Source organism: Aquarana catesbeiana, linkage group LG04, assembly GCF_042186555.1.
Source record: "Aquarana catesbeiana isolate 2022-GZ linkage group LG04, ASM4218655v1, whole genome shotgun sequence".
Taxonomy (NCBI): Eukaryota; Metazoa; Chordata; class Amphibia; order Anura; family Ranidae; genus Aquarana; species Aquarana catesbeiana.
Window position 1 is genome coordinate 246,062,865 of NC_133327.1, and position 72,089 is coordinate 246,134,953.

General features: G+C 42.6%; 2 protein-coding genes across 2 annotated transcripts; both read right to left on the reverse strand.

Moving 5' to 3' along the window:
- Positions 1-21,472: 21,472 nt before the first annotated feature.
- On the reverse strand, positions 21,473-23,840 carry HES1 (hes family bHLH transcription factor 1). The gene is made up of 4 exons (XM_073626357.1): positions 23,566-23,840; positions 23,339-23,434; positions 22,665-22,752; positions 21,473-22,280 (listed from the first exon to the last, which is right to left on the reverse strand). The coding sequence occupies exons 1-4, from the start codon at positions 23,671-23,673 to the stop codon at positions 21,757-21,759; spliced, it is 816 nt and encodes a 271-aa protein (XP_073482458.1). The 5' UTR covers positions 23,674-23,840; the 3' UTR covers positions 21,473-21,756.
- Positions 23,841-34,867: 11,027 nt separating this feature from the next.
- LOC141139835 (transcription factor HES-1) lies at positions 34,868-36,968 on the reverse strand. The gene is made up of 4 exons (XM_073626356.1): positions 36,655-36,968; positions 36,428-36,523; positions 36,032-36,119; positions 34,868-35,668 (listed from the first exon to the last, which is right to left on the reverse strand). The coding sequence occupies exons 1-4, from the start codon at positions 36,760-36,762 to the stop codon at positions 35,145-35,147; spliced, it is 816 nt and encodes a 271-aa protein (XP_073482457.1). The 5' UTR covers positions 36,763-36,968; the 3' UTR covers positions 34,868-35,144.
- Between the last annotated feature and the right edge of the window lie 35,121 nt (positions 36,969-72,089).

The window sequence follows — 72,089 nt, forward strand, 5'->3', positions numbered from 1 at the left end:
CTTTTTTATTTCCTATGGGCCACTTCTCTGGATATATAACCACCTGTATGGAGAAGACCCTCTTGTGAAGGCTCTCAAGACTCCAATTACTGCTGGTTCCCAAGACTCCCCCTTCATTGCCGGTGGACAATATAAGCTGGTTTGACCCATAGAGCGTATGATCTTTTGGGTTCAAACTTTTTGGTAAGCCTCCATTTCACTTGGGTGGTGGTTTCACTACATTCACTCTGTATCCATTGTATTGATTGCACACATGGTGATCGGAACTGCTTCATTTTAAAATGGACCGTGATTAACCAGTATATATGATGGATACCTAGAAGATATTAGAGACTTTCTCTTTCATCACATTTTATTATACGTTTTTCAATATATAAGTTTTACACTTATTTCATCCCTCACTTTTCATTACGGTTATTTTATTTAGCACTATAGCGCTACACTTTGTTACACCTGTTATTGAGCAAAATTTCTATTTGTTGTGTTAGCTGCTAAATCACTGAGCAAGAGCAGGGTTTTTGTTTTTATTATTAGTTGCAGGCTCAGCAATGCCACGTGTGTGGTAATTATTGAACACTATTCACTGACCAATTATGTGAACCCAAAACAAATAAAAACTGTGTGCAGAGGAAGGACAACCCCATTGTTATTGTAGACAAAATAAAGTATCCTTTGATATTCGGTGATGGTCCCCCGAGAGGAAATAGTCAACCAAATGAGTTTTGCCCAAAACACTCTTATACACATACAGGTACATATTCTATTAGCCAGCATATAACTTGCCCCCAAGCCCCAAGAGCTGAGGATATATCTACATAATTAACACAGAGGCAAACACTTCCAACCTTGATGATCCAACAGTTGGTAATCCACACACAGTCCAAATTTGATTGGAGCACACTGAAACTCCAAGTATTGGTTAATGGTTGATTTATGATAAGTATCATCACATACAAACAATTGAAGTGGGACCAAAGATAATAATAAGTCTTCATAAAATCCATAATGATAAGAATAATAATTTATATGTATACAGCTAATGGTGTCGCAGACTCCTAAAAAATATGTTCACACTGTGTAACCCACTCAAATATAAACATATCAAAGTAGTGAAAAAGGTGAGATTTACAAATACAGTGAAAATACAGTGAATATATAAGGCCTCATTAAAAAGGCTGGTTAGGGCTGTATTGCAATTTTTCTTTGCAAGAATTAGCGGATTCTTGCAGCCAGAATTACCGGCGTTTCTATTTAGCTGCTGCCACTCAGTCCCTGTGAATCAGTTTTAAGTTAACAGTGGTCAGATACATTCGTGTCTGTCTGCAGGTAAATGCACATGCAGTGGTTACTTGTTGTTTGAGATGGATATCTGCCCCTGGACCTCGATACAGACCTGCGACTGGAGCAATAGCCTGTGTATTGAATAGAAGGGAAAAAAACACCGCGCTATATATATGCAGGAAATTAACACAATCAAGAAAATACTTAAATTATTACGTGACAACCCAATAGATTTAAATAGCAGAAGCAGCCGCTAAAGGTGAGATACACACACTAAAGACAATCGATAAAAGGAGCAGCGCTGTGAATGTTAAAGGCTTAAATTTGAGCCAATATAGGTATAAGTGAACCAATGTGATACAATGAGTAAATAATTAGGATAAGTGAACCAATGTGATACAATGAGTAATTAATTAAGATAAATAATAACAAAAGTTCATAATCAAATCATATATAATTTTGATAACAGTCCTAATCATGATCAAAAATCCAGATAGGTGAAGTAAGGTGAAGAACAAAGGTAGGGGTCCCTGTCTAAGGCAGGAATGTAGGTAAGGAGTGGATGAATCCTTCACCGCACCACTGTGATATTAATAAAAATGCGCGCTTACCAACCGGCAAGCATAGGAAAGCTTGCGACCTTAACCCGGTCGGGGCCTTTCATGGGATGGAGACACCAATATACCACTTCATAAACCGTACGGTAGGCCCGCTGTCCACCTCATACAGACAATCCCTATATTGTGGGGATAATATAATCCTAGCTAGGAGTTATTCTCTGAAGGTGAGGGTGACTATGGGGTCCGGCCTGCCAAGTTTAGTTTTAGGAATATTGGACGCGGACTCCACCAAGACCTTCAGCATGGTTCTAATTATTTACTCATTGTATCACATTGGTTCACTTATACCTATATTGGCTCAAATTTAAGCCTTTAACATTCACAGCGCTGCTCCTTTTATCGATAGCCTGTGTATTGAACTTGCGATCCATTGATCCTGGTTTCAATGCTTTGCGGGCTCCAATAAAATAAATCAATATATGCACTTTTGTAATCAATGTCGGTGTATTTATTAATCTATTGAAAAAGGTGGAATATGCCTTTACCCATAATCTCTAGAAAATGTTCTCATAGACTATATATGCTACATTATGAAACAATCAATTCCTATTGCCCCCCCCAGGGGTAGTTAGCCTTTCACTGCCTTTTCTCTACCCAGTCTCTTCAGTTTTCTAGAGTTAAAAAAGTCCAAATGGTAATATATAATACACATTATTGTTTAGTATTCCATAAAGTGGATCTGTGGTAGAGAAAACAATACTCTCATTGTTGACTGTACTAACTAAAGCCAGCCATACATTTGGCCAGTTTAACAGAGACCAGCTAAGATTTGATCCATCTATGGGCAGGCTGATTGTACCCAAGCTGATTCATCAACCAACTTGGGTACATCCAGCCTGTCGGACTTTATACATGTGATCACTGCTGGCAGCTATAGCCGCAAACAGTAAACATTGTGTTCTGCCAGCCGGGAATGCTCCCTGCACCCCCCTACCCGCAACCCCCCCCCCCCCCCAAAGAACACAATAGTGCTGCAGGAGGCATTCCCCCATCAACAATGACTGTGTTGACTGTGCTGACCCGTGGTGGAAGGAAAACAATCAAATCATCTATGAGCTACTTAAATTGTGATACATATACATGGACTCGGGCCATATGACATTATATGGATTATACAGTAAAAATGTAATATATCTATGCTTATAATAACAATATTGTAACAATAAATCCATTTGGCTGTGTATTCCAGACCCACTTAATTCTTGTCTGTCAACAGTGTTTTTTTAGTACTATGGCAATGATCTGGTACTGCCATGTCCTTCTGCTCTCTGCTCTGCATGACGTATTAGTATGAGAAATGGTTGTTTGTACAGTGCTGACAACTGATATCTCAGGACAGTGTGAAGGGTAGTGCGGAGCATGCCGGAGTGTGTCATAAGTCACACATTTGAACACATGCCAAACTGCTGCGCTCATGATGCATTGTCCTTCTATGCTTGCTTGCATCTCACATGTCTCTCATTAATGTCACTATTAACTACGAGACTATTGGGCTTTCCCTACACCCAAAGCTGGTAAATATTGTATGATTATACAATGAACTCCTTGTTTTTATGAATTCGGGGCATTGTGACAAAAAAAATTATATGTGCCTGGTGCTCTGAACTGTTGCAATCAGTGGAGTAAAGCCCCGTACACACAATCGGACTGTCCGACGGGATATGTTCGATCACAGGCTGTTGGCGGTAAATCTGACCATGTGTATGCTCCATCGGACAATTGTCGGACTTTCCGCCAACAAATGTTGGATAGCAGATTTTCAAATTTTCCGTCAACAAATGTGTGTTGTCGGATTTTCCGATCGTGTGTACACAAGTCCGTCGGACAAAAGTCCAAAGTACAAACACGCATGCTCGGAAGCAGAAGCAGTCGGTCTTGTAAACTAGCTTTCGTAATGGAGAATTAACATTCATGACGTGGCAAATTATCAAATCTCCAAATGCAGCACACAATTCTCTTCTTCTATAATGGGATAATAATGAAGCTGCTTTGCTGGCGAAATTTCAAAGGCTTTTTTTGTACTAGTGATATCAAGAATAATATTATTATGTTTTTTATTTTTTTTATTTGTGTAAGTTACTACAACACCATTATCCCGTTGTTTTTAAGAACAAAGATACAACCATGTTGGTGTCCCTTGTTAATCTTACATTTTTTAAAATGTAGCTGCCTACTCCCAAACTGTCATTTGAAGTAAAACACATAGCCAAGTATTATTCTCCACAATTTTTTTATTGTGCATTAAAACAATAAAAAAAATAAAAGTAGACATGCTATCTGCCAATAGAACTTAACCATAAAGTTCATTCTATGCATCCAAAAATATAGACAATTTACCAAATCAAATCATTATTCAACCAAAAAAATTATGTCAAAGCAATAACTTCAAGGCCAATAATAAATAACATGTTATCTCCTCCAATTCCGCAACATCTCTGGTTGAGGAAAACGACTGTTCAGAAAAGAACTGAAAAGCACGAAATGAAAAGCGCAAACTGAAAAGCGCTAAATGAAAAACGCAAAAAGAAAAGCGCGAATCAACACTCACCAAACTTCTACTAACACGAAATTAGCAGAAGGAGCCCAAAGGGTGGCGCTAAAGAGCTGAGAAATGACGCAGTACATCTAGTATGTCACTACGTTCGTAATTGTTGGCCAACATTTGTGTGGCCGTGTGTATGCAAGACAAGTTTGAGCCAACGCCCTTCGGACAAAATTTCATGGTTTTGTTGGCCATCAATCTGATCGTTTGTACGAGGCATTAGTGTGAGGTTCTATTCACACCCGTGTACTTTGCCTGCCTTGTGAATGTATTTTTAACATTAAAGCAGAACTCCATCCAAAAATGTTATTTTGTTTTGGTTTAGAATAGGGAAGGGTTGAGCTGGCCATACAAAGTTCGATGTTCATTAAAATGTTTGTACGGAAATTCTGGAAAATCATTCATCAGAACATTCTTTCTTGCCATCACTGAGTCAACTAATTGGGGGACAGGGAGGAAAAGAACATGAGGCTTCACTCCTTTCTTCTTTATCTATAACTAAAAGAAACATTTTGGCTGGGGTATCACTTTCAGGCATGTTGGTTCACTTAAATATGATTTCATTTTATCTGGAAGAAGAAAAAAAGTTTTGTCTGTGAATTCCCTGAACAAATATGATTTATGTTTCTGTGAATCAGCCAAAATTCAGATAGCACATATGGAAGCAAGAGCACATAATAAAGAATAAATAAAGTAAAAGAGAAGTATGGCCAGAGCTTTTTCGGTTATACTTTCATGTGGGCCACAGTTACTTACATTCTCCTGTGACCTAGAGACAGCTGATAGTGGGCTGTTGCAGACTGATGGGGCAGAGCCATGCCAGGCACTGGAATGATCCCGAGCCTTTTCAAATTCAAAGTCAAATTTTCAGTATTCAAATAAAATAACACTTGGAGTTAAATGGCAGCAAGGTCTTTGTTCAGGCACTTTTTAGTATAGGGTGACAGCTGTCTTCTAACCCTGATCCTGCATTGCCACTCGGTCACATGCGTCCCTGGTGGAGACTGCAGGTGCCAGACATTGCACGGGCATGGTTCACCACTGTCACTATCAGTAAACTGAACAAGAGCAAATAAGTCCATGTAGACAAGAAGCGGTTGAAAAGGGAAGGAAGAGATCAGCAGCACTGAAATACAAATAAAGGTAAAAAAGGTGATAACAGTATTTAGTGGGGAAAAATACATGGTAATAGTTTATGATGCACAGGGAGAGAGTTACTAAAACATGTGCACACAGAATGCGGTACAGCTTTTCATAGAAACCAATCAGCTTTCAGTTTTTTTTTTTAATCAAAGCTTAACTGCTTCAGCCCCGGACCATTTGGCTGCCGACCAGAGCACTTTTAGCGATTCGGCACTGCGTCGCTTTAACTGACAATTACTCGGTCGTGCGACGTGGCTCCCAAACAAAATCGACGTCCTTTTTTTCCACAAATAGAGCTTTCTTTTGATCACCTCTGCGTTTCTTTTTTGTGCTATAAACAAAAAAAAAGCGACAATTTTGAAAAAAACGCATTATTTTTTACTTTTTGCTATAATAAATATCCCCCAAAAATATATAAAAAAACATTTTTTTTTCCTCAGTTTAGGCTGATATGTATTCTTCTACATATTTTTGGTAAAAAAAAAATCACAATAAGCGTATATTGATTGGTTTGCGCAAAAGTTATAGCGTTGGGACCATTGGCATTAATACAGCGATCGGTACGATTGCATTGCAAATCCATTGATTACTGTAAAAATGTCACTGGCAGTGAAGGGGTTAACACTAGGGGGCAGTGAAGGGGTTAATGTGTGTCCTAGTTTGTGTTCTACTGAAGGGGGATGGGACTGTGCAGGGAAGATAACAGATCTTCTGTTCATACTCTGTATGAACAGACGATCTGTCAGTTCTCCCCTCAGAGAACTGGAAACTGTGTGTTTACACACACAGTTCTGGGTTCTCGATGTGCCCCGAGCGATCGCGGGAGCCCAGTGGTGATCACGACCGCCGGGCACTCGCATCGGCTCGAGCGGGGGGTGCACGCCCCCTAGTGGCCACAGGGCGAAACGACGTTATATAACGTCGTTTAGCCCAGCCGTGCCATTCTGCCTCAGTACAAATGCGGCAGCTGGTAGGCATGTGGTTAATTGAACAAGCTGAAGTAAAGTGAGTGCGCCAGTTTTAGTAAATCAACCCCACTGTGTTTAAGGAAACTAAATGTCATCAATTTAGGGTTTAGATCTACTTTAATGTGCATTATGATGCACCCAAAAACGGCTGAACACATATATCTCCCAGCATGCTGAAAGTAGTATGCGGGTTGTATACAAATAAATTCTGACTTTTAGTTCAGAAAAGAAAACATCAATCATATTTATATATGAAAGGTCTGTTTGCCTTAAAAGAGAAGTATGGGAATTTTTCTTTTTTTAGAATCATACTTACCTAGGTGGATGCATTTGTCCTCCATCGGCTCTAAGCCTGAGAACCGAGCGATCAAACACCACTGATCACTCAGTTCCCAGAGCTCTCTAAGCAGAGAGCTGGTGACACCGCTGTCTGCTCTGCCCCCCACCCCCACACTCATTGGTGCGCTGGGGTCTGGAGGCAGCGGGAGCGGCAGGCTCAAGCTCTCAGCAGCTCGCTGAGAGGCTGAGCCGTGTGGTGGTCCAGGCATGTGGGTGAATCCCGACTTGGACCAGTTCTGTGACATCCGCCTGCTGTCTGATGAAAACGGGTCACAGGAGTACAAAACGAACTGCACTTCTATGATTCACAGAAGTACAGCCAAATGAGAGGTGGCTGTACTTCTCCTTTAAGGTCCCTTTCACATGTATGTGTTTTATTGCATGCACTAGAACATGCTAAAATGCATGTGTTATCAATGTCAGTGCTATATATACTGATAGAAAACTAGATCCTGTTCATATATGTGTGCTGGGCTCCAGTACGCTTTTGAAAATAGCTCTTGTCCTTTTTTTTGTCCACTTTTATGCATTTTCAGGCCTATAGATGTCAATGATATTGCATGAAAGCGTATGAAGCACTAAAATGTGTTTTTGGCCCTGAGTAATTAGCTTAAATAATGTTTTATAGGTCAACATGAAAATGTATCAAAAACATGTGTCAACATGAGAATGCTTTAAAAATGCATGAGAATGAAAACACAAAAGTGTGAACCTAGCCTTAGCCAGGCTAGAGAAGTAATGGTAAGCCTGGAGCAGACTAGAGAGAGCTACTAAACAATAAAGCCCCATAAGACCCACCTGAGCGATTTGAAGCACAATTCAAAACTTCATCAAAAGCCCTTCAGCACTTGATGCTACGATTCTATTATATTCACTGGTTCCTGTTCACACCTGAACATAGTGTTACTTTAAACTTGACACTTGAAAAAAGAAATTTAAAAAGTACATGAGTTTCCGTTGTGGCAGGGTCGTGCGTTTTGCCCCAACAGACAAGTGCCCGAAAAATGTGCAAAAATGCCTGTGACGTGTTTTTTTGTATATGTTCTTGCCTATTAACTAGAATGCCACTGGCTAAAAATAACATTTAAAATGGCTCCAGTCTGAAATGTGCACAAAAATGTCTGTACATATGCTAAAAATATTGCTTTAAAAAAAACAACCAAAGACACTCAGCTTAAGTGTGAATGGGGCCTAAGAGATGGGGTGGGAGAGCGGCTGTGTGAGGCTGCTCCAGCTTCAGCTTCGTGTGGCCAGAACGCGATCTCCCACATTCCAACATTGTCTGGCTGGCTGTGTGGAGGTTTGCTGCTTTCTCACGACCTCTCATGTTCCTAAGTCCAGCTGGGAGCAATTCATTTCCTGCCAGCAACACAGTACAGCCTGCTAGTCCTGAGATGTCTTGTACTGACCCTATGTAGGGGGTCCTGACTGAACACAACACTGTTCATGGGTGTTTATTATAACTTCTCACTGTCACATGTCTGAGCATAACCCTAGCAGCTTGCCTTCCTAGTCCCATTGGAGACATCAGCCTAACCATTCAGACACATCCTTTCTAGATATATCAGTGTTTTTTTACAAATTGGAAGCATTTTGTGTTTTGAATAAACATAGTGAAGTGTGACCCAAGCATCCATCACAGGTTTTCAAACCTTGTTCTTTATACTGAACCTTTCTTGTAATGGTATAGCGCACAACTGGGTCCCAGTGGGCCATATGAGTCAGTGCCCCTTAACATCAATCCCCTATAAATTGCTCCAGACATTACATGGCCAACCCCATAACTCCCTTGGCAGCTAAAATGTCTACCACTTTAGTCCTGCGCCTCAAATCCCAAAACCTTCCTTTAACCCCCACCTACCACTTTCCAACATGTCCCCACTTCTCTAGATGTCAGAAGTGTACTGGAAGGTGATGACAATTGAGAGGGTTTTTTGGATAAGGCTAGAAAAATATGCATCACATTGCCCCATAATGAAATGAAGACAGATTGCCATTAGGGGCAGATGTTGTTTTCCTATGCCCTACACACCCTGGGCCCAAAGGCCTAGCTGATCCCACTAAAAATTTACTTCTGTGCAGTGAAGGATGTATCCAAATCTGTCAGGTTTTTATTGTTGTCTAAATTCATTCTAACTCACTTGTTCCCCATAATGGGATGAAAGTACACCCTGATCCTACAATATAGTAACATGAATAATATTATGTATTTATTTCAGGTGCTTATATAGTGCCATCAATTTACACAGTGCTTTACATATGTATTATACATTCACATCAGTCCCTGCCCTCAAGGAGCTTATAATCTATGGTTCCTAATGCATATACACATACTAGGGCCAATTTAGACAGAGGCCTGTTAACCTACCAGCATGTCTTTGGAGTGTGGGAGGAAACCGGAGTCCCTGGAGGAACCCCATGCAGGCACAGGAAAAACATGCAAACTCCATGCAGGAAGGGCAATGGCTGGGATTTCAACCAACAACCCTAGTGCTGTTAGGCAGAAGCGCTAACCACTTAGCCACTGTGCTGCCCAGTAATACCTTTGATGTAGAACCATTTGTGACAATGGTTTTTGTGACCGTGTTGGTGATAAAAATAATCTATGGGTAGATATAAAAATGCACTCTTTGCATTTGTATGAATCTTTGTGATTGGCTTTCACAGCTAATTACAGAAGGCTGTACAGCTGGTCTGTATGTTTGATATATAGACCTCCATGCTTTTATTCTATAGTAGTCTAACCCTGATCAGAAGCTTCTGGTAGATCACAGCAGTCACCAGCGAGCGGTCTGACATCTGGAAACAATTAGCAGCAGAACAGGAGAGTGAGGAAGCTTGCACTTTGGTCTGTAACTGTGGGAAAAATTAATTGACTTTAATGACAGGTCTCCCTTGGTGCACTAGTGTGGATATTAAGTTGCGGTAGTTACACATAGAAAAAAAAAATACTCTGAGGGCTTGGGTTATGTGTATACCTGTTCCTCTGATTATTACACAATGGCAGTTTGTTCTATAACATAATAAAATAGCTTTTTGTGATGGATTTAACTGGCTATTTAATCAGTGCTGCGAGTGAAAAGTGACAAAGTGCCTAATTTAATAAAGAAGTAATTCTCACTCTAGTTGTAATTAATCTGTGTTCACTTAAAATACCAAATAATGTGCTGAGAAAAGTAAAAAAAAAAACCAGGAACTTCTCCTGCTTGTGGACACAGGTTCATTTTACTAAGATTAAAACATCTTAACCATAGGCATTGCAGGATGGGCAGACGTGCGGGTATGATTTGGCTGCCCTTGGGAGATCTGAGTTGGTCACCAGGTCCCTAAACGTTTATCCCCCATTCACACATGAGTGTTTTATAGCTATTTCCCTATGCCTGACTACACTCAATGTGCAGAATCCCATTCTTTCTAATTGTCCATGTTTACACTTGTACAGTTGCCGTACGATCTGTGCCCAATATTCAAAAAAATACATGTGCTTTTTGAGCATGTTCAGGGGTTGTTGCCCCCGTAGACTTCAATGGGTGTGTCTGTAAACGTGTGACATGTGTTTGTGCATCTGAAAAACTCCACTTCACCTCTGAGAACTGCATTCTTCCCTTGCCCATCCCAGAAAACAAATGCCTGAAGCCTAATAAGTTCAAAAACACAAGTTTGTAAAATACCTAAAAAAAAAAATGTAAAGATCACTGAGAATACGATAACAAACTAATGGTTTCTGCAGAAAGGTTGTAGTTTAAGTTATCCCTTTCAATGAATTGTATAATATAAACACAGAAAAAATTGTGCGCTTAGTGCAAAAGGAGGTAATGCAGCAACCTATATTGCAGACACAAAGGAATTACAAAAATAATTACTCTAAAAGGTGTGCAAAAACAGTATCTCTGTAGTGATCAATACAAAAATACGTGTGTGAAAAAATAACGTTTGCTCATAATAAACTGTAATAAATAATGTGCATCAAATTAAATGGTAAAATAGCAGCCCCATAACATATAATTCACTTGTGCTTAACAAAAAGTACAGTTCAGAGAGAAATATATAAAAATTCCAAATGGGAAATTTTGAAAATGATGAAAGTCCACGTGTTTTGCCGCGTACACACGACCGGACTTTCCAGCAGAAAAGATCATGTGTGGGCTTCATCGGACTTTTTCTTTCTAAAATACTGACGCACCTAGAAATAGAACATGTTTCAAATCTTTCCGAAGGAATCAGTTCCTATCGGGAAAACCGTTCGTCTGTATGCTATTCCAACAGACCAAAAACGATGCAAGGGCAGCTATCGGCTACTGGCTATTGAACTTCCTTTTTCTAGTCCCGTCGTATGTCATCATGTTCTAAACGATCGGACTTTGGTGTAATCGTGTGTAGGCAAGTCTGTTTCAGCGGAACTCAGTCGGAACTCTGTCGGAAAGACCGTCGGAGTCTATTCTGACGGAAAGTCCGATCGTGTGTACGCAGCATAAGAATCCCAAACCACTTCACAGACAAGTGTGGCAGTTCCCTTACCAAACAGTAATGGTCTCCAAAAGATAAGAGATCAAAAGTGCGGAAATCATTCAATTGGGGGGCCACCCCATAGGACACCATTGACTCCACAGACCTTCACAGGTTATCCAAAGCCAGCACCTCGGGAGTAATAATGAGTAGGAGAAAAAACAAAACACCAGAGTAGTATGCTAAAACCACTTTACTTATTAAAATTAGATATGCTCACTTAAGTTAGATTAACACAGGCAAAACACACCACACCAGGGATCAACAGCGAGTGTACAGCATCATATGTCACTGCCCTCACTCTACATGCCTTTCGTCTGGTGCAAGGGATATCTTCAGGCAATAGACAAAGTGAATTGTATAAAGCCTGAGGAGGCTTCTAAGGGGTCTAAAAAGCTTGTATCTTTAACTTGATGTTTTTACTTAAACCATAACCTTTTGCATTAAGGCTTCTTGCACACTGGGCTTAAAAAATGCTAGTTCCCTAGTTCCATTTTTTGGACACAAATTTAGGAGAGCTTAGGAGTGATTAGCATTTTTTCTGCCAGAAAGCTCCAATCAAAAATGCAAACCAGAAGGGGTTTTTTTTCCTGCCTCTAAACGCTGAGCTTAAAATATGCCTCTAATTGTCCTAAAGCGGGGTTCCGGCCGCAAAAAAAAAAAAAATTAAAGTCAGCAGCTACAAACACTGTAGCTGCTGACTTTAAATAAGTAGATAAGTAGTTTCCTACTGCGCACGTGCGAGCGACGCGGCGCTCTGTGAATGGCCCCGTGGTTTTCTGGGAACACACACAGTTCCCAGAAGGCAACAGAGCCGCTCACCGAGGAGCAGGACACGCCGCGGAATAGGAAGAGGCAGATTAGGAAGACTGCCTAGCAACAAGGGTTTTAGGTAAGTACACTTTTTTTTTTCACATGTTTTTTTTTTTAATTTTTTGCAGATTTTTGGTACAGTTTTTTTTTTTAGGGTGGCCCTCCACTTTAATGTGCATGGACACATAGGATAACACTGGGCTGCTTCGACCGGCTAAATAAATTCCTCTAGAAGCTGCATTTTTTTAAGCCAGTGTGCATTGACCCTACAGAATATGTAAACCCAACCTTTCATATCCCTGATATGTGCCTGCTGTGCCATGTACTCGTATGAAAAAGTCTCCTGTTCTCTTTGTATCACTTCCTTTGTGTGAAATCCCTGGTGTCCCTGACCACCCTAAGCAGGAGAGCACAGTGTGGTCGGTTTTCTTGCTGTGCTGAGAACTCAGCCTGCTCTCCTCCAATGATCAGACTGCTGACGAGCCCCCAACCCCTGCACAACCATTCACTGGGAAGGCTAGTGTGCTGCTGTTTCCCCTCTCAAGGTCTTTATGCGGCTCGCAAAAGAGATTATGTGCTCTTTAATAAAAAAAAAAAAAAAAAAAAGGGAAAAAAAGGTATTTATAATGTGTGTATATATGTATGTGTGTGTATATATCATACCTCCAAACTGTCCCTGATTTCGAGGGACTGTCCCTGATTTGGAACAAAGTCCCTATGTCCCTCTTTCCTCCTCATTTGTCCCTCATTTTGTTCTGATCTATATAGTTGTATACAAAATGCACTATTTATCTTTCAAAAAAGTGTTTCCCAGTGCTAAAGCTTTCATCTGATTTCTAAATTGCTGCATTTGTAAATTTCAAAAGCCAATATAAAGGAATAGTAGTGGTAAACCAAAGCACTTTTAGGTTTAACGAATCATTTTTTTGTATAATTCTCCTTTAAGGGGGGCGTGACAGGGGGTGTGCCCTATGCCTACATACCTTTTTGATATTAGGCGTCCCTCGTTCCCATCTCTGAAAGTTGGGAGGTATGATATATATATATATATATATATATATATATATATATATAAATGTTTTGCAATTCACTTCAATTTTAAACTAAATAGGTTGGTGAGGGTTTACATAGTAGGGTTGCTAACACTACTATGAAGAGCATCTACTACTACCATAGGTGTGCGCAGCCTATTGCATTAGGTTGTGCACCCCAAAGCGCAAACACACATGCATTTCTCTGCAGCCTCAGCTGCACGGGGCAGTAAATGAATAGGGAGTGCTCTGTGCTGAGTGGCTTCCTATTCATTCACAAATGGAACAATAATAAATACGGTTTACTATGCTTCGGTTGTGAATGGACACAGTGAGCGAGTGTGTTCACTGTGTTCAGTTCATTTAGAAAAGGATGGGGCCGGTAAATTACATATTTACTAGCCCCTTCCCCAGCTCTCCATCCTGAAATATTCCCCTTAGAAGCCAGGGGGAGAGGAGAGGAGTAGGGGGAATCGGCAATGCACATAATGATTAGGGTGTGCCCAGGCACACCTGGCACACCCCCTGCGCACGCCTATGACTACTACTCTACTACTATTACACTACTATGCATTCACAAAGCTTAACCATACGTGTTTTTTTTTTTATTATACTTTATATCTGAAAATGTTAGTAAAAGTTAGAATGTGCTGAAAATATGTAATTGCATGCTTGCCTGGAAAAGATATCTCATTGCAGTCGCTGCACTCCTCTTCATCTATTAGTGCCACACTAATAGATATAGGGGAGTCTGGAGGGAAATATATAACTAATACGACATTAGTCATATATTTCCCTCCAGAGTTTTCATAGCCTTTGGCAAATGAAAAGTAACACTTGAGAGGTTGAGTCTTAAGTGGGTAGTGGGTCAGCTTCAGCAAGGAAAGTGTGCATTAAATTAGACAATACATAAATAAAAACAAGAGAGGGGTGACTTAAAGTCAATCAATTTCTTTACCCCGTGCATTTTATAGAAAGTCTGTAGTGGGACCCCAAGAGACGGGAATCTGTTAGATAATGAATGAGAGCACAACATGCTTCAACAAGGACAGACAACCAGCGCAAAATAATCAATGCAAATGTTTCTACGATGTTTTACTAATGATCTTAGTAAAAAAAAAAAACAGGTTGTGAATCTGATATATTGCTGCTGTGTGAAGACAATCTATTTGACAATAGAAAACAACCAGATGCTTTCATCTTCAGCATACCTAATATAAAAGCACCTACTGTACTTGTTTAAAGGGCTACTTCAGCCATTTTTTTCATTATTAATAGAGTAGAGAAGTGGTAGAACTGCGGACAGGTATGCATTGTTCTCAGTGACTTCACTTGGGTGATTTCCCCTTGGTGTTCCTCTGACACCAGAGCAAGAACTTAATGGGGGGTCACCAGGACAGGAAGCTGCAAAGAGCAATAAAAAACACAGCAGAGGTTCTTACCTTTCCCCATTCTTCTAAAACTGCCTTTGTTGCTTTGTACTGATTGGAGAGATTTCCCATTACCTCCTGTCCTTCCGACTCTTTCCCCCTCACCCTAAAAAATTCATATCAACATGCATCTTTGCATGCTGATGGGAAATCGCATAACACATTAAAAAAAAGTTTTTTGCTTTATTCACTATTTTTCTCTTCCACCTCCAGGTTTCCCTGAAGGCAGTAGTGACGTAGCCCCAACCACACAGATGCCTTCAAGGAATAGGTAAATATGAAGAAACATTCACAAGGATATAGCTAAATATGATTGTTTATTTCCCCCCTATTCATTATTAACCACTTACAGACCGGAAGATTTGCTCCCTTAATGACCAGGCCATTTTTTGCGATACGGCACTGCATCGCTTTAACCGCTTGCTGACTGGCTTACGACGATATACGTCGGCAGAAGGGCATGTACAGGCATACTAACGTACCTGTACGTTGCCCTGTAGGAAGCGGCTTGCGGGCGCGAGCGCGCCGTCGCAAGCTCCGTGAGTGTGATCGCGGGTCCCCCGCGATCGTCTCACAGAGGGGAAGAACAGGGAAATGCTGATGTAAACAAGCATTTCCCCGTTCTGCCTAGTGACACTGACACTGATAACAGCTCCCTGTAATCGGGAGCGGTGATCAGTGTCGTGTCACACATAGCCCACCCCCCCACAGTTAGAATCACTCCCTAGGACACTTAACCCCTACAGCGACACCTAGTGGTTAACTCCTTCACTGCCAGTCACATTTACACAGTAATCAATGCATTTTTAATCGCACTGATCGCTGTATAAATGTGAATGGTCCCAAAATAGCACCAAAAGTGTCCGATGTGTTCGCAATAATGTCGCAGTCACCATAAAAATCCCAGATCGCCGCCATTACTAGTAAAAAAAAAAATTGTTAATAAAAACGCCATAAATCTATCCCCTCTTTTGTAGACGCTATAACTTTTGCGCAAACCAATCAATAAACGCTTATTGAATTTTTTTTTTTACCAAAAATATGTAGAAGAATAAGTATCGGCCTAAACTGAGGAAAAAAATTGTTTTTTTTATATATTTTTTGGGGATATTTATTATAGCAAAAAGTAAAAAATAATGCTTTTTTTTCAAAATTGACGCTATTTTTTTGTTTATAGCGCAAAAAAATAAAAAACGCAGAGGTGATCAAATACCACCAAAAGAAAGCTCTATTTGTGGGGAAAAAAAGACATCAATTTTGTTCGGGAGCCACGTCGCATGACCGCGCAATTGTCAGTTAAAGCGACACAGTGCCGAATCGCAAAAAGTGCTCTGGTCTTTTGCCAGTCAAATGGCCCGGGGCTGAAGTGGTTAACTGACAATTGTGCGGTCGTGCGACGCTGTAACCAAACAAAATTGACGTCCTTTTTTTCCCACAAATAGGGCTTTCTTTTGGTGGTTTTTGATAACCTCCGAGATGACAATTTAAAAAAAAAAAAAAAACAATATTTTTTACTTTGTGCTGTAATAAATATCCCCCCAAAACAATGTAAAAAATGAATTTCTTCATCAAGTTAGGCCAATATATATTCTTCCACATATTTTTGGTAAAAAAAAAAAAAAATTGCAATAAGCCGTATATTGATTGGTTTGCGCAAAATTTATAGCGTCTATAAAATGGGGATAGATTTATGGCATTTTTATTATTATTAATTTTTTTTTACTAGTAATGGCGGCGATCTGCAATTTTTAGCAGGACTGCGACATTGCGGCGGACAGATCGGACATTTTTGACACTTTTTTGGGACCAATGACATTTATACAGCAATCAGTGCTATAAAAATGAACTGATTACTGTATAAATGTCACTGGTATGGAAGTGGTTAACACTAAGGGGCGATCAAGGGGTTAAATATGTTCCCCCATGAGTGTTTCTAACTGCGGGGAGATGGGACTTACTGGGTGAGGAGACCGATCGCTGTTCCTAATTACTAGGAACAGTCTGCTCCAAATTAGTAGGAACAGTTCTGTCTCTCCTCTCCTGTTAGAACATGGATTTGTGTGTTTACACACACACATCCCCATTCTGGCCCTCTTGCCTGCGATCGTGGGTGGCTGGCGGTCATCGTGACCACTGGCCACACTCATCCGGTCCCCCTCCGGCGGCGCGCTTGCTAGGTGCCAACGTACACCTATGGTGATTCAAGGGATCGTGCCAACCTGCCCCAGTATAATGACGGCGACTGGTCGGCAAGTGGTTAACAGGTTTACAGAATAGGTGGTCTTCGCTCTTTGCATGAAGGTAAAAATCCTTCTGTGTGCAGCAGCTCCCCCAGACACCCTAATACTTACCTGAGCCCCAGCAATGTGCACGAGAGCCTCGACTCACAGGGGACTCTCCCTCCTCACTGGCTGAGACAGCAGTGGGAGCCAGTCAGTGAGCCAGTGAGGAGAGGGGGCGGGGCTGAGCCACAGCTCTGTTTGTGAAAAGACGCATAGAGCAGCGGCTCGGGAGCGGGGCTGTTTGAGTGTCCTCATAACAAACTGCTTGCTCTGGTGGCACTCAGCAGGAGGGAGGAGCCTGGAGCGCTGGTAGTGGACCCGAGAAGAGGGGGATTGAGGTTGCTCTGTGCAAAACCATCACACGGAACTGGTAAGTATCACATATATATATATATATATATATATATATATATATATATATATATATATATATATATTTTTTTTTTGCCTTTAATATTACTTTAGGCTAGCCATATACCAGTTGGATTTTTCTTTTGTAATTTTTTGTTTTTGAAAGGCTCTTTCAATTTTCTAATGGCTAGTGGGGTCAAATCAACATTAGCTTTGAATCGTAGAAGGAGCAGGGTGGAAAATTTTTCTTGAACAAATGTAATTCCAATTGTGAGTGTGGTTTTTCGCTCTGGAAAAATTATACCTATTGTAATGAAACCTGTTTAATACATTTGGGATCCTCTATTCCCTCTATTCATATAGCAGGTCTGGATGAAATTTGTGATGAAAGTTAGTTGACTCAACAGTAAGAAAGAATGCTGTGAAGAACAATTTTTCAGAATTGGACTCAGCTTAACTACTTGCCTACCGGGCCAATTTTGACACTACGTTCCTACATGTAAAAATCATAATTTTTTTTGCTAGGAAATATTTTTGAAACCCCCAAACATTATATATATTTTTTAGCAGAGACCCTAGGGAATAAAATGGTGGTTGCTGCAACTTTTTATCTCACACGCTATTTGCGCAAAATTTTTTCAAACGTGTTTTTTTTGGGGTAAAAAAAAAACTGTTTCATGCGTTAAAAAAACAAAACTGTAACGTTAGCCCAATCTTTTTACATAATGTGAAAGATGATGTTACGCCGAGTAAATAGATACCTAACATGTCATGCTTTAAAATTGCACACGTTTGTGGAATGACGCCAAATTTTGGTATTTCAAGCTCCCCATAGGTGACGCTTTAAAACTTTTTACAGGTTACCTATTTGTTGCTCTCACTCTAACGTTGGCGGCGATACCTCACATGTGTGGTTTGAACGCCATTTAAATATGCGGGCGAGACCTACATATGCTTTCGCTTCTGCGAGCGAGCACATGGGGACGGGGCGCTTTAAAAAATTTTTTTATTATTGTTCATTTTACTTACTTTTTTTTTATCACTTTTATTCCTATTACAAGGAATGTAAACATTAATTGTAATAGGAATATGGCATGACAGGTCCTCTTTACAGTGAGATATGGGGTCTATAAGTCCCCAGATCTCATCTCTAGGCCTGAAATAAAAAAAGAAAAAAAAAAAGATCTCAGCTTCCCTGCCGAGGCGGCAGCATTTTTTCAAATGCAGAGGCCGGGCCTGACAACCTCGTGCCTGGCCTCCAAACGATCATAGAGACTTCAGGGACCATCTGGCCCGCCGGAAATCTCTGTCGTCAACATCTGGTGCTGGTCGGTTCTTTCTACGGCTCACTGATCGCACAGGCGAGTCGGTAGAAGCATGGGAGGGTGGTGGGAAGGGGGGGACATCCCCTCCCACCGCCTGTAAGAATGATCAAGTGGCTGAACAGCCGCTATGATTGTTCTTGCGGTGCAGGGAATCGCCGGCTCTAAAAAAAGATATCTGAATGATGCCTGTAACTGCAGACATCATTCATATATCCCCACTCAAAGTCTGCGACATCATATGACGTTGGGTGGGTGGACGGGAAGTGGTTTTTAAAATAACTGTCATTTTTTAATATTTATATTATAAGCTCTAAAGCTCTTGTCTTTCATTGTAATGTTACTGTACTGTCTCCCTTTATATTGTAAAGCTCTGAGCAAACTGTTGGTGCTATATAAATCCTGTTTATCTGCTTGCCGACCGCAGCTGGCTGTCAATTGACGGCCAGGCGGCGCAGCTCTCGTTGCAGGAGGGCGTCATATGACGCCCTCGCATTCCCGGCCCACCAGGGGACGCGTGCACCGCCGATGGCAATCGTGCACGCCCGCCATGTCACTGGGCACCCGCGATTGCCAATAACACAGCAGAACCGTGGATCTGGGTGTGTAAACACAGATCCACTGTCCTGTCAGAGGAGAGGAGACCGATGGTGTGTTCTCAGTACAGAGGAACACCGATCGGTCTCCTCCCCTTGTGAGTCCCCTCCCCCTACAGTTAGAAACACTCCCTAGCAAACACAGTTAACCCCTCACACACCACCTAGTGTTAACCCCTTCCCTGCCAGTCACATTTATACAGTAATCAATGCATTTTATAGCACGGATTGCTGTATAAATGTGAATGGTCCCAAAAATGTGTCAAAAGTGTCCTATATGTCTGCCACAATATCGCAGTCATGATAAAAATCGCAGGTCGCCGCCATTACTAGTAAAAAAAAAATTAAAATGCTATAAATTTATCCCCTATTTTGTAGACGCTATAACTTTTGCGCAAACCAATCAATATACGCTTATTGCAATTTTTTTTTACCAAAAATATGTAGAAGAATACATAGTGGCCTAAACTGGGGAAAAAATGTGTTTTAAAGAAAAAAAAACTGGATATTTATTATAGCAAAAAGTAAAAAATATTGTGTTTTTTTTTTCAAACTTGTCACTCTTCTTTTGTTTATAGCGCAAAAAATAAAAACCGCTGAGGCAATTAAATACCACCAAAAGAAAGCTCTATTTGTGGGGAAAAAATGATAACAATTTCATCTGGATACAGTGTTGTATGACTGCACAATTGTCATTCAAAATGTGACAGCACTGAAAGCTGAAAAATGGCTTGGGCAAGAAGGGGGTGAAAATGCACTGTATTGAGGTGGTTAATTTTGTATCACTTGACCCTCCTTTCTAGATTGTAAGCTCTAACGTGCAGGGCCCTCTGATTCCTCCTGTATTAAGTTGTATTGTAATTGTACTGTCTGCCCTCATGTTGTAAAGAGCTACGCAAACTGTTGGCGCTATATAAATCCTGTATAATAATAATAATAGTAGTAGTAGTAATAATGAAGTGATTATTTTTCTAGTGTATTAGCATTGTGAACTGGACCTACTGCATATTACAAATTGCTGAAAACGTGTTTAGTAATTATTTGTCATATCAAATCTAATATCATATATCTAATTAGAAACTCAGCTGTGCTCAAAAGATGTACAAAAATCTACCTCCAGATGGCAGAATTACCTCTCTGTAGGTTGAGAAGTCTACAAACTTCAAAAGGGTATTTACTGTAACTTTTGATGACATTGCCAAATCACGTGTATTGGAAATATGAATAAAACCCTAAAAGTGTTCATGCAATCACGGAGGTAGTCTGTTATCATAAGGCACGTACATACTTTCATCACACGCAAAGGTGGTCTCAACACAGATGACAGAGAAACACAGCCTTGGGGCTACTCATGTCTCAAAGGCTTGAAAAGTCTGGTCTCGTTTTATTTTTCTCCTCTGTGGCTTTAACTTCCCAAACACCTGGAAAAGAATCAGGCACCTGGCTGCTCCAGACAGAACCCAACAAGCCTTCATGGTGGGATTTGCCAAGGAATTCCCTGCAGATCCCCCAACTGTTGGAGACTGCTCCTTTTTTCGTTCAGGCTTGTTACCAGTTTCCAAAGGATCTGAAATCTGAGAGGGGAGTTATCGCACTTTAGGGGTCATTCACTAAAGGAATCGTTTTTCTTTCTTTTCTTCGGGATACCCGTGTTAACTTTAAATGTAAAGAAGTGTTTAGGGAAAATTCCAAATTTTTTATTCCTCTACACATGGCTCGATGTTAGAAACAACTTTAGCGAACAGGGACTTTATGCAATAGGGGACTTGAACTAGTCTGCCTGTACAAGGTACATATAAATAGGTATAGGAGCCTTCCAAACATTGCCATATTTTATAATGCCCCAGTGCTAGTAATTTTCAGCATAGTTTCCCACTAAGAAATTTACATATTTTATTTGAGAATATGGAAAAATAATCTTTACCTCTAAAAAAAACTTTGGAAACTCATCATGACATATTAAAGTAATAATAATTTTCCTTTCCTCGGACTAGCTGTCTGACCCACAACACACATTAAAATGAAATAAGAGCTCCGTCAATGTGATCCCAAATTAGGAATGGTAGGCTTGCCAAAGATTGAAAAAAAAAATTGATTTTCCTGTGTTCCTCTTTTCATTCATTATTAACAATTCCTGTAGCGTTACCGCTGTTAGGTATTATATTTAGTCATCGCTTTAATTAAAAAATTTTGATAAAGAAAAAACTAAGCAATGCATGACAAGGTATATAAAAACAGCAAAAGCCAGTTATCTTCAAAATAATACAATATGTAGTTTTATTAATTACAAGTAAAACTTCCAGAATAGGAAGAAATGTATAAGAGCACATTTGTATGTCTTTGGCATCATAACAATTCCGTAGACAAACAAAATATAAGTTGCAATCTTACTATACAACAGCGCATTCAATATGAATATTTGCTATTTACAAACATAATAGTGCATTCTCACTACAAAATGAGGACTTCCTATTTATAACTAATCGTCTTTCTAAATGAAAGTTGTCCAATATGGTCCTTAGTAGAGTCCAGTTACCAGGGTCTCCATACAGAGTCTGTAGTGACTGAAGGCATGAGGGAGGGAGACATGGCAGCTGGCACTCCATTGCCCACATTGGAGTTTGTGTAAACAGGGATGACAGGTCCGTTGTGTGGGAAGGCTGGATTGGTGATCAGAAAGGCAAATTGTCCGTCTGAAGCTGGCACTAGCTGAAAGCCACCATAGACCTTGGCAGCTTCTACTGGCGGGCCACCCATCTTGCAGGAAACCCCACCCATGGGAGCGGGACTGCTCTGCCGGCTGTTTGCAGGAAGCTGGACCATCGGCTGGCCAAACGCAGGGTGAGAGTTGGCGACGGCAGCCGGAATCTGGGGCTGGGCAGGATAATTAATGGCATTGATCTGATTCATGCAGTTGGCCAGATGTCCCAGGAGCCGGGTCCGTACGTCGGTGTTGACTCCTTCACAAGTAGACAAGAATCGGGTGACTTCGTTCATGCACTCACTGAATCCGGCTCTGTATTTGCCCAGAACAGTGGGATCTGTGCTGAGAGCAGCTGTAGAGGAAGAAGGACACTCAGTTACATCACTGAAGACTAGACAGAGCAGATAGTCCCACACTACAGGGTTAATGCTATACTTGGCCTCACTAGAATTCTACACTTAGTAAATGCATAACTCAGGTTCATTAATATATAGACTATATGTGCTCAGGTCACTTATCACCATCCTGTAGATCCTAGAGCTGATCCCCCTCCTCCCCCTCCCCAGCAGTAACATGAGCTCCACGTAGAAACTATAAATAAGCCCAGACCGTGGGAAAGGCAGTGAGAGCCAGCCCAGTAGAATGTATCTGAATGCCATTCAAACCGCAGGCGGAAGTCTGGAAGAGATCAGCCAGAAAGGGAAGGAAGAAGAAGGGGGGGGGGGGGAGTACTTACCAGTCATCTGAACTCTCTGCAAGTTCCGGAGGTGCTTCACTGTCATCTCCAAAATATCAGCCTTCTCCAGCTTCGAGTGCCTGGAACTCTGAAAAGCAAATCCCACATTTAATTCTCAGTTCAGCAAATCACATTATCAGCCAAATGTCACAGGGTGCACCAACTGTATGAACTAGTACTATTAATTATCCTTAGTGTCTTATATAAAAGATAACTATTGGGCAACTGTGTAAATCTGTTAATGATAATATTGTTGTAGATCTTGTATTAATAATAATAGTTGTTAAATTAATAATAATAATAATAATAATAATAATAATAGTTGTTGAAGTAATAATAATAATAATAATAGTTGTTGAAGTAATAATAATAACAATAATAATAATAGTTGTTGAAGTAATAATAATAATAATAATAGTTGTTGAAGTAATAATAATAATAATAATAATAATAGTTGTTGAAGTAATAATAACAATAATAATAATAAAAGTTGTTGAAGTAATAATAATAATAATATTAAAGAATTGCAGTACAGGTGTGGTGCAGTCAGACAATGGGGGGGACTGGGGGGGTATGTGGTGTCCAATGCAGCTGATGGCTATGTACAAACTGTCGGTGCTATATAAATCCTGTATCATAATAATAATAATAATAATATAATATAGCAAACTTACATCTTTCTTCAAGGCATCCAGGATGAGGGTTTTCAGTTGGCCCAGACTCTCATTAATCCTGGCTCTCCTTCTTTTCTCCATGATAGGTTTGGATGACTGTAAACAAGAGGCACACACAGTCAGTGTGATCATGGTGGCTACATATCTATGACATCATCCAGTACATCTATGACATCATCCAGTACATCTATGACATCATCATGACTGTCCAGGCAGGAGGTATTTACCTTTCTATGCTCAGAAGCAGTTTTGGGTTTATCCGGAGTAGATGTCATGCTGGCTGGGGTGGCAGCCACAGGGGAAGAAGAGTTTTTCTCCATCATGTCAGCTGGCATCTTCTGGAGCCTCCAATGTATTCCCAGGAGGAGGAATAATAGTCCGCTATAGAGGGCAGAGATCCGGGAACAGAGCGCAGTGTCCGCAGAGATGTGTACAGATCTGCCTCTGCCTGCCCGCCTGTCTGATACTAGTGAGTGCCCTCCGCTTGGCTCCGGCTTTATATACGGCTCACAGCACGCGAATGCCTAGTGTGAAACTTCCAAATGTCATTGGCTGCAAGCGGGGAAACAGGGGCCAATGATAAAACCTGAAGGGAGTGAAGGGCGGGGTTCTGAGAGTAGCCTGTCAATCAAGAGCAATGCTTTTTAACTCCTTTGTGACCCATTGCCACTTTCCTAAAAAGCCTCATCTCTTACATGGCTCATGTGTGTATAGGGGAAGGAGACAGCCAGGGTCTACATTCATCAGGAATTGTGTTATATTGCTGTGATTTTATCTCTATGGAAGTGTCTGATATCTAACTATGGAAGTTTTTGAACAAATATATCTAGCAAACAAAAAAAAAGTATTTCTATCTCTATCAATCTCTCTCTCTCTCTCTCTCTCTCTCTCTCTCTCTCTCTCTATCTATATCTCTCTATCTCTCTATCTATCTATCTATCTATCTATCTATCTATCTATCTATCTATCTATCTATCTATCTATCTATCTATCTATCTATCTATCTATCTATCTATGACAACAAAGACAAAGCATTTGTCAATGTATCTTAAGCTGGATCTGCTGTTTTAAAGCCCAGTCATTAAATTTACATGACAAATATTTTGGCTAAAGCATTCTACAAATGAGTGGTAGTATTGTCTATAAATTTCTGATGCTAATGCGGCAATACCCATGTAACAACGGCTATTGACTTCTATGGGCCTCCTAAAATGCAGAAAAACACACACATATTGTATTTTTAAAAATGCACTTTACTGCTGAGATGGGAACAGATACTGTCTTTATTATAGAGAAGTTAGATGCGTTTTAGCACATTGCAGTAAAATGCATTAGTGTAAATGAGCCCTTATACACACCACACATTACAATCTCTTTAAAGCCCTGTACACACGGGAAGAATGTCGGGAGACATTTGCCAGTTCAAAAAAAACAGCCGACATTCCGCCCAAGTGTATGTCAGTCTGTCTGACAGAAGTCGGTCATTCAGCTGACTTCTGTCGGACATGCATGCTGGAAAACTAGAAGCCGACCGACTCCCGATCAGAGCTTGCAGCCAATGGCAGATGGCGCTGATCAGAGTTTCCTGGCGGCGGGGGGGGGAGGACGACAGAACACAATAGTTCAGCGGGAGAGATCACTGAACTAACCTCGCATGGTTAGTACAGAGGCTACAACCGGAGCTGACAGTTTTTGAGTTGGATGAAAAAAAACTAGTGTGTACCCGGCTTTAGAGCTACCAACATGTATGAAGTGCAAGAGCCTGCTTGATTGTATATAAATTGGTTGGACAGTTTAGGTAGGTCCTCCTACTACATCATGTTAGTAAATCTCAGGTTTATTGTATAGAGGTTTTATGGTCAAACTGTATGTGCATGGTGTGATGTGTCGCAGCCATTTACTTTGTTATAAATAGTTAGAAGTTCAGGAGTTTATGGAATATAAACCCCATCAAATCCACTAATCTGAAATCAAAGCAGAAGTGGATCTGTAATGGTATGCTGTGATCAATACTCGGTACTGACCGCAGGTCCTGTCAATATCAGATTACTGATAGGATGTCAATAAAATTTTAATTGTCGCTATATATTGTTAGGTGTAGATGTGGGATTGAGGTGGATGTCCATGTATTCTATATATTGGTAGGTGTAGATGTGGGATGGAGGTGGATGTCCATGTATTCTATATATTGGTCAGTGTAGATGTGGGATGGAGGTGGATGTCCATGTATTCTATATGGTGGTTTTTGTAGATGTGGGATGGAGGTGGATGTCCATGCATTCTATATATTGGTCAGTGTAGATGTGGGGTGAAAGTGGATGTCCGTGTATTCTATATATTGGTCGGTGTAGATGTGGGATGGAGGTGGATGTCCATGTATTCTATATATTGGTCGGTGTAGGTGTGGGATGGAGGTGGATGTCTATGTAGTCTATATAATGGTCGGTGTAGATGTGGGATGGAGGTGGATGTCTATGTAGTCTATGTATTGGTCAGTGTAGATGTGGGATGGGGGTGGATGTCCATGTATTCTATATATTGTCGGTGTAGATGTGGGGTAGAAGTGGATGCCCATGTATTCTATATATTGGTCGGTGTAGATGTGGGGTAGAAGTGGATGTCCATGTATTCTATATATTGCTCGGTGTAGATGTGGGGTAGAAGTGGATGTCCATGTATTCTATATATTAGTCGGTGTAGGTGTGGGATAGAAGTGGATGTCCATGTATTCTATATATTGGTCGGTGTAGATGTGGGATGGAGGTGGATGTCCATGTATTCTATATATTGGTCGGTGTAGATGTGGGATGGAGGTGGATGTCCATGTATTCTATATATTGGTCGGTGTAGATGTGGGATGGAGGTGGATGTCCACGTATTCTATATATTGGTCGATGTAGATGTGGGATGGAGGTGGATGTTCACGTATTCTATATATTGGTCGATGTAGATGTGGGATGGAGGTGGATGTTCACGTATTCTATATATTGGTCGATGTAGGTGTGGGAAGGAGGTGGATGTCCATGTATTCTATATATTGTTGTAGATGTGGGATGGAGGAGATGATGAGACTCGCTGTGTGCGGACTAGGAGCGTCTCTCTCTAGCTCTGCCTTGTGCCCGGCACCAGCCCAGGGACACAGCCGGTGTGTGTGGCTCTTTAAGGCTGACTGCAGGCGAGGAGGGCCGGCCAGGGCTGGAGCACGTGCCAGGATGTTTTATTGCCGCTGTGGCTGAGGCTGGGCGGCTGGATGTGTGTGGGGAAGGGAGGGGGGAGATGGTTTAGATTATGCTGGGAGAAGGCAAATAGCAGCTGCTGTCCTGAAGCCTGGGAAAACCACTCCCCCCCACACGATGGAGAAGGCTGGGAGAACTTCATTGTATAGTCTATAGGTGGTGCTGGTGAGCCGATCAGTAATGTACAGCCTTGCTGCTGCTTGCAGTGCATTCATGTGTATGGAATAGCGAGTGAAACTTTCCGTGTATTTAATACCTAATGTTCTTTTAACCTTTAATCTGTCTTTAATATGTGAAATGTCTGTGTCCATACAATTACAATGAGATGTTTTATTGAAGAAAGTTGATCTCTGATATGTGCAATAATGAAGCCCCTAAAACCCAAGCAGTCGCTATACAGAACTGGCTGAGCCATCATTTTTTTGGAATCAGTGATATCTGTGAATCAGGAGGTGTGCTGTGCCTCCCGTCTTTGTATTAATGCCATGGGATTAATGCTCATCCTCTGAATCAGGGCTCAAGCTATTCATTGTGGATGCCACCACTCCTGCAGTGTCAAGTACAATTCCATTTCCTCTTCTCTTCCTTTTTCCATCAGGGTTCTGTTCATGGACCTCTCCTATTATTCTCACGTTATACCTCCTACCTGGGTCAGTTGCTTGCCTCCAATGGCTTTCAATATAATTTCTATGCCGACGACACCCAAATCTATCGCTCTACCCCTCAGCTCACTCCATTGCTCTCCTCATGTATCATTAATTTATATCCTGGATGTCACACCACTTCTTTAAACTCAATCTATCCAAAACCAAGCTTATAATATTTCCTCCCCCACGTGCCTCACTGTCTTCTCTGTTAAAATCAACAGCTCCCCGCACACCAAGGTCCTAGGTGTAATCCCGGACTCTGAATTATCCTTTGCACCCACATCCAATCACTGTCCAAAGCTTGTCGCCTCAACCCCTGCAACATCTCCAAGATACACCCCTTCCTAACCAATGACACCAGAAAGCTTTGAATTCACTCCCTGGTCATCTCTCGCCTCGACGTCTGCAACTCCCTCCTCATTGGCTTACCTTTACATAGTCTATCCACCCTTCAGTCTGTTATGAATGCTGCTGCCAGGCTCATCCACCTCACCAATCGGTCTGTGTCTGCTACTCCTTTTTGTCAATCCCTCCACTAGCTGCCACTCACACGACAAATTGTGTGAGTGGCAAATTGTGATGACTGGAATAAACTACCAACAGAGGTAGCAAGACAGTAAACGGCTTCAAACATGCTTGGGATAAACATAAATCTATATTTAGATAACAAGGATAATGAAAAAACAGAAAAAAATGGGCAGACTCGATGGACTACTCAGTCTTTTTCTGCCATCACTTTTCTATGTTTCTATGTAACAGCAACTTACAACGTGATGTAGCGCAATGTGCGTTCCAGCCTTCAGCGTTCAGGCTGGAATGCACGCTGCGCTACATCACGTCTTTGTGGAACGCACACTGACTTTTGGTGTAGGTCCTGCGGCTTTCCACAACCCCTACTGTGTTTGCGGTTGTTCGTATTGGAGGATTATAGATTGTTTTTATCTGTTCATGCTGTAGCCCATTGAGGCTTTTAATAAACACTACCTGTACAGTTTTACACTATGAGGAATCCATCCTCTGTTTTTTCCTTTTTTTTTTACCTCTGGTGAGATCCTCTTGAAGTTACGCTCTACCATGAGGAGGGGGATACTGGATTTGCCTAAAAGACCGGGGACCCCACAAGCCCTATATGATCCCTCTTGTCATAAGGCAGGGTGATCTACAACATCTGGTGAGTGCACATCCACACTTAATTGTCACCGTATGATCCATGTAGAAAGATTTTCGCTTCATTGGAGTATTTTTTTGGGACTTTGCTTGTCACATTTGGACTAATTTTTGATCATATGTTTACATATGTTTAAAGGACTATTCAATCATATATTCTTTTTTGTTCCACAATAATTTTTATTTACATTAATTTTTCATTCACATTAATTTTTGTTTGCACTAATATTAATGTGGTTCACATTGTTTATCTTCACCTTATTTGTTATTAGCAAGCTCTGTTTTGCACATCCAGGTTTGTGCACGTTTTAGCAATTCACTTTAAATTTGGAACAGCAGCTGCCACTTAATTTCCTTGCAATTTATAGAATTTATCTATTTATATTTGGCATGGGTGTATTGATTTATATAATTATCTCAAGTGGCTGCTTTAGCCGCTAGCGATAATCACTGTCTTCTCCTGGCGGGTGCAGCTTAAGTCATGAATAAAAGGTAATAGCCTGGCCCACCTCTGTCCAGAAATATAAATATAATAACTAAAAAATCGTTTATATTAACAAATTATATATCAGGAAGCAATATTTTGAGAAAGTAAGCCACCTCCATAGTCATATAAATTAGTGAGGAAAGTTGATCGTAGAGGACATTTCGTGTAGAGGTAGATCTAGAGAGCCTCTTCAGGCTAGACCAAGCTCTATATTGTATTCTTTAAATTATTATGGACCGCATATGTACAGATCCATAGATTGTATCATGTTTATTAAAGCTGAATTTTAGGTATGAATTTTATTGCATGGTCCAGCTTGCACTAATGTAAATATGCATGCGTCATAACTGGCTGATCCCTGTGAAAGCTGGAAGTCACTGTTGCAGCTAACGCTACTACAGTGATCACTGCTGTCTTCTGGATCTGAGTCGAGGCACTCCCCTGCTGCTTAGTAACTACAGGAGGATGTTTACTCAGCATGGGCACCATTGACAGAACACCTTGCATTTTTCTAAATGAATGTGAGGCATTCTCTAATTGGGAGAGGTGAAGATTGTGATGCACCACCCCACCTCTCTACCTTATCTAATCAGAGAACATTTTGCATTCATTGAGAAAAATTCAAGGCGGTTTGTGAATGGAAGACCCAGAGGACAGCAGCAATCACTGTAGTAGCAGGGACTACAATATTAATTCTCCGCTTCCACAATGACCTCTCAGCAATTACATATGCATACTGACATTGGTCCATGCTGGTCCAATATAACTGTACAATAAAATCCATACTATTTTTTTTTTTTAGATGCCAAGTGTTAAAAAAAAAGAAAATTGTAGCTGCTGTGGTGTAATGCATATAACTGAAAACTGGTAAAATGTACTGTTAGCTTAGTTAAACTTGAACTCCAAGGAAAGAAAAAAATTCTTCCCCTGCATTGGGAGAATTTTTCTTTCCCCCAAACTCTAAAACGTTTGCATTGAGAAGTATGGAGTTTAATTTTGTTGTGTAAATTGTTGAGTCAGCCATTGTTGTCTATGGAAGTTTGTTCTTTGTAGTTTGCCTTACCTAAAAATCTCCTTGGAGCTTTGCTGGCATATAGTCACTGAATTTATAAAAGTCATATAACGTTTCTATGCATGTACAACTTGTCAGTTCCAATGACAGGAAATAAACAGACTTTGGTGTATCATTTTGGTGATTTGTCCTGGATTTAAATGAATGTGTATTAGACCCACCAAACCTAAAGTGCCCCAATCCCCAAGATCTAAATCCAGTCCTAGATAAACAAAATACTGTCTGACAATAAACATTTTTTTTTTAAAGAATTTTACATTAGGGCAATTTTAGAAAGTGGTTTGTGGGGTCTACAGTATATAACATTTGCATTAAGGGGATCACCTACAAAAACTTTTATTATGCAAAATAGATGCTGCCAGTCACACTTACAGGCTTCACGAACCAAAATGACGAATATCAATGGAATGAGAGAACAAAGCCTTCACCTGCTTTTGTCAGCCGTGTGTGTGTGTGTGTTAACAAGAAGTAACAATTAATGTGTTATCACATAACAAGTACTTGAGATACCAATATACACCTTTCTAATAGGGAAAATGGCTTGAAAAGACTCAATGATTACTATAATAAATGCCCTAGATCACCAAACTAAGTAATTAGATGTGCAGAATCAAATCCTTGGTGTATTTTGTAGCCTGCAATCTACAAATAAAGATGAGCACTAACTGAAAATGGCAGATAATTTATGAGGATATAAATGTCAAAGTTATTACTGCTGAATTATTTGTGAAGGGCCAGGAAGCATAGTATTTTATAAGTAAAGGTTTGCACTGTAAATGATGCCTCTTTTTAATAATTTCCCTGTTCTTTATGTATAAATATAATGTGTGTGTAATATATATCGTATTTGTCATCAGTTAATGCAATCATCCAGTATAGGAGAAATTGGGGCAGTGGTTTCTGGTCTCAGATGTTGATCAGCAGGGGTTGCAGATGCCTATTTACAGGTATATAAGCATAGTATATTTGGTTTGCTGAAACCTGCATTAAAAAATAGAGGCTGCCCTTACTGAAGTTCATCTGAAAATACTAGATGTCTGGCTCTCTATGCTCTTTGAGATGCTGGAACAAGTAGATCAGGAAAGTAAATCAGGAAAGGCACAGTGATGTCAGAAATCTTCATCTGCACTGTCGTACTGAAGCCCCTGGATCAGAATCATAGTCAGGAAACTAGTTCAAAAGAAGAGGTCAGCAATAGAAACCTCCATAGATCCTCACTGTAGAGTTGCTATAGTGTTGATTGGTTGTTGCAACTTATAATATCAAATATATACATTACATTGCAAATAAGCTCTCTGTGTTTACATATCCATCTATTGACTGTAAGCTCCATTATTTAATTTGATTGTTATATTTAGAACTATAGGATACAGTGTGATTTATTATTATATTGCTTGGTTGTGTATTATATGGCTGGTAGAATTTATGCTAATAGCGGTTTCTGGTTTTTACCCCGTAAGCCCCATACACACTATTAGATTTTCTGAAGATTTTTGACTTCAGATTTACCAAAACCATATAATATGAGGTCAAACCTTAAGAGTTTCCATTTGTATGCAATCAGGCAGGCCCTTGCACTACATGGTTTTGGTAAATCTGAAGACAAAAATCTGCAGAAAATCTAATAGTGTGTATGGGGCTTTAGCCTGCCAGATGATAGATTCCTTTATGGAATTGGGCTACAGGCTATACCAAATCTAACCAAAGCTAAATGGCTATGTATATCCAGGCTTTGTTGGGATTCTAGTATCCTTTTGGTTCTTTAAGGAGGGTGGCTTGATAATATCTTTTTCGTGTGTATATGTTTGTTTTAGGACTAATGGTCGGGAGTCATCAGGTTTATATATCTTGTGATGCTAGCCCTCCATCTACAAGATGGTTGACATTCTGATTCAAGAACATCTTATAATTGAATTCCCTCTGGTAGCTTAGGAATGGTACATTCCTTGCATAAAATAGCCTATCTCACCTGATGCGCTAGGACATTGTACACCTGTAAATAAATGTATTCATGAAAAAAAGGTTATCCTCTAGTACATACCGTCATTGCAGGGGTTAATATCACTCTGTCTGCATCCTTCTCTGAGCCGTTGCTGTTGGAATATAGATACTTCTGTCTTCCATCATTAATAAACGCTACGTAAGCTGCTCGACATATGCCTGATTTGTTGTGCCTGCGGGCTGTCACCAACTTCCACTTCTGTCTTTTTTTGCTCAAGGGGGACTTGTGAGTGGATTTATATGTTTTTTTATGATGATGTATTGAGAAAAGTTAGAAATTTGTATATCTAATATATAGTTCTCTAGTTAGGTTACTCTTCTGTGAATGCAAAGAAAATGTTCTGAGGAAGCACTTTTACAAAATGTTGACCTTATGAATTTGCTATTCTGGAAGTTATACAATAACCTGATATAAATGGCACCAACCTTAAGGCTTTTGTGAATGAAATGGCAGCTGCCCCCTTAAGTGATCATCACACTAAATCGTGTGAATAAATAAATAAAGTAAGGCGTTATTCCCATGTGGGCCAAGAAATATTATGTGAAAAATTCTGTATTATGATTTGTAACTTCTGAGCAACAAAGATGTAACCTTGTAGTTGGAATTAATATTCCCTTTGTTTTTATCTTTTTTTTTTTATGATGTTATAAATAAAGTGTATTGAAATTTTAATAGTTGTGTCATCCCTGGTACCAGTAAAATCCTTCTTAATTGTTCCTTTTCTCCTTGATATTGTTGGACACTGGATATTGGATGTGGTACTTGGCAAGTAGTATTCTGAGAATTTACATATCTCAGTCTGTGTTCAAAGTATCTCTAAAGTCAAATCATGGGAGGGGAGTGGATGTGTTAACAAAGTGAATGAAATCCCCTCTGCAACAGAAGATTTCCCTTCTTATCCTGTTCTGGATTTACTCCTCAGTTTCATTCCTGGTGAGGCTGGTGGTCAGAACAATTAGAGAGAGACAATCCCCCAGGGACATAACAGGGACATAAACAGCAATAAAAACGTGACAAGAGTTCTAACCCCTCACCACACCATGCCTTTGGTTTGATTTTAATACAGCTGATGTTTACTAGACACACTATTAAAGAGGAGCTCCACCCAAAAGGGGAAGCTCTGCTTTAAGATCTCCTTCCCCCCTCCTCTTCACTAAATGGCACTCTTTTTTTGAGGGGGGGGGGACAAGTACCTGTTTTTGACAAGGCAATCCGAGCAGAAGTTCTCCACTCGCTCTCTGCAGTCTTCTGGGACACATCACAGGTCCCAGAAGACTGCTGGACCATCTACAATGCGTAGTGGGCACCCAGCTGTGAAACCACAAGCTTTCACAGCTAGGTGCCCACAGTTGAGATGCCAGCACCAGGGACAGAAGGCAGATGGAAGGAACAGTTCAGGTGAGCACATCGCTGGATCCTGGGACAGGTGTGTGTTTATTAAAAGTCAGTATACATTTTTTGTAGTTGCTGACTTTTAATAAACACAAAAATGACTGGAGCTCTTCTTTTATAAACCATCTCAGCTGTTCTGTGTGCAGGTCTAACACCCAAAATAAGGAGCAGTATAGTTTTATCATAACAAGTAACCAGTCATTTTATTTATAATGTGAAATAAACCTATTCTTGGATATGACAGTAGATTGAGGATAGCAGAACATATAAGTGGAAAAGTGCCTGCTTGTAGTGGATTACCCTAAGAGTGCAATGTTGCAAAATAAAAATGCTGGCTACTCAAAAACTAAACTTTCTATTATTATTGTATTTCCTGATGTATTTGTTAGTTGATTAGGTATATATTTTTAAATAAAAATTGTTCTAGGTAAATACTATTATTTTGTGTATTCAATATTTGTTAAATTAGATACCTACATGTAAGCACATCTGCACGATGAAGTACAGATCTACACCTCCTTGGGGGCAGAATAGCCTGGCAGTAGTTAAGAAAGCAAAAACGGGGAATTTACTTAACCAGTTTTGATGGGATTGCCAAACCAATTGGAAGTATGAATAAAAACCTAAAGCAAACAGGGTATCACAGCCACAGCTCTTGTGGATAATATTCTAAGGCAGGCTGCTAGTATAAGGCACATACCTCCAAACACATGTAGAGCACAGATGACACAGAAACACAACCTTGGGAGTGACCATGTCTCAAAGGGTTGAAATGTCTGGTCTTGTTTTATTTTTCCCATCTGTGGTATTTACTTACTAAACACCTGGAAAAAAGGGGGAGACAGGGCTGCTGCAGACAGATTCCAACAAGTCTTCATGGTGGGATTTGGCAGGAATTCCCTGACTGTTCCTTTTTCCAGTCAAGCGTGTTACCAGGATCTTACATCTGAGAGAAGGAGCTATACTACTTTAGGGTTATTTAGTAAGGGTCATTTTTCTCTTCTTTAAAAAAAACAATGTTCATGTCAATGATCCAATTGGATACAGGCAAATTGTCTCATTTAAAATTCTTCTTCTCATAACTGGTAGTTAAACATCACTTTTTTAGTAAGCACTCCTTACTCTGTACTGGGGCTTCCTGCAATAGGAATCCTGATGGTCTGAATTTCCAAAACACATATGAGTAGCCGTTGGATCCAAGACTGATACATTATGCACATGTTGTCCCTGGCACATTTTTATTTTAAACTTTGCCTTTATAGTTTTCTACAGTGCAGTGGAATCCTGATCATTATTACATGTGAGTACTAAATCCTACCTGAAATTAACTATATCATTTTCAATTTTCTTTCTCCCAGACTCACCGTAGAGCAATACACATTTAAATTAAACAAGAGCTCCATTAGTGTAATACAGAGTCAGAAAAAAATCAAGTTTGCGAAAGATTGATCCTGGAGATAAAAAAAAAATTAAAAAAATCTCTGATAACTATTAACATGATACATACAGTCATCACTCAAGTCGGATATCTTTAAAATATTACAATATGTAGTTTTATTAATTACAAGTAAAACTTCCAGAATAGGAAGAAATGTATAAGAGCACATTTGTATGTCTTTGGCATTATAACAATTTCGTAGACAAACGAAATATAAGTTGCAATCTTACTATACAACAGCGCATTCAATATGAATATTTGCTATTTACAATAGTGCATTCTCGCTACAAAATGAGGACTTCCTATTTGTAACTAATCGTCTTTCTAAATGAAAGTTGTCCAATATGGTCCTTAGTACAGTCCAGTTACCAGGGTCTCCATACAGAGTCTGTAGTGACTGAAGGCATGAGGGAGGGAGACATGGCAGCTGGCACTCCATTGCCCACATTGGAGTTTGTGTAAACAGGGATGACAGGTCCGTTGTGTGGGAAGGCTGGATTGGTGATCAGAAAGGCAAATTGTCCGTCTGAAGCTGGCACTAGCTGAAAGCCACCATAGACCTTGGCAGCTTCTACTGGCGGGCCACCCATCTTGCAGGGAACCCCACCCATGGGAGCGGGACTGCTCTGCGGGCCGTTAGCAGGAAGCTGGACCATCGGCTGGCCAAACGCAGGGTGAGAGTTGGCGATGGCAGCCGGAATCTGGGGCTGGGAAGGGTAATTCATGGCATTGATCTGATTCATGCAGTTGGCCAGATGTCCCAGGAGCCGGGTCCGGACGTCGGTGTTGACTCCTTCACAAGTAGACAAGAATCGGGTGACTTCGTTCATGCACTCACTGAATCCGGCTCTGTATTTGCCCAGAACAGTGGGATCTGTGCTGAGAGCAGCTGTAGAGGAAGAAGGACACTCAGTTACATCACTGAAGACTAGACAGAGCAGATAGTCCCACACTACAGGGTTAATGCTGTATACAGCCTCACTAGAACTCTACACTTAGTAAATGGATAACTCGGGTTCATTAATATATAGACTATATGTGCTCAGGTCACTTATCACCATCCTGTAGATCCTAGAGCTGATCCCCCTCCTTCCCCTCCCCAGCAGTAACATGAGCTCCACGTAGACCGTGGGAAAGACAGGAGAGCCAGCCCAGTAGAATGTATCTGAATGCCATTCAAAAGAAGTCTGGAAGAGATCAGCCAGAAAGGGAAGGAAGAAGAAGAGGGGGGGGGGGGGGGGGGAGTACTCACCAGTCATCTGAACTCTCTGCAAGTTCCGGAGGTGCTTCACTGTCATCTCCAAAATATCAGCCTTCTCCAGCTTCGAGTGCCTGGAACTCTGAAAAGCAAATCCCACATTTAATTCTCAGATCAGCAAATCACATTATCAGCCAAATGTCACAGGGTGCACCAACTGTATGAACTAGTACTATTAATTATCCTTAGTGTCTTATGTAAGAGATAAATATTGGGCAACTATGTAAATCTGTTAATGATAATATTGTTGTAGATCTTGTATTAATAGTAGTTATTGAAGTAATAAAATGAATAAAGAATTGCAGTACAGGTGTGGTGCAGTTGGACAATGGGGGGGGGGGGGGGGGTATGTGGTGACCAGTGCAGTTGATGGTTATAATGCAAACTTACATCTTTCTTCAAGGCATCCAGGATGAGGGTTTTCAGTTGGCCCAGACTCTCATTAATCCTGGCTCTCCTTCTTTTCTCCATGATAGGTTTGGATGACTGTAAACAAGAGGCACACACAGTCAGTGTGATCATGGTGGCTACATATCTATGACATCATCCAGTACATCTATGACATCATCCAGTACATCTATGACATCATCATGACTGTCCAGGCAGGAGGTATTTACCTTTCTATGCTCAGAAGCAGTTTTGGGTTTATCCGGAGTAGATGTCATGCTGGCTGGGGTGGCAGCCACAGGGGAAGAAGAGTTTTTCTCCATCATGTCAGCTGGCATCTTCTGGAGCCTCCAATGTATTCCCAGGAGGAGGAATAATAGTCCGCTATAGAGGGCAGAGATCCAGGAACAGAGCGCAGTGTCCGCAGAGATGTGTACAGATCTACCTCTGCCTGCCCGCCTGTCTGATACTAGTGAGTGCCCTCCGCTTGGCTCTGGCTTTATATACGGCTCACAGCACGCGAATGCCTAGTGTGAAACTTCCAAACTTACTTTCCCACAGTAACTTTCAGCCAATGGAAGACAAGCACACGCGTGGGCAGCAACACGCCATTGGATGCAAAGCGGGACACAGGAGGCCAATGATAAGCCCTGGAGGTAGGGAAGGGCGGGGTTCTGATTGCAGCCCGTCAATCAGTAGGAACTGTTAACTCTTTGTGAACGATGTGCCAATTTTCAAAAGCTCCTTATCGCTGTAGTCTGCATGGAATAAAAAGGGAATTTATTTAGGAGGAAAAAAGAAATGCTTTTGATATGAAAGTGTAATTAGATGGTAAAGTATTAAACACACTACGATGTGAAAATATGTACATGTTTGTATATAAAAAAAACATTTTATATATATATATATATATATATATATATATATATATATATATATATATATATATATATATATAAATATATATATATATATATATATATTTTTTTTTTTGTTTTGTTTTTGTTATTAGAATTTTTTATGTATAAACAGATTTTCACATTGTAGTGTATTTAATACTTTACCATTTAATGACACTTTGATTTGATATCAAAAGCATTCCTTTTTTAACACTGTAATATATATAGAGAGAGAGAGAGAGAGAGAGAGAGAGAGAGATATCTCTATCTATCTATCTATCTATCTATATCTATATCTATATAGATATAGATAGATATATCTATATCTATAGATATATATATATAACATCTTAAATGAAGAAAGAAAGAAAGAAAGAAAGAAAGAAAGAAAGAAAGAAAGAAAGAAAGAAAGAAAGAAAGAAAGAAAGAAAGAAAAAGAAAATTAAGATGTCATTATATATGTAAGGATGCAAAATAAATATACAAAATATTAAATAATTTATTTTAAATAAACCAATTACTTGGCTAACAGGTCTGGAAACTCTATAGTTTAGCAGAATTGTGCAGATGGATCAGACTGATGGACATATCAGGAGGCCATTAGTGTGTAGATGCCGGTTTATATAAGCACCTTGGATGACATCTGTCACTATGATATGTCACATATGATAATAAGATTACATTGTTGCTGTACTGATGAATACAAAGTGCTGAGTGCTGGATTATAAAATGTCATGTTCTCCTGCACTTTGTTATAGAGAGTTCTATACTGTACAATGTTGTGTGTAAATATATATATATATATATATATATATATATATATATTAGGGCTTTGAAAATTAAAGATTAATTCCTCGATTAATCGTTCATTTTTTTGATCGATCAAAATTCTTTTGATCGGTATTCACTTCTCCGGCGGCTTCCGGGTCTTCAGGGAGTTCCGTCGGAGATCCAGTGACGTCACGGACATCGATGTCACCAGACTCCTCCCCCTTCCCCAAGTGCCTCCGTCTGCTAATGAAGGGAAGGGGGGAGGAGTCCGGTGATGTCGATGTCCGTGAAATCATAAATTGAGGAAGACAGGTCCTAACGATTTGATTGATCTCACTGGTCAAAGTATTCAGATAAACATCTATGTAAATCTTGGACTTGGCTATGAAAATCAACATATCTGAGAGCTTTCCTGGCTGTAAGTCAGTTTGACGATGAACTGACATTGATTGGTTATCCAGCAATCAAGAAACATTTATGATGAGGGCACTTTTTTTCCAAAGAGCTGACACTTTGCTGTCTCAGCAGGTGATGGATGTTTCTGACTCTCCATCGGTCCCCCTGATGCACAACGGTGCTATTTAAATAGACTGTAGGGTGACGCCGTAGCCCCGCCCCGCTGAGGAAGTTCTGAGGAAGTTCTGATTGAACATAACGTGTACGGGGGAGGAGCTAAGCATGACGTCAGCTAAAAGTAGTTGGATCTGTATGTGCATTATAATTAATCAAAATTAGTCAATTAATCGATTTTAAAAAATTGATAAACCGAACATGAAAATTTTAATCAGTAACAGCCCTAATATATATATATATATATATATATATGTGTGTGTGTATGTATGTATGTAGTGATCGCTGATCTGAGGGACAGAAGTGGATGTTCTACTGACACCATGCAGCTTCAGAATAAGTCCCCCTCTGCCCGCAGACGTGTGATCGGAAAGCTCCATGTATTCTATGTATTGCTTGGTGTAAATGTGGGATGGAAGTGGATGTCCATGTATTCTATATATTGGTCGGTGTAGGTGTGGGATGGAGGTGGATGTCCATGTATTCTATATATTGGTCGGTGTAGGTGTGGGATGGAGGTGGATGTCCATGTACTCTATATATTGGTCGGTGTAGATGTGGGATGGAGGTGGATGTCCATGTACTCTATATATTGGTCGGTGTAGATGTGGGATGGAGGTGGATGTCCATGTACTCTATATATTGGTCGGTGTAGATGTGGGATGGAGGTGGATGTCCATGTATTCTATATATTGGTCGGTGTAGATGTGGGATGGAGGTGGATGTCCATGTATTCTATATATTGGTCGGTGTAGATGTGGGATGGAGGTGGATGTCCATGTATTCTATATATTGGTCGGTGTAGATGTGGGATGGAGGTGGATGTCCATGTATTCTATATATTGGTCGGTGTAGATGTGGGATGGAGGTGGATGTCCATGTATTCTATATATTGGTCGGTGTAGATGTGGGATGGAGGTGGATGTCCATGCACTTTATATATTGCTTGGTGTAGATGTGGGATGGAGGTGGATGTCCATGTATTCGATATATTGCTCGGTGCAGATGTGGGATGGAGGTGGATGTCCATACCATGTACTCTATATATTGGTCGGTGTAGATGTGGGATGGAGGTGGATGTCCATGTACTCTATATATTGGTCGGTGTAGATGTGGGATGGAGGTGGATGTCCATGTATTCTATATATTGCTCGGTGTAGATGTGGGATGGAGGTGGATGTCCATGTATTCTATATATTGGTCGGTGTAGATGTGGGATGGAGGTGGATGTCCATGTATTCTATATATTGGTCGGTGTAGATGTGGGATGGAGGTGGATGTCCATGTATTCTATATATTGGTCGGTGTAGATGTGGGATGGAGGTGGATGTCCATACCATGTACTCTATATATTGGTCGGTGTAGATGTGGGATGGAGGTGGATGTCTATGTACTCTATATATTGGTCGGTGTAGATGTGGGATGGAGGTGGATGTCCATGTATTCTATATATTGCTCAGTGTAGATGTGGGATGGAGGTGGATGTCCATGTACTCTATATATTGGTAGATGTGGGATGGAGGAGATGATGAGACTCGCTGTGTGCGGACTAGGAGCGTCTCTCTCTCTCTCCGCCTTGTGCCCGGCACCAGCCCAGGGACACAGCCGGTGTGTGTGGCTCTTTAAGGCTGACTGCAGGCGAGGAGGGCCGGCCAGGGCTGGAGCACGTGCCAGGATGTTTTATTGCCGCTGTGGCTGAGGCTGGGCGGCTGGATGTGTGTGGGGAAGGGAGGGGGGAGATGGTTTAGATTATGCTGGGAGAAGGCAAATAGCAGCTGCTGTCCTGAAGCCTGGGAAAACCACTCCCCCCCACACGATGGAGAAGGCTCATTGCAGACTGGGAGAACTTCATTGTATAGTCTATAGGTGGCGCTGGTGAACTGATCAGAGTCACATTTCAGTTAGTAGCTTTCCTGCTTCTATCGTGTATTGGTTGCTGATGGCGACAATGTAATCCTTCATCTTTATTTGTAGCATGTCTGTGTCTATACAATGACAGTAAAATGTTTCATTGAAAAAGTAAAAAAAAGGACCCGAAGGCTAGGATCACATCTATGTGCTTTGGTAATGCTCACACGATGCTATATGGTTATAAGCACTTTACTATGTGGTTCATTAGGGGAGCACATTTATTTATGTGGACTACCAATCACACCAATAAATACTTCTTTTTCTAAAACGAAATTCACACATAGTTGGGTGACCAGCATTTTAATGCATTGTAAAATGTCAGTCTCTGCAGGACACATAGAAAGCAAATGTTTTCTGTGTGTTCTATTCACACTGCAATGCAGCCTGGAGCTGTGATATAATGCAGACATGCATGAACACAGCCACTGCGCCATCAATTACAGCCACTGTGCCAAACACAGCCACTGTGCCATCAATTGCAGTCACTGTGCCCACCATATTCCGCCACTGTGCCCATCAATTGCAGCCACTGTGCCATCAAACACAGTGACTGTGCCCATCAAAAGCTGCCACTGTGCCCACCAAATGCTGCCACTGTGCCATCGAATGCTGCCACTGTGCCCATCAAACGCTACCACTGTGCCATCAAATGATGCCACTGTGCCCATCAAATTCTGCCACTGTGCCTTCAAATGCCAACACTTTTCCCATCAAACGCAGCCACTATGCCCATCAAACGCTGCCACTGTGCCCATCAAATTCTGCCACTGTGCCATCAAATGCCAACACTTTTCCCATCAAATGCTGCCACTATGCCCATCAAATGCTGTCACTGTGCCCATCAAATGCTGCCACTGTGCCATCAAATGCCGCCACTGTGCCCATCAATTGCAGCCACTGTGCCCATCACTTGCAGCCACTGTGTCATCAATTGCAGCCACTGTGCCATCAAACGCAGCCACTGTGCCCATCAAATGCTGCCACTGTGCCCATCGAATATCACCACTGTGCCAATCTAATGCCGTCACTGTGCCATCAAATGCCGCCACTGTGCCATCAAATGCTGCCACTGTGCCATCGAATGCCACCACTGTGACCCCCCCGCCTGCTCGCCGTCTCCCAGGCACTTACCGTGTCTTAGTGGGGCAGCGGGTGACGGTGGCGAGCAGTGTCCTCCATGCGTCTCCTCCCGCCCTCTCCTTCTGACAGGCATCCAATCACAGCACCTGTCATTTCAGCCAATAAGGTGACGGGTAACAGACCCGAGCACCTGATTGGCAGAGAGGCAGTTCAGTGTTAGGATTCATTCGCTTTTCTAACACACCTGGGTGGACTGCGAGCGCCAAGCATGGCACTCACAGTTCACCTATTTTGAAGCCTATTAGAGCCTTTGGCTCTAATCAGGTGCTTCAAAAACACCCCCTGCCGCTGTAATTCAGGTGCCCGTTGCCCGAAAAGGGGCCGGGTGCCTGAAAATGGGGTGGCAGCGGCAGCCATGGATAGATGTTATGCATGAATCTATCCATTGGTCATAGAGGGGGTGGCTGGAGAGAGGGGGCGGTGCCCATGCGCCCTTACGGACACACCGCCACTGAGTAGCACACCACAGGATCATTACCATGCACTGTGGTATGCTGAACCACATATACGTTGGCAAGGTGCATTGGGATGCCATTAATCCCTTCCCGGCCCTTTAAGAGTTCTAAATCCCTGGAAGCTGGCGGGCATTCTGGTCATGTTACTGCTGTGATTGGCTATCACAGCGGTCACATGATCAGAAAGCTCCTGATCGCAAATAGGCACCAGGAGCATTGCGGTTCCCACTGGTAACTGTGCTGGAAGCATGCATGTCGTGTGCTCTCAGAACGGAATTGTTTACATTTGGGACGCATATATGCGGCCTCTTGGTTTTATAGCCCACCCGCCAAAAGTCCACATATATTCGTACAGCCAGCGGGAACAGGGTAAGCACAAATGGCAGCAGAACACACCAACATCCAACACACATGCTGTGGCAATGCCTGCGCTAATGTGCATGTTACTGCTGCACATAGATGTAAATAGAGCCTTAGGACTCATTCACACTGGCAATTACATCCATGCATTTATAGGACATTTCTAAACACATATAGATGCATGTAATGACATGGTATCATTCACACTTTGCTGTTACCTGAGTTTAGATGCATTCAGTTTATCTATGTTTGTGCGAACATTTCTAAACGCAAATAAACACAAATACATTTAAATGCAGGAGAACTCGAGTTGTGAATCTGCATTTAACCCCTCTCTTTCAGCTGGACCTAGCCCTTTAATGGGACCTTAATGCCAGAGCACTTTCTGAGTTTTCCAATCATGAGATCACCATGTTTCACTGTCATAGTATACACACGATCAGGAGCCCTTTCGTACCAGCTCCCGAATGTAAACAGTGAGTGGGAGCTGTCGGTGACAGGGTGTTCACGTTGCTAGGGGAACACAATTGAGCATGCTCCCAGAAACAGCTGTATGCATATACAGTATTTTGTAGCACAGCGTTAAAGCCTTACATGTGTACAGTGGGGACGGAAAGTATTCAGACCCCCTTAAATTTTTCACTCTTTGTTATATTGCAGCCATTTGCTAAAATCATTTAAGTTCATTTTTTTCCTCATTAATGTACACACACCACCCCATATTGACAGAAAAACACAGAATTGTTGACATTTTTGCAGATTTATTAAAAAAGAAAAACTGAAATATCACCTGGTCCTAAGTATTCAGACCCATTGCTGTGACCCTCATATATTTAACTCAGGTGCTGTCCATTTCTTCTGATCATCCTTGAGATGGTTCTACACCTTCATTTGAGTCCAGCTGTGTTTGATTATACTGATTGGACTTGATTAGGAAAGCCACACACCTGTCTATATAAGACCTTACAGCTCACAGTGCATGTCAGAGCAAATGAGAATCATGAGGTCAAAGGAACTGCCTGAAGAGCTCAGAGACAGAATTGTGGCAAGGCACAGATCTGGCCAAGGATACAAAAAAAATTTCTGCTGCACTTAAGGTTCCTAAGAGCACAGTGGCCTCCATAATCCTTAAATGGAAGATGTTTGGGATGACCAGAACCCTTCCTAGAGCTGTCAGGAAGGGGTTAAACAGACCAAATGCTGGAGGCTAGTGTGAATGTAGCCCTAAAGCAGGCCACAGACTAGTCGAAAAATGAAAAAAATTTGTGTCGACCATTGAATCATTTCTCATATCATTGGTGTGCTAGCTGCGACACGATTTTCGTGCTGCAATCAAATGTGTCTGGTCTAACATTCTGAGTTTTTTTTTTAGAAAATAGAAACAATTGATGGCACAATCATATGAGCTATTTTTGTTTTTCAATTGACGGAACGTTCATTTTTCGATTTGTCTATGGCCTGCTTAAAAACAGACTGCAATGTATTTCTACGAACAGTGAAATTTGTATCTAAGTCTGCTATTGTGCACCCGAACTGAGGTGGGGGGATATAGGCAGACATACGTCCGCTAATGTCCAGCCACCCATAGGGATTACATAGGTCTGTTAAAAGAAAAAAGTGTAATGGACAGAGATCTGACATTCATTTCAACAGGGGATCAGTCTAATGCCGCGTACACACGAGCGGAATGTCCGTCAGAAAAAGTCCGATGGGAGCTTTCCATCATATATTCCGACCGTGTGTATGCCCCATCGGACTTTTTCCGTCGAAAATTCAGACGGACTTAGATAGAGAACATTTTCTATATTTTTTCGACGGAACTAATTACTAGTCTCGTCTGTATGCTGTTCCGACGAGATTAGCAGAAGGAGCCCAAAGGGTGGCGCACTGGCTATTGCACTTCCTTTTTCTAGTCCCGTCATACGTGTTGTACGTCACCGCGTTCTTGACGGTCGGCCTTTGGTGTGACTGTGTGTATGCAAGACAGCTTGAGCGGAATTCCGTCGGAAAAACCTTCAGAGTTTATTCTGACGGCAAAACCGCTCGTGTGTACGCGGCATGAGATCTCCAGCTGACATTATGGGAGATAAAATGCACATATAGGAGATTTCTAGGCTATTGTAAAAAAAAAAATAGTCTTAATGATCCAAAATGATGACTATCATTGGGATTAAGTGATGATCAATGAAGAACAAAGCCTTCATCTGCCTTTATCAGCCATCTGTGTAACAAGAAGTAACAATAATTGTGTTATCACCTAACAAGTACTTGTGATACCCATATACACCTCTAGAATTGGGAAAATGACTTGAATGAACTCAGCAATTACTACAGTAAACAACCCAGCTCACCACACTAATGCCCCGTACACACGGTCGGACATTGATCGGACATTCCGACAACAAAATCCATGGATTCTTTCCGACGGATGTTGGCTCAAACTTGTCTTGCATACACACGGTCACACAAAGTTGTCGGAAAATCCGATCGTTCTGAACGCGGTGACGTAAAACACATACGTCGGGACTATAAACGGGGCAGTAGCCAATAGCTTTCCTCTCTTAATTTATTCTGAGCATGTGTGGCACTTTGTGCATCGGAATGTGTACAAACGATCGGAATTTCCGACAACGGATTTTGTTGTCGGAAGATTTTATTTGCAAGCTCCCAAACTTTGTGTGTCGGAAATTCCGATGGAAAATGTGTGATGGAGCCTACACACGGTCAGAATTTCTGACAACAAGGTCCTATCACACATTTTCCGTCGGAAAATCCGACCGTGTGTACAGGGCATAAGTAATTCAATGTGCAGAATCCAATCATTGGAGTATCTCATAGCCTGCATTCTACATTTAGCAGATGAGCACCAAAAGAAAACAGTAAATAGTACCTGTGATAACAGAGATGTAAAGGTTATTACTGTTAACTTATTTGTATAGGGGCAGGCTCAGGGACTGTCATCCCAATCCTGGCAAGTCACTGACCTACAGCAAACATTCAATATAGGAGTTTAGACTTCACTTGTAAGGCTGGGTTCACACTTGTGCGATCACAGACATTGCATGTGATTCGCACCGCATTGCTGTGCAGATCACATGCGATCAGTGTTGCCAACCCCCAGAAGTGAAGTTTACTGGCAGGATGGCAAAATTTACAAATGGCACCAATTTTTTTTAACCTCCCTGGCGGTATGATTATTTCGGATTTTAGGTGCTGAAAGCGGTACCATTATTTTGCATGGAAATTTGGCGTTTTATATTGTAGGTCTGTAAATCTTAACAATAACACACTTAAATCTGTCCAAACCAGAGTCTAGTAGATATCCCGGGTATGATAAAGTTTGAAACACAAAAACATAAATTATAATATAATAAATAAAAATAAATAATTAAAAAAAATTTAAAAAAATAGTAATAAAATAAATTTCCCCACAATTCACTATCGCTCAATTCTGCAAGTGTTCTAATTTATTATCGCTGTTTTCTAGCTGGTCTAAAGCCACTTTTGACGTAAAGGGACACTTTTTGGTTGCTATGGACAATCTCCAGTTTCCAGGCAGAAAGAACAGTGTATATCATGTAAAACTGCATGCAGGGCATGGGCCAGAGCACTGGGGACAAAAGGGATGTGAAATCATTTCATACAGTACTGTAATCTGTAAGATTACAGTACTGTATGTGTTATGATTTTGACAGTTTTTTGAATTTGCCGCCAGGCTCCGCCCCCGTGCGTCGCGCCGCTCGCAGGGAACGGAGCCTGGCACGGAGAGGCTTCGGAGGAGGACGGAGCCCTCGGACACTGCGGGGGACATCGCAGGATCCCGGGGACAAGGTAAGTAACGCCGCCCCAGGATCCTGCAATGCGATCCCGAGTGTGGCTCGGGGTTACCGCTAATGGTCCTGAATTTTAACCCCGAGCCACACTCGGGAAAACCGCCAGGGAGGCTACGACAAAAATCATTAAATTTACTGACGGAGCCACATTTTTTACTGCCACTGCCAAAAAGTACCTAAAATTACAGTTTCAGTACTAAACAGTGCAAATAATAATATTTAAACTATAAACACATAGCTAGTGCTATTAACAATGTGTTTAAGTTAAGCAAAAGTAAAAAAACATAGTTCTCCATTGACATGAAGGTCAGGTTACTGTAACCCAGCCAGCACAGAGTTCCCCTTACATCAGAGTCTGCAGGATTCCCCCTTACAGTGAAAGGGAACTCTTATGTAAAGGGGAACACTGCAAATCACAATCTAAGGGGGAACTCTGATGTAAGGGGGGCTCTAGTGACTAGAGACCACCTTCCGCAGAGTGAATACACTAAGATTAGGGGGGGGGGCTACTATTATAGGGGGAACCTTTATATCAGTGCCCCCTTACATTATTGTATTCACTCCCCCCTTACATCAGCAACCCCCCCCCCCCCTTAGACTGGCCTTGCGGCACTGTCACTGACCTCCTCTCAGGTGCACCATGCAGGGCTCAGTCAAATGGCTCCAGCTTGGCGGCTCTGGTTTTATCCCATAGTGTCTTCTCCACAGTCCACACACGTCTGACTCCTCCTGTGACCCCCATCCCGGCGAGGCTCTCCTCTCCAGACATCCCCTCAGAGACTGCAGACATGATAAAAGACAAGAGATGGTCAGAGGCTGCGGACATGATACAGGAGGTGGACAGAGGCTGTGGACATGATACAGGAGGCTGACAGAGGCTGCGGACATGATACAGGAGGTGGACAAAAGCTGCGGACATGAGGCAGGAGGTGGACAGAGGCTGCGGACATGATACAGGAGAGGGACAGAGGCTGCAGACATGACACAGGAGGTGGACAGAGGTGGCGGACATGATACAGGAGGTGGACAGAGGCTGCAGACATGATACAGGAGGTGGACAGAGGCTGCGGACATGGTACAGGAGGTGGACAGAGGCTACGGACATGATACAGGAGGTGGACAGAGGCTGCGGACATGGTACAGGAGGTGGACAGAGGCTACGGACATGATACAGCAGGTGAGGCTGTGGATATGATACAGGAGGTGGACAGAGGCTGCGGACATGGTACAGGAGGTGGACAGAGGCTACGGACATGATACAGCAGGTGAGGCTGTGGACATGGTACAGGAGGTGGACAGAGGCTGAGGACATGGTACAGGAGGACAGAGGCTACAGACATAGTAGTGTCCTCCTCACCCCCTCACAGTAGCTTTCTCCCCTGTCCACCTTCATATTACCTCTCCACATCAGTGTGTCCTCCTTCTGTGCCCCTTTCACCTCTCCACAGGGCAGCACATCAGCGTCCTCCTCTGTCCCCTGCCCTGCATGGCTTCCCCCCCCCCCCTAATATCCTCCTCTGCCACACACAGTCAGTCCCACTCTCCTCACCCCTCACCCCTGTGTACAAAAAAATGTGTGTGGCAGCAAAAGGGTTAAACAAACAATAAGGAGGATGATTAGTTGACTTACCTAGGGTCATGTTACAATAGACTGAGATACATGAACCATCAGCCGGCCAATATAGGAGCAGGCAAGGTGCTCCCAAACAGGGGGCAGGGCAGCGATTGGCTCAGTGTCAGCGATCTGTCTCCCTATTGGCTGTCACATAGAAAGCCGTGTGTAGGATCCCGATCAGCATCGCGCGGGCGGGCACAGGCAGGACTCGTCCGACTCAGCTCTGGATCGGATCTCCTCTGGGATTTACGGAACTGCACCGCATTCCTGTTCAAATCACATGCAATTCTGCAGCAGTGCGATTTAAGCCATCATTCTGTATGGCTCGGATTGCACCGCATTCACACCAAAATCACGCAGGACCCTTTTTTGTCACACCAGAATCGGATTGCATGGGTGTTCACACCCAATGCAAACCAAATCTGCAAATCGCACTACATTTTGCGAACTGATTTCGGGGTGTCGTTAACTTAACATACACACCCACAGTGGTTGACATGAACGGGGTGCAATTTTGATGTGGTGCAGAAACCACATAGAATTCACTGCGAATTCCGCACTGCATTAGTGTTTACTGGCACTTAATGCAAACCAGAGTATTCACAAGAAGCTCACACAAGCATAGAGATAACATGCAAACTCCATGCGGATAGTGTTCCTCTGGTTGGATGAAAAAAAAAAAAAGCATCATTTATGGCCCACCTTAAGCCTAGTACACACAATGAGATTATTGGACGAATGATCGTCCCTTTTTTTTTTTTTTGGGTGCTAATCTCCATATCGAAAATGAATAGTTTACTAAGGTATGGAAATTTTCGTACGACAGAATAGAACTTCGGAAGTGATGTAATGTGTTGTAGTGTATTTGTATTGTATTTTCGAATGACAACTATGCTGATTAACCGAAAATTGTACGATCTGGTATACGATATCTTATACGAGAAAAATGTTCATGTTTGTCCCGACAGCTGTGTACTATCAATCAGATTATCATACAATCACTTCGAAAGAGGTATTTTTTGTACGACATTCTGATCATGTGTAAACACAGCTTTAATCACTTTTCATAAAAAAAAAAAATAAATGCTGCACAACACCTTTGTTTCTCAAAGTTATTACCCCAACTTGGCTATTGTGAGTGCTCTAATAAGTAATTGAATAATAAGTGAATAACACTACTGTAAATAAGCAAAAGTGCTCAAAACAGCCAATCTCACTGTTGCATTCATCAAATAATGATATATGCACCCATTTATATTAACACAATAACACTTATTATACTTAAAGATTGGTTGTTTAGAGAACTCACAATAGCCAAGTAGGGGTAATACCTGTAAATTTGAGACACAAAGGGGTTGCACAGCATTTTTTATTTTCTTTTTTTTTAGTTCATATTAATGTGGTAACACATTATAGTATGTGCAGCAACAACTTAAAATGGTTGTAAAGGTTCAGTTTAAAAAAAAAAACCTTTCATATTTACCTCCGCTGTGCAGTTGGTTTTGCACAGAGTGGCCTCGATCCTCCTCTTCTGGGGTCCCTCTGCGGTGCTTTGAGTGCCCCACCAGAGAAGCACTCTCCTTCGTGGACACCCGTGCGGGTGCGCTCCCGTGTCCTGCTGCTGCACCCATAGACATAGACAGCAGGATGCGGCTCTGCCCCCGGTGCCCGCGTCATTGGATTTGATTGACAGCAGTGGGAGCCAATGGCTGCGCTGCTATCAATCTATCCAATCAGGACATGAGACACGGCCGGAGCTGGTGTGCTCATTCCCGTCGTGGGAATTACAGGGCTCAGGTAAGTATAAGGGGGGCTCAGGGGGGGCAGCTGCAGCAAAGGAGGTTTTTCACCTTAATGCATAGAATGCATTAAGATGAAAAACACTGAGGATTTACAACCCCTTTAACGGTACCTTCACACTGGGGCGGGGGTGCGTTGGCGGTAAACCTTTTAAAACTTTTAGCTGCGCTTTTTGGCCACTGGCGGCTCTTTTAACCCCTGCTGCCAAAACGCTTTGCAGCGCTGGCCACTCACTTCAAAGGGGAAGGCCTGGAGGAGTGCTGTATACACCGCTCCCAAACCGCCCCAAACATGCTGCTTGCAAGACTTTTTTTCCCATCCCGCAAGCGCACCGCCTCAGTGTGAAAGCACTCGGGCTTTCACACTGGGGTGGCTTGAAGGGAACTTTTCAGGCGCTATTTTTATTGCTAAAGCGCCTGAAAAGCACCTCAGTGTGAAAGGGGTCTAACAGAGGTCCGACAGAAGCCAGCTGTTCAGTTGAAAGAGCATGACACAAAAAGGTCTACCACCTGACTCTTGCGCTGACCGGAGTGTTCTCCTCTGTCGTCCCCCTGTTAGAACACAATAGAATTGCAGGCAAGATCACTGTACTAACATTGGATTGCTAGTACAGCAGCTCTGTCTTGAGCTGTCACTAGCAGTGTGTACTAGGCTTAAAGGTGATTGCACAATCAGGCTGTACCATGAGCTTAAACATGTGCATACATCTGTAGATCTGTACAGAATAGCAATATTTCAATTTTCTGTGACAGTAATCTAGCTGCATGTAGACTATCTTGATGTTTAAAGTAGTTGTAAACCCTTATATATACCCAGTGAAGGGACTATCCTCAGGTGATACACAGAGATTAAACAAATCCTCTTACATAAGTTGTACCTGTTTATCTGAAGTCGTCTCTCCTCTACATCCATTTAAAGTCCAGAATCTATAAGCTTGATAATACAGAAAAAAAGGGGTGGAAAGTTCTGCAGAGCTCAGCGAGTTGAAGCTGATTGGAAGGAAGGGACAACCCCCTCCACATCTTAATGTTGGGTATATGAATGGTATGTACTTAGGCCTGGTTCACACATTTACATCAATGCAACTCAGCACAGTACGATTTCAGAAAAGGTTCCTGTACTACTTAGGTGTGATTCCAGCATGATTTTGGCCCCATAGTGTTTAATGAAATTGCACATCTGATGCGATTTGGAAAGCAACAGCAGCAACACTTTGACTACTAGGGATGAAATCCCATCAAAATGGCACAGGAGTAAAAACGCATGAAAGATCTCTCACAAGTCGCACTACATAGCTGCACCTCAAAAACGCATCACACTAGTGTAAACCAAGCCTCAAAGAGGAACTGAACCTTCCTATCCTTTACAGCCAAAGAAGCTTCCATCTCAGTCTCTGCTTGATCTTCATGATCTGCAATTACCATGGTGCTGCACATGACTCCAGACATTTAATGGCTTCACAGTTCGGTGGAGAGAACTAGCAACTTGTGGGTTATTATTCACAGCATGTAATGCCGCGTAAACATGAGCGGACTTAACAGAGGACTAGGTCCGACGGGATTAGTCCGGCGGACAATTCGATAGTGTGTGGGCTAGTCCAATAGCTTTTCGGGATAAAAATCCGACGGACCTAGAAATAGAACATGTTTCAAATCCGACAGACAAAAGTCCGACAGACTAAAATTGGGAAAACTGTGTGCTGGTCCGACGGACCGAATACGACGCAAGGAAAGCTATTGGCTACTGGCTATTGAACTTCCTTTTTTAGTCCCGTTTACGTCATCACGTTCAAACCGAATGGACTTAGTCCTATAGTGTGTGGCCAAGTCCGTTGGTTCGGAAAGTCTGTCAGACCTAGTCAGAAAGTCCGCCGGAAAGTCCGCTCGTGTGTACGTGACATAAGGCTACTTTCACACTGCAGTGCCCGGCCGTTAGCGCTAAAGTGCCGCTCATTTTTGCGGTGCGTTTTTCGGCCGCTAGCAGGGTGCTTTTAACCCCCAATAGCGGCCAAAGAAGGGGTTAAAAGTGCCCGTGTTGCGGCGCTTACAAATCGCTTTTCAGGCACTTTGGAAGCGCTGCCTATTAATTTCAATGGGCAGGGGCGGTATAGTAGCGATGTATACATTGCTCCCAACCCGCCCCAAAGATGCTGCTTGCAGGACTTTTCCTAACGTCCCGCAAGCGCACCGCCCCAGTGTGAAAAGTCACACTGAAATGAAAGCGAGGCGGTTTTCAGGCGTTACTTAGAGGCTATTTCTAGCGCTAAAACGCCCTTAGCTGTGTTTAGTTAATAAAAAGGAAACAAGATGTCATAAATATCGCACTATGGCATCAATTCACTAACAATTATTGCATACACTAATAAAAAAAGTGAGATAAATACTGCAAATGCATTTAAAATGTGAGGCAAATACTGTCAGAAAATTTGATAAATCATTGAAGTCAATTCACAGAAAAAACACACATTTGTTTTGTTATCCTGTGGTGTAGGCAGTTGATATTTTTGGAATGTACAAAATAACAATGTGGAGAACTGTGAGGAGCACTGACCAGTAAGTATACAATGTATCAGTGTGGAAATGTTCTGTCCTGAGCTCTGGAATGTAAGTCAATTCTTATGCCCCATACACACGGTCGGATTTTCCAACGGAAAATGTGTGATAGGACCTTGTTGTCGGAAATTCCGACCGCGTGTGGGCTCCATCATACATTTTCCATCGGATTTTCCGACACACAAAGTTGGAGAGCAGGATATAAAATTTTCCGACAACAAAATCCGTTGTCGGAAATTCCGATCGTGTATACACAAATCCGACGGACAAAGTGCCACGCATGCTCAGAATAAATAAAGAGATGAAAGCTATTGGCCACTGCCCCGTTTATAGTCCCGACGTACGTGTTTTACGTCACCGCGTTCAGAATGATCGGATTTTCCGACAACTTTGTGTGACCGTGTGTATGCAAGACAAGTTTGAGCCAACATCCATCGGAAAAAATCCATGGATTTTGTTGTCGGAATGTCGATCAATGTCCGACCGTGTGTACGGGGCATAACAGTTCTCTAGCAGGAGATTGTTCTGTGCTAGGTACTGCTATCAGTTTTCCTTCAACCCAGCGGACTGACCAAAAATAAATGGAGGTGTTTGAGAGGTGCCGCTGGACTAACAATGTGTTGTTAGTACAGCGATCTCCCCACTGTGCTATTGTGTTCAGACAGGGGCACTCCCCCCCCTCCCCCCAGAACACACCGGTCAGCGCTTTCAGCTATTGGCTGCAAGTGCTGATTGGATCCCGATTGGCAGATGCTTTTCAATCATGCCACTTCGAGAGAAGCCGAATGTTCAGCTGGCTTCTGTCAGACAGGCTGCCGTGCACACGGGCTGAATGACGACCGTTTTTTGTTTTTGTTTTTTAACTGGCGGATACTGGCCAGTATTTGGCCCACGTGTACGGAGCATAAAGTGTTACTAAAGTCAAAAAATAACAAACATGTTATACTTACCTGCTCTGTGCAGTAGTATTGCACAGAGTGGCCGCGATCCTCCTCTTCTGGGGTCCCCGGTGGCAATCTTGGCTCCTCCTCTTCTTTTGAGGGACTATCATAGCCAGCCGCTGGCTATGAGGAGAGTGTAGTCCCTGCTCTCCTGACCGGTGTGTCTATGGAGCCGCACTCCATAGACTTACACAGCGGGACTTAGGCCCGCCCCCCACTTCCTCCTCACTGCATCTGATTGACAGCAGCAGGAGCCAATGGCTCCTGCTGCTGCTTGAATGCTGTGTGAAGAGGAAGTAAGGGGAGAAAAGATGCAGCCCTGCACAGTGCTGATCTCTTCTCCCCTCTCTTCCCCTTCACATAGGGAAGGGGGGGGGGGGGCACAGGGACACTCCAAACGTTTTTTACCTTAATGTAAGCAAAAAACTTTTTTAGGTTTAGTAACACTTTAAGGCTGGGTTCTCACGGGGCGGATCTGTTGGAGCGACTCTGCTTGCTCGGCAGGGGATCGATCTGCTTATCCCCGCTGAGCCAGCGGATGACAGGTCCATCTCGGCTTACTGTGCAGGGACAGACCTGTCAGAGCCCCACTGACCTGTATAGGGAGATCGAATGAAAATGGATCCGCCTGTCCATTTTCATCCGGTCTGCTGGAAGGATGGCGAATGTATAGCAATCCGTCTGTTTTGCGCGGATCTTGTCAGATCAGATGGCAGGCAGGTGTCAGCGGACACATCTCCGCTGACATCTGCCTGGCCTTAGAAGTCAATGGGTGGCCCGCTTGGATCCACCTGAAAAATAGCCAGGCGGATCCAAGCAGGCTGATCATGTGAAGGGGGCTCAAGGGTTAATCACTTCCCATCCAGCCTATAGCAGAATGACAGCCGGGTGGTGGTTCCGTTATCCTGATTGGAGGTCATATGACATCTTTCAGGATAACAAGCCGGGGGTGCGCATCGCGGTGATCGGTGGTGTAGTGTGTCAGTCTGACACACTACAACACTGTTCTAGGTAAAGAGCCTCTGACTGAGGCTCTTTACCACGTGATCAGCTGTGTCCAACCACAGCTAATCACGGTGTAAACAGGAAAAGCCATGTATCGGCTTTTCTTCTATCACGTCTGACAGACGTGACTAGAGGAGAGCTGATCGGCTGCTCTCCTGACAGGGTGGGTCTGTGCTGCCCCACGAGGATGCCCACCCAGGACCACCGGGGATGCCACCAGGACCACCAGGGATGCCACTCAGTGCCCATAAATTATGTCAATCAGTAATGTCTACCAGTGCCTCCTTATCAGTGATGCCCATCAGTGCCATCTATCAGTGCCCCCATAAGTACCCATCAGTGCAGCTTTTCAGTGCCTGTCAGTGTCGCCTATCAGTGCCACCTATGAGTGCCCATCGGTGCTGCCTATCAATGCCCATCAGTGCTGCATATCAATGGTGGCACCATCGGATCACAAAACGCACAAATTTTCAAAAGAAAATTCTTTCAAAATTCGACCTTGTATGGCCGGTCTTCGCCCTGAACATACGCCTCAATATTATATATGTCCTGTCTAGTCATGGATGTTCGCCTCTGTATTATATGTCCTGTCATGGAAGTTTTTTTTGTTTTTTTTTTTTACAAGAATATGTTTATTGAAGAAACAATGTCATGGAAGTTTACCTCAGTACATATCCTGCCACTGAAGTTTTTGTTTTTTTTTACAAGTAGAAAATTACAAGAGGGAAAAAAAAGGTCATGGAGGTTTACCTCAGTATATGTCTGTCATGGTTTACCTCTGTATGTCTGTCATAGAGGTTTACCTCAGTATATGTCTGTCATTGACGTTTACCTCAGTATATATCTGTCATTGACGTTTACCTCAGTATATATCCTGTTATGGATGTACACCTCAGTATTATATATTGTCCTGCCCTTTACTGTACATAAATAAGTATGTGAAGGAATTAGCATGGAAGACAGGCTGACTTTCAAGCTCTTTCCTTCTCCCAGGAGAGTTCAGTCATGCCGGGTGTGTGTTTTATGACTCGTTTGGGTTAGGAGCAGAGCTCCAGGCACTTGGCATTGTGCTCCCTGGCACTGTCTGCCTCACATTCCCCCGGGCTGTCTGTGTCTGAGCCGTACAGCTCGCTGTGGATAAAGCCGCCTGCAGGCAACCAGCACTTCCTGCTCAGCCGCGGCCTGATGGCCACGTGGCGGGCTCGCAGCTGGGGGGGCGGCCTCCCGCGGCGGGATCATGCCTCAGCACGTCCCGGTGTCAGCGGCAAGCCTGGCCGGATAAAGGCCCCTCCCCCCCCACCGCGCGCCTCTCAGCGGCCTGGCTGGGTGTGAGGCAAGCCGCCTAGCTCGAGGCATTCCTTCCTATCCTCCACACAGTAATAAGAGGACCTGTCCCACAGCAATGATACCAACTAGTGTCCTGACAACACAGTCATTTCCTGCCTGGTTACTTCAAAGTGTAATTACTGAGTAAAATACAATTCTGTATTGATCCTACATGGACTTTATTGTCTGACTGGGCTGGCCATACACCAGACCAAGCAAAAAAACAGCCCTTAGTGTCCATTCACACTCGTGCGACTCTAAAAACTGTGCGACTAAAAACCGTGTGACTTGATGCAACTTTGGAAGAGTGCGACTTTGTTACGACTTGGACCAATGTGATTGTTTTGTTTGTGCTCTACAAAGTCGCTAGACGTGCAGAATTGAAAAATGTGTCTAGTCTCATTTTGTTTCTTCATTTCCTAATGAATCTCAAATCTTCAGAATGATTTTAATTCTGTGTGAAGAATAGCTGGTTGTTAACCATTTGCCGACTAGCCGCCGCCATCATACTGCGGCAGGTCGGCATGTTCCCGCCAATCGCCGTACCTGTACGTTGGCTCCTTTAAGAGCCATAGTAGGCGCGCGCGCTGCACAGCGGGGGGGACACAATGCACGTGGCCCGCGGCCGTGATGTCCGCCCTCGATCGCTCCTCTGAGAGCCAGAATGGGGATCTGTCCATGTAAACAGACAGATCCCCGTTCTGACAGGGGAGGAGAGAAAGATTGCCTGTTCCTAGTGATTAGGAACAGCAATCTCCCTCTTCTCCCAGGCAGCCCATCTCCCCCACTGTAAGGGCACTTTCACACTGCCGGCGGTAAAGCCCCGCTATTCTTACCGGCGCTTTACTGTGGTTTTTGCAGCGCTTTTCGGTGAAAAAGGGGTCAAAGCGCCGCTACAGTGGCAGTACGGCGGCGCTGCCCATTGATTTCAATGGGCAGGGGCACTTTAGGAGCAGTGTATTCACCGCTGCAAAGAAGCTGCTTGCAGGACTTTTTTTGATGTCCTTCCAGCACACCGCTCCAGTGTGAAAGCACTTGGGCTTTCACACTGGGATTGCAGCTGAGGCTTTTTTCAGGCGCTATTTTTAGCATCTGAAAAACGCCTCCAGTGTGAAAGGGGTCTTAGAAACACCTCCCAGGGAGCACATTTAACCCTTTGTTCACCCCTAGCGTTAACCCCTTCCCTGCCAGTGGCATTTAGACAGTAAACAATGAATTTTTTATAGGACTGATCGCTGTATAAATGTCAATGGTCCCAAAATTGTGTCAAAAGTGTCCGATCTGTTCGCCGCAATGTCGCAGTCCCGAAAAAAATCGCAGATCACTGCCATTACTAGTAAAAAAAAATTAAAAATGCCATAAATCTATCCCCTATTTTGTAGACGCTATAACTTTTGCGCAAACCAATCAACATACGCTTATTGCGATTTTTTTTTTACCAAAAATATGTAGAAGAATACATATTGGCCTAAACTGAGACAGAAATTAGTTTTTTTACATTTTTATTTTGATATTTATTATAGCAAAAAGTAAAATTGTTGCTCTTTTTTTGTTTATAGCACAAAAAAAAAAAACGCAGAGGTGATCAAATACCACTAAAAGAAAGCTCTATTTGTGGGAAAAAAAGGACATCAATTTTGTTTGGGTACACAGTCGCACGACCGCGCAATTGTCAGTTAAAGTGACGCAGTGCCGTATCGCAAAAACGGCCTGGTCATTAAGGGGGTAAATGTTTCTGCGGCTGAAGAGGTTAAGGGGCGGGAAGTCGGCCACCGCGTCCTTAACAACCGATGACTCATTAGCTGTCAACGGGCTTGCACTGACAGCTGAATGTAAACAAAAGAATACCGGTGTCTTGTCGAATACTGTCCCCCATCCGATAGTGTCCGCCCTGTACTGCGCAGGTGCAGTACAGAGGACAAACGAGAGCCGAAAGCCTCCGAAGTTCAACAGCTGATCGTCAGCTGTACATGGCGCCTGCGCTTTTATTCTTATCCTGTGTCCAGGTTCATTCCCTACTATCCAAGTGGACATAGAGTAAGAATAAATAGATGCCGAGCGCAGAGAGGCCGTGCCCGAAGCGTGGCGAGCGAAGCGAGCCCGCGAGGGGCCCTCTGACACAGCCATCACTAATAAGTGCCCAAGCGCCGTGTACAGCTGATGGTCAGCTGATCAACTTCGGACACTTTCGGCATCTCCTTCTCCTCCGTACTGCGCAGGCGCTGCGCCTGCGCAGTACGGGGCGGACACTAACTGATAGGAGGACAGTTCTCGACAGAACACCGGCAATGAAAAATAAAGGGAAAAAACAGGATGCCCCCCCCCATCCAAACCAGGTCCTTTGGGTCTGGAATGGATTTTAAGGGGAACCCCACGCCAAGATAAAAAAAAATGGCGTGGGGTCCCCCCCAAAATCATTACCAGAATCTTATCTGAGCATGCAGCCTGTACACTTTCTAATACACTTCAGGCGGTGTACACAGTATCTAATACAGTGTAATGTGGTGTTGCAAAACAAAAAATACATCATGTTCAGAAGGCCACCAAGGAGTGGTAGACGCTCACAGGCCACTAAAAGAGGGCAAGCAGCCTCTGTGTCTACAGTCAACAGTGGTGGTCGTGGTGCATCCCCTGCAGGTGGCCGTGGGGCACGCTTGTCCTTTTTTGCTGCTGCTGGCCGTGTTATTGAGTCACAACATGCAGAAGAGTTGGTGGAGTGGATAACAAAGCCACCCTCATCCTCCTCATCCTCCTCATCCTCTGTCACCCAGGCTTAGAGTAGTTTGCCTTCCAACGCAGCTGCCAAAGCGGCCTATTCCACCGGCTCCTTGTCCACAGTCACTCCTTCCGTAGTCCCACCATCATGCACGGAGGAGTCCCCAGAATTATTCGACCACAGTGTCGGTTATATGCTACTGGAGGATTCGCAGCGATTTGAAGGCTTCGATGTTGGTTCCCAGGTTGAGGAAGGGAGTAACGTGAGCCAATAGAAAGGGGGTGCAACAGAAGGACAAGAAACTGGCAGTTATGTTTCACAGCAGGGCCCGTTCCTGCACCCAACAAGAGTATCTGTGAGGGGTTACAGTTTTGTAGCAACACCACCACCACCATGCAAGGCCCAATTTTTCTGCCCCTGTTTAACAGGGGCATGTAATCATAACTTTTGATATAATATTTCAAAGCAGGGCCCGTTCCTGCGCCCAATAAGAGTTTCTGTGAGGGGTTACAGTGTTGTAGCACCACCATCACCACCACCCAAGGCCCAATTTTTCTGCCCCTGTTTAACAGGGGCATGTAATTACAATTCTTGATATAGTATTTCACAGCAGGGCCCGTTCCTGTGCCCAACAAGCGTAGCTGTGAGGGCTTACAGTGTTCTGGTACCACCAACTCCTAAGGCCCAATTTTCTGCAGAGTATATAGGGCAGACCGTATAGTATATATACTGCTGTTCAGAGTATATAGTGCCTGGGGGCCTGGGGGACCCCCACAACATTTTTTAAAATATTTTGGTGCAGGGTTCCCCTTAATATCTATACCAGACCTGAAGAGCCTGGTATGGATTTAGGGGGGGACATCCATTTTTTTTTTGTATTTTTGGTATGTTCATCTATATTGCTGGGATCCCACAATACATTACAGCCGCGAGCAGTTTTATATGAAATTTTAATTATTAAACTAATTAAATTAAATTATTTTTTCCTTTCGAAATGTCATTTTGCTGTGGCACTGTTATAAACATGGGAAAGATGCGCTACTTTACAGGCATACTAAAGCGGGGGTCCACCTATCTATCGTTTTTTTTTTTTTTTGAGTTCATTCACAAACTTTTCTTCTCAGCATTACATACTCACATATTGTGTGTATTATGTCCGCCTGTGTCAGATTTCGTCGGAAAGAATAACTTATATTATTCACTGCAGTCGGTTTCCATCTTCATTGTGGGCATTTGAAGCCCACAAGCATTTATTTCCTGGATGTGGTGAATGCTGTGCTCCCAGCATTCACCGCTCGTTCCCGCACATGCTCAGTGGCATCCTGGGAAGCCTGAGACTAGCTCCCAGGAGTCTGGGAGAGGTTAGAAACACGCCTACTTCCACGAGAGGAGAACCAGGAAGTGCAAAGAAGAATAGGAAAATAAAAGGTAATTACGGCGATTTAAATTTTTTTAAACGGCATGTCAGCATCTAGGCAAGGAAGAGAATACATACAGATATTGTTCAAAATTTGGGTGGAACCCCGCATAAGGAGACCCCCCAAGCACGATATTTAAAGGAATATTTTATTTTTATTGTTTCACTTTAAGCATTATTAAAATCACTGCTCCCGGAAAAACGGCCGTTTAAAAAAAAAAATTTGCATTGGGGCAGGACCCAGGTCCCCAAACACTTTTTACGGCAATAACTTGCATATAAGCCTTTAAAATTAGCACTTTTGATTTTTCACATTCGCGTCCCATAGACTTTAACGGTAGTCACATGTTTGAACACATTTTTTGCCTGTTCGCATGTTCTGCTGCGAATTGAACCAGGGGGGTGTTTGGCTCATCCCTAATGGGCACTGATAGGCAGCACTGTTGGTACTGCACTGATAATCAGTGCTCTGATTATCAGTATACATGTCCATTTTACACAAGCCAGTTATTGGCTCTCCTCTGTAAGGAAAGGAATGCCAATAACCGACTTCTATTTACATCGTGATCGGCTGTGATAGGACACAGCTGATCATGTGGTAAAGAGCCGCTGATTGGCTCTTTACCTAAATCTGTGATCAGCAGTGTCCTAAGGACACTGCTATGACAGGGCTAGCCGCCCGCACACCGCACCACAGTGGGCGTATGGGGTGCACGATCACAGGAGGATGTTAGATGATGCCCTCCCAAAACTGTCCGGCCACGCTGTAGCCGTCATTCGGCTATAGCATGGTGGGCAAGTCATTAAATGTCTAATCGTGTACGCCAAAATAATGAACCACCCGCACCAAAGTTCCAATTAAAAGAACAGTTCTAAAATATACACCATTAGGGCTTGTTCACAGGAGTGGCAAGCGGGCAGTAAAACCACATGGTTGATGGTTGAGCTGTACTTTTTACCGCCCTTTAAGCAACCACCTACACACTGGCATGCAGCCGTTTAGGGCAGTATACTATACATGCTACAACAAAAATTAAAGAGGATTTCACATTCAGCGGCATTACTGCCACCAAACATGACCAATGCAAGTCTATGAGGCCGCCCTGCAACCGCGTGCAATGCACATGATTGTGGCATGGCGGTGCAGCATTGCAGGTTTTACTCGGTGGTCAGGCAGTAACATGTCACCTCTTCACCACCTGCTGAACACCCTGTGAAAACAATCCACCATGGACCAATTTCCAGAGGACCAGCAAGGGTTTCCACACCTATGAACGAGCCCTTAGGCTCGATTCACATCTATGCATGTTGCTTTTGGGCATTTCTGCAGTGCTTTTTGTGGTGCTTGCCATGTTTTTGGACAAGCCTTTTTGCCGCGATTTGCGTTTTCTTTTTACACAGTATATAGTTGTTTGCCAAGGAGGGGGCCGGGAAGCTCAATGTAAAAAAAAAAAGAATTGCTGGCTAAAAAAAAAAATTGAGAGAAAAAAACGGCTTGGAGTCCCCCCCAGGTCCATACCAGGCCCTTGGGTCTAGTATGGATTCGAAGGGGACCCCCACACACCAAAGTTTAAAAAAAAAATGGCGTGGGGGTCCCCCAAATTCCATACCAGACCCTTATCCGAGCATGCAGGTCAGGAAAGGGAGGGGACGAGCGAGCGCCCCCCCTCCTGAACCATACCAGGTCGCATGCCCTCCACATGGGGGGATGGGTGCTTTGGGGCAGGGGGGGCTCTGCGTCCCCCACTCCAAAGCACCTTGCCCCCATGTTGATGGGGACAAGGGCCTCTTCCCGACAACCCTGGCCCGGTGGTTGTCGGGGTTTGCGGGCGGGGGGGCTTATTGGAATCTGGAAGCTCTCTTTAACAAGGGGGCCCCCAGATCCCCCCCCATGTGAATGAGTATGGGGTACATTGTACCCCTACCCATTCACTAAAAAAAAAAATAGTGTAGTGTTAAAAAATACAGTAGACAGTTTTTGACAAGTCTTTTATTAAAAATCTTCTTCTTCTCCACTTCTTCCTCCGGTCTTCCTCCATCTTCTCCGGCATCTTCATCCTCCGGTCTTCTCCTTCTCCCCCTGCTTGTTCTTCCGCTCTTCTTCTGTCTTCTTCTTCTTCTGCTGCCGCTTCCACCGACGACCCTCCTCCGATGCTGCGTCCCGCTGATCTGTCGGCGCTGATGTCCTGCATTATTTAAATAACGATGAGGGCCTGGCAATCGGATTGCGTCATCCAGTGGCCATGCCCCTTGTGACGTCACGGACTCATCATGCCCCAGGCGGTGACGTCACATGGGGGCTTGGCCCCCGGATGACGCAATCTGATTGCCACGCCCCCATCATTTAAAAAAAAAAAAATGGTGTGTGGGGGTCTCCTCCGAATCCATACTAGACCCAAGGGCTTGGTATGGACCTGGGGGGGACCCCACGCTGGTTTTTTTTCACAATTTTTTTTTTTAGCTGGCTTTTTTTTTTACATTGAGCGGGAAGCCAGCTGACAGCTGATGACTCATTGGTTGTTAGGGACGCGGTGGCCGGTTTCCCGGCCCCCTCCTTAGCAACCAGCTATATACAGTGTAAAAAAAAGAAAGGCAAATCGCGGCAAAATCATGGTAAAGACGCGGTACTTGTGTTTTGGATGCGGGTCCATTGAATTCTATTACATGAAAAACGCTGCATTTTGTGGGAAAAAAGTCCCCGACCCTTTTCAAAAACGCAGAGGCACAAAAATGCATTGATGTGAACATGTTCCATAGGAAATTTTCCTGCATTTCTGCATCAAAAAACGCATTAGTGTGAATCAAGCCTTAGGCTCTCTTTGCATGAGCCATGTCCATCTCCTGCTGAATCAGAGTAGAACAGATCTAAAAGAGTAGAACAGATTTTTTGTCACATCCATGTCTGTTATTTTTTGACTGCATGTAAATAACGCACACCAGAATAAGCGTTCTCCAACTCTGACGCACCATCAATCAACAAATGACATTGAACCATTCTTATGCATTTGTCAGAGAAAGTTCTAATTTGTCAGACATATAAAAACTGAAGCATTTTTCACTGTGCACCAGTCTTTATTAAAGTAGTTCTAAAATCTAAACAATATTTACCTTAAAACGCCCCACTATCTGTCCTACCTCACCCTGTCATCAGCACTGCCTTTGGCTCCAACACTGCTTCCCATCCTCCTTTCATAGGAGAGCCATAGGCCTCTGCTGCCCTCAGTCAAACTTCTGTAAAAAGTGGAGTATGGCTGTTTGTGTCTATAGAAGCACACAGTCTGGCTTGGGACCCAGCGGGAGCACATACACATAGGTGCTGCTTTAGCACCTAGCTTGCTACAGGAAGCACCCAAATTAGGGAGGAGCTGACAGCGCCTGCAGGGACTGCCAGAGGAAGAGGACTGCAAGGAAAATAGACCTTTCTGTTCAATATCATTATATATGTTTGTTAGCAGATTGAAATGTTGGTTAGTGAGACAGCTGCTGCCTCAGACGGGAAGGAAACTGTTTCTCGCACTTTTTCCTGAGCTCTGTCTCTATGTGCTGATAATAAGAGGGAGGAGGGCCCTGCCCAGACAGAGAGCCTGCATGGGAGAGAAGACACAGACAGGACACAGCACAACACAGAGCTGCTGCAGCTACCAGAGAGAGCCTCGCCTGTCTCTTGGAACCTTCCACATGTAGGAGGATTGCTGGGACCTGCAGTCCTCCCTGAAGAACACCAACTCTGGAGATCTGCCACTGTTGACCTTGCTGTGTACAGACTCTGGCCTCTACAGGAACTCAGGGGCAGCCACAAGCCTGACTAAGGGATTTGTTTAGGGAAAAGACTGTGCATTTTGTTCTGTTACGCTGAGAGTTTCCAGTAAAACTTTTGAGACTTTGTCATGTCTGGCCTGAAGTTACTTAAAGGGGTGCATCGTGGTAATGGTGTATAGAAGAACAGGGCCTGTAATGCACACACACAGGGTGAAGTGGTGACATGCCGTTGCTATAGGAAACATGTACAAGGGAATGATATGACAGCCAGACAGCGGCAGAGCGGTACCAGCAGGGGTGACGGTCTCTTGTATAGTGAGGTCATAGCCTACCTCCTGAATGGTCTGTGCCCTAGTTACCGGGACCAGACCTGCATGGCAGAGAAACTAGGGACCTAGCCATATGGTACAGAAAAGAAAAGAGTTAATAATGTGTGCGCATGGAGTCCTTGGTGGTGCCTGGTGGGACCCCGTTCTATCACTGGAGATAGGTGGCAGAGTCAAGCTGGAACAAGACACTGCTCTGTGGTGTCTCCTTCAAAATGTCGCCTCTTGAGCAGGTACTGTATATATACCGTGGGACTGGAAGACACGTGGGCCACAGCATCACTTTATGATACAGAGACACCGGGGTGTACGGCTTGCTTCTAAGTTGAAGTACCGGCATAATGTTGATGTCACGTGAATGCAGCCTGCCTGGTCCCAGGCATTAGCGAGTGTGTAGCGAACGCAGAGATTCCGGAGGAAGGAGAAGAGTGAGAGAGAGCAAAAGGCCCTGTCTGCAGCAGGCGCATTGGCCCTGCCCACATACTGAAGATTTTTTTAGCTTTAGTAGGGAAGCGAGGAATCGCCACTGACCAGAAAAGTCTTTTGCAGAGGACATTTTTTAGAACATGAAGTATATTCACCTACAAAATAAAAGGAGCCGTGGTAGTTGATAGTGAATGATTATGTAGATAAGGAGGGATTTATTGTACAATATGTGAATCATTGAGACAGGGACATTGCCAGGGACACATTTTACAATGAAATGCAGTTAGTAACTGTCTGCCTGTGTGTTATCTCTATTGTATACATATTATAGTAGACAGATGGGCAGTCAGTGTCAGGTTTTAAAGATTTGCACACAATTGTCTTCTACACAGTGATGAATTGTGCCCATAAAATCTTTATGTGCTTTCCCATTAAAGCAGGCCTATATTCAATTGTATTCTCAATACTCAAATTGTTGGTGTAGCCAAAACTTCTTCTTTTTTTTTTTTTTTTTTGCATATAATAGTTGAAAGCCCTGTCAGATTTGTTTTTGTTTGCTGTTTCCAACTTCCTGTCCCAAAGACACAACAGTTCGCAAACTGAGGGCAATTCCCATCTTAGACAGGTGTCCCCAAATAGAACATTTCACCTCATCTCTTGTCCCAAAATGTTGAACTTCCCATCGCTTTCTGTTTTATTGATTGTGATCACCAGTGAAAATAGAGGATGAATCTCCCCTACAGGCACACAGAGAGCAACACAAACTTGACAGAGGGTCCAGTCTTTTCCAACTTTATTCAAAGCTAAAAAACAATTTTTGCCTTTACATACATTTTACCAATACACTACGCTAAAAGCTTTCTTGAGATGGATATACTGTATAAAGTTCTAAGGAAGGAATGAAATACCTTGGAGAGAACGTTGCTTCCTTCAATACTGGTCATATATGTAAATGAATGAAAACAACATAATACTAATGTAAATATAAACTGGCTGATCCTACTGGTCAACAGACCTAGGCTTTTGGTCACGTGACCAGCACTAAAAGGAGCCAGTGGTGTACCTAGCATATTTGATCACTTGGGGCTGATCATTCTTTATACACTCCCCCCCCCCAAAATGCATGCCATATCGTGGGGGTGGCCCAACTGCACCAACAGTAGGAGGGGCTTAAAGGGGCATAATGAAGGGTCCCCTGATGAAGTCATGCGCTGTGACGTAACGCGTAGGGCATCCCGGACCGGAAGTGATGCCAGAGACTGGAAATGGCTGTATATCTCTACATAGCTGAATGCTTGTCACTGGATTTTAATGTAAGAGATACTATTGTTTTAATAAATACATTGCTTTTAATACTACACTATGGGAGATTACTCTGCTTTATCCTAATACATGGCTGATGAGTGGGAGAGTGACCTTTAAAGAGGCCACCACCTATGATCCTTTTTTGGGATATCTGAGATATTTGGAGCCAGACTGGGATTGATGAAACAGTGCACCAAAGATTGCAATCAAAAGGCTCATTTGATTACTTTTCAAGGTGAGAGTTTTGGGAGCACAGAGGTGTCACAAAGAGGTGAAAACACACCAAAGTCGTTTCTGTATATTCACATGAGAAGCACTACATTTGGATATAAGTGATTGATACTGGTATATCGCTGTTGAAAAAGAAACCTGTTTGGACACTTTTATATATTCATGCACTTTATGCAACGGATTTCACAATATTTTTGCACCTTTTGTATGTATTTTTGCATGCACTTTATTTATTATATTTGATGATTATTACATAGTTACATAAGTACATAGTTGGTGAGGTTGAAAAAGACACAAGTCCATCAAGTCCAACCTGTGTGTGTGCTTATATGTTAGTAGTACAGTGTATACCCCTGTATGTTGTGGTCGTTAAGGTGCCAATCTAATAATTTTTTTAAATCATCGATGCTCCCCGCTGAAACCACTGCTTGTGGAAGAAAATTCCACATCCTAATTACAGTAAAAAACCCTCTATGCAGTTTAAGGTGTTAACCGCTTCTCTTCTAATTTTAGTGAATGGCCGCGTGTCTTTTTAAATTCCCTTGTGCGGAAAAGTTTTTTCCCTATTGTGGGGTCACCAGTACGGTATTAGTACAGTAAAATCATATCCCCTCTCAAGCGTATCTTCTCCAGAGAGAATAAGTTCAATGCTTGCAGTCTTTCCCCATAGCTGAGATCATCTAGTCCCTTTATTAGCTTTTTTGCCCCTCCCTGGACAATCTCCCAGAACTGGACGGCATACTCCAGGTGCAGCCGGACCAGAGTCTTGTAGAGTGGGAGAATTATCGTTTTATCTCTTGAGTTAATCCCCTTTTTAATGCATGCCAATATTATGTTGGCTTTGCTTGCAGTAGCCTGGCATTGCATGCCATTGCTGAGCCTGTCATCTACTAGGACCCCCAGATCTTTTAACATCCTAGATTTCCCCAGAGGGTCTCCCTCTAGCGAGTAAATTGCGTTCATATTTTTGGCACCCAAATGCATTATTTTACATTTTTCAACATTAAACCTCATTTGCCGTGTAGTTGACCACCCCATTAATTTGTTTAGATCTTCTTGCAAGGTTTCCACATCCTGCGTAGAAGTTATTGCCCTGCTTAGCTCTGTATCGTCCGCAAATACTGAGATTGAGCTGTTTATCCCAGCCCCTAGATCGTTTATGTATAAATTAAATAGGACTGGTCCCCGGACAGAACCCTGGAGGACCCCCTTTTGCACACCAGACCATTCTGAGTACTCCCCATTTATCACCATCCTCTGAACTTGCCCTTGTAGCCCGTTTTCAATCCATGTACTCACCCTTTGGTCCATGCCGACAGACCTTAGTTTGTACAGAAAACGTTTGTGGGGAACTGTATCAAATGCCTTTGCAAAATCCAGATACACCACATCTACGGGCCTTCCTTTATCTAGATGGCAGCTTACCTCCTCGTAGAAGGTTAATAGATTGGTTTGGAAAGAACGATTCTTCATGAATCCATGCTGATTACTGCTAATAATACAGTTTTTAATACTAAAGTCTTGTATATAGTCCCTTATCATCCCCTCCAAGAGCTTGCAGACTATTGATGTTAAGCTAACTGGTCTGTAGTTCCCAGGGATGTATCTCGGCCCTTTTTAAAATATTGGTGCTACATTTGCTTTTCTCCAATCAGCTGGTACCATTCCAGTCAGTAGACTGTCCCTAAAAATTAGGAACAATGGTCTGGCTATCACTTGACTGAGTTCCTTAAGGACCCTCAAGGCATCTGGTCCCGGTGACTTATTAATGTTATGTTTTTCAAGTCTATTCCTAATTCTATCCTCTGTTAGCCATGGGGGTGCTTCCTGTGATGTGTCATGATAATAAACATTGCAGTCTTAGTTACTGAATCCCCCCTCTTTCCTTGTGAAGACCGAGGAGAAGAATAAATTCAAAACCTTCACCATCTCTCCATCTTTTGTAACCAGATTCCCTTCATCATCCTTTATGGGGCCAATATGTTCTGACCTCCCTTTCTTACTATCTATATACTTAAAGAATTTCTTGTTTTTTTTTTTTACTCTCTTCCCGCTATGTGCCTTTCGTGTTCTATCATAGCTGCCCTGATTGCACCCTTACATTTCTTATTGCATTCTTTGTAAAGTTGGAATGCTGATGATGACCCCTCAGCCTTGTATTTTTTTAAGGCTTTCTCCTTTGCTATTATGTGCATTTTTACGTTGGAGTTAAGCCACCCAGGACTTTTGTTAGCTCTTTTAAATTATCATAGGTTATGCTATCATTTTATATGCTGATTCACTGATTTTTGAGTTTGCGAAACACCGATTCTATATATATTTACAGTTATATTTGTGGGTGGCTGCAGAATTTCCTCTTCATGTTCATGCATATATTATTCTGATTTGTTTTTTTTTGTTTCTTTACATAAGTTGGACTCTAACACATCACTTTACTCCTGAGTAGAGCAGAGGTACACTATCACAAATGTCAAACTGCTGCAAACTCTCCCGCCACCTTTCTGCCCATGCCTCTGTACAGGCTTTAAGAAAACTGGAGGAAGTATCAATGGACTAGGAAAGTGCAGATCAACACATTTGTAGTCCATTAAGGACTCCAGGTCTGTCTTTCGTGGGTGGCAGTCAGGACTTGTAGTTTATTAATTTACAGATCTCTGTAAATGAATAACATGGCTTTGCAGGCAGCCCCCCCCATACAGCTGTACTAATTTTAAATGTGATAGCAGTGGGGGAGGCGTGAGGAACCCCTTGCACGCTGTCACAGGAGATAGGGGATCTCCAGCTTTAGTTTCACTTTAAATAGTTTATTCAGGCAAAGCTGGCCCAATCAAACTATTTCTCTTACCTACAACCTCTGGATGTGCTGTATGAACTGTATGTAGCTGAGGCTATATACAGTATACAGCACAATGTTTTGGGTACAAGAGGAGACCTTCCTGTCTCACACCTGGAACAAAATAGCGTAGGTCTGAGCAGCACTCAGCCATTCATAGAAAGCTGATTGTCTGGGTCAGAGAGGTGGGCTGATGATGTCACAATCTCTGACTCAATCAGACCAAATCAGAGAAGGCTCATCCCTAGTGCATCACCCCTCCCCATAGTTCAGAGTGAGGAGGTAATCCTCCCCTTGGATTTCTTATATAAATTATAGCTTTCTTATGTGCTCCTACATATGGAGCAGCAAAGGAGACCTCCCCTTCAAGGAAGCAGTGGGTGCTGGCTGTCTGGTGGTACTGTGGCCACTTGACATTGTTTTTATCATGTTGCATGCCACTGCAGTGTGGTGCTGTGCAACACAAAAAATAAATGTCAGGCAGCCCCAGAAAGACTATACCCCCTGGAAGATCATCTTATACAGGAAAGGTAAGTACCTCATCTCTTGTATTTCAACTAACTTATTCGTCCCAAGAAGAATGTTGTCATAGCCTGAAAGCCCAACTCAGGGCAAACCAAGAACACCCTCCTCCTCATCCCCTCTCACCCCCTCTAGCTGATTGCTAAAACATATAAAAAATCCAAATGACCTATTTCTTACCTGAAGCCACAGTCATGTGATGTCTGGGTCCTGAGCCTCCTCTCCTCCTTGTTTCCATCCGGGGGAGTCCTTCTTCTGAGCGTCCACGCCACTGCCTGTGTATTTTCTTACATGACCAGGCACGAGAAGCACCAGCTTCAGAAGTATCAGGAGGATCAGCACCAGAAGATGAAGATGTAGGATCTCTAATGTAAACACATGCTGTGTTTACATTTGTGATTGCTGTGATTGGTGATCACATGGCATAGAGCCAATCTGTTTGACTCTGTGCCTTTTGCCTGTGATCTGTGATATCTAACAGACAACCGTAAATTGTAGCATTATGCAGAAAGCAATACCAATTCGGGGAACTCATCAGGACATACAGGGCATGTGTCCTGGGTGTCTAATGCTAGCTATGACCTTGGTATAGTTTCAAGAAAAATATTGGTTGCATAAAATAATTTTTTCCTAATTAATATTCGTTTTTATGAGCTGCCAACGCCCGGTGAGGAGACGGGGAGAGAGTGAGGAATTTGTGATCGGGAATGAAACTTTGAGCTCTGTTGTGACCCAAAAGACCCAATATGTGAGCCACTCAGGTTGTCAAAATTGGTGCAAGTCCTCAACATCCACCGCTGTGGGTGCGGGTTTGGGAGGGAGCCTGTCCTGTGATCACGAAGTTTGAAGAAAGGTCTCCCTGTGGCCGCACATCTGAACAATCCCATCAATCGATAGTATGTAGCATGACGCAAGCACGCCGAATACCGCAGCCGCTATGATCGTACACACAAAGCTTTTATTGATTGTTTTACAAGTTTGTGTACATTTTGTAATAAAGATACCATTGAGTTATAGTGCATATTGCACTATGGTATTCTTTACATTCTTATGAGGTGAACTGCATTACTATCGGAAATGGATTTGTGTCAGTCTGCTGGAGATCGGAGGCTTAGGAGGTGGTCTTTGGGCTACTGGCTTTATCCCTGTTGGAGTCTCCCACATGAAGTGTCATTGCTCCTCTGGATCGAGGGTTCCATTTGTAGTTCATCTAGCGAGTTTGACCTCTCTATAATATGAGGGTCCACTCCTTCCGATAAGGAGAAGTGTGTGATGATCACCGTGGTGGTGTATGGTTCGACCCGTCACACTGAGACTAGTGCTGGGATACTTTCTCCTCCGGCTTCCTTTTCCAAGGACTTTACTCTACTCTGATTTATAGATTTATACCAAGCGCTGCATGTTTTATACATGTTTAGTTTATTTGTAATTAACAAATGTGATGCTAGCTACTGTTCTATGTATTTTATGTAGATTTTAGCACGGATAGTTTCTGTATTTTTGAATATTAGTTTTTATGCTCAGGGAAACCCTCACACTTTTTGTATCAAGTCATAGACTGTATAGTTAATTCTTAAAAAGCATATGTTTACTGAACATCTTTCAGTAATGTTCTAAGCATAAGCTACATAACTAGAAGAAGAAAATAATCATAAAATTGCAATATTGCATTCTATACTAATCTCATCTTTTTTTTGTCTTAACTAAGCTTTAAATAATAATTACTATTTTCTGACTACATTTATTAAGTGTATGACAAATTCCCTTCAAACCTTTTAGTTTTGAATCAAGCTTCATAACAGAATATTTTTTGTATAGCATTCTGTGTTACAGCTGATCCATCATATTTCACAGCTTAGGAGTTATTATTTTATTAATTCTTTGCTTGACTAACTTTCTCACACTCCGTTTCTCATTGACTGCCAGCAAACCTTGAGTCATCTGACCAAGAAACACTCCAAACTTTGTTCAAAGGGCTTTTTTTTTTGTCTAAAGAATACAAAAAAAAAAAAAAAGAAATGGTTTTCCTTCTTCCTCAGTATCTGATCTGCACCTGTACAGAACCAGTCCCACACATATCACCTTTTCAGAGACCGTGAGAAAAAAGTCAGGGAAGAGGAACTGTGGTGTGTTTAGAAAACACAAAGACATCCTATCTATGGCCACGTGTGTCCCCATCCATCAGCGCAACGAAAAGAAACAAATTCAGGATTTCCAAACCACAAGGGATGGCAACAGTTCACTCAGAACAGAAACCTTCAGTTTTACTGTTAACCAGTTCACCAATAGACTGTTTGACATTACTAAACTTAACCACACTATTATGTAGTAAGTGTAAAAAATATATATATCTGGTCTCCCACAGTACACAGAACATGGCAATGCAAATATTTTAGTAAATATAAACGGCTAAATACCTTTTCTTATCAGCAGTATATAGAAGTCTTGTAACTTCTATAAGTATCTGGTTAAAGCTTGTAGGAGGAGTTTTCATTCTCCTCTGACTGTCCTATGAGGCTGAATGACCCCTAACTCTCTGTCTGGACAGTGCTGATTGGCCCTGTGCTGATCATATGCACCCTCCCAAAAAAATTAAAAAACTATAGCAACACACACTAAACTTAGCACGTACCCCCAAGGCTCTGTACTGTCAGGAGATAGATTGGGGACTGTGGAAGAAGGGGAGGATCAGAGAAAACAGGATCAGACAGCCATTTTACATTAACACCTTAGGTTTCATAGTGAGTGTAACAAGCATGTTTTACTGCATATACACACTGATTTTACGGTTGTGGGTTTAGTAACACTTTAAATTCAATGTGTATTTTCTGTGCATAACAGTGCTTTTTAAAAAAAAAACAGGCATTGCATTGTTCAAAGTCAAACCTTGAGAAGACCAAAAGTAAAACATTGAAATAAATAAGATAAATTACCCACTTTGTTCATGCTTAC

Coding starts and splice junctions, on each gene's coding strand:
- HES1 (XM_073626357.1), bottom strand. CDS start 23,673: ATGCCAGCTGACATGATGGAGAAAAACTCTTCTTCCCCTGTGGCTGCC. Junction 23,435..23,565: donor CTGCTTCTGAGCATAGAAAG/GTAAATACCTCC, acceptor TCTTGTTTACAG/TCATCCAAACCTATCATGGA. Junction 22,281..22,664: donor GCAGAGAGTTCAGATGACTG/GTAAGTACTCCC, acceptor CTTCCTCTACAG/CTGCTCTCAGCACAGATCCC.
- LOC141139835 (XM_073626356.1), bottom strand. CDS start 36,762: ATGCCAGCTGACATGATGGAGAAAAACTCTTCTTCCCCTGTGGCTGCC. Junction 36,524..36,654: donor CTGCTTCTGAGCATAGAAAG/GTAAATACCTCC, acceptor TCTTGTTTACAG/TCATCCAAACCTATCATGGA. Junction 36,120..36,427: donor TGGATGCCTTGAAGAAAGAT/GTAAGTTTGCAT, acceptor TTTGCTTTTCAG/AGTTCCAGGCACTCGAAGCT.